Source organism: Lotus japonicus, chromosome 4 (genome assembly GCF_012489685.1).
Source record: "Lotus japonicus ecotype B-129 chromosome 4, LjGifu_v1.2".
Classification (NCBI taxonomy): Eukaryota; Viridiplantae; Streptophyta; class Magnoliopsida; order Fabales; family Fabaceae; genus Lotus; species Lotus japonicus.
In genome coordinates this window covers 60,214,044-60,274,991 of record NC_080044.1, presented here as the reverse complement: position 1 = coordinate 60,274,991, position 60,948 = coordinate 60,214,044, and the positions used below count along the sequence as shown (strand labels likewise).

At 36.4% G+C, this 60,948-nt stretch overlaps 5 protein-coding genes across 6 annotated transcripts; 1 reads left to right on the top strand and 4 right to left on the bottom strand.

The window, feature by feature from the left end:
* Positions 1-818: 818 nt before the first annotated feature.
* LOC130710463 (malate dehydrogenase, chloroplastic) lies at positions 819-3,043 on the top strand. Its single transcript, XM_057559745.1, has 2 exons — positions 819-977; positions 1,448-3,043. Exon 2 carries the CDS (start codon positions 1,456-1,458, stop codon positions 2,689-2,691), a length of 1,236 nt encoding a protein of 411 aa, XP_057415728.1. The 5' UTR covers positions 819-977; positions 1,448-1,455; the 3' UTR covers positions 2,692-3,043.
* On the bottom strand, positions 3,010-6,059 carry LOC130710462 (pentatricopeptide repeat-containing protein At3g47530). Its single transcript, XM_057559744.1, has one exon. The coding sequence runs from the start codon at positions 5,863-5,865 to the stop codon at positions 3,904-3,906; it is 1,962 nt and encodes a 653-aa protein (XP_057415727.1). The 5' UTR covers positions 5,866-6,059; the 3' UTR covers positions 3,010-3,903.
* A 2,674-nt stretch (positions 6,060-8,733) lies between these two features.
* Positions 8,734-9,888, bottom strand: LOC130713067 (protein RKD1-like). Its single transcript, XM_057562868.1, has 4 exons — positions 9,800-9,888; positions 9,541-9,698; positions 9,104-9,444; positions 8,734-8,979 (listed from the first exon to the last, which is right to left on the bottom strand). Exons 1-4 carry the CDS (start codon positions 9,886-9,888, stop codon positions 8,734-8,736), a joined length of 834 nt encoding a protein of 277 aa, XP_057418851.1.
* A 16,468-nt stretch (positions 9,889-26,356) lies between these two features.
* LOC130713065 (uncharacterized) lies at positions 26,357-26,830 on the bottom strand. The gene is made up of 2 exons (XM_057562867.1): positions 26,677-26,830; positions 26,357-26,598 (listed from the first exon to the last, which is right to left on the bottom strand). Exons 1-2 carry the CDS (start codon positions 26,828-26,830, stop codon positions 26,357-26,359), a joined length of 396 nt encoding a protein of 131 aa, XP_057418850.1.
* Positions 26,831-28,986: 2,156 nt separating this feature from the next.
* LOC130715858 (protein EMBRYO DEFECTIVE 514-like) lies at positions 28,987-31,055 on the bottom strand. Of its 2 annotated transcripts, XM_057566006.1 has the most exons (3): positions 30,703-31,055; positions 29,334-29,678; positions 28,987-29,225 (listed from the first exon to the last, which is right to left on the bottom strand). In XM_057566006.1, the coding sequence occupies exons 1-2, from the start codon at positions 31,015-31,017 to the stop codon at positions 29,352-29,354; spliced, it is 642 nt and encodes a 213-aa protein (XP_057421989.1). In that variant the 5' UTR covers positions 31,018-31,055; the 3' UTR covers positions 28,987-29,225; positions 29,334-29,351. The 2 variants fall into 2 exon arrangements, with proteins under 2 accessions (XP_057421989.1, XP_057421988.1); XM_057566005.1 differs by having other exon boundaries at positions 28,987-29,678.
* Between the last annotated feature and the right edge of the window lie 29,893 nt (positions 31,056-60,948).

Here is a 60,948-nt window from a genome sequence, read left to right as displayed (position 1 = left end):
AAGAAATGATGCTTTGGTACCCATTAAGACTTTGAGATTTTGGAAAGAAAAAAAAATTGATACATCGGAAAAGGACAAAAACAGAGACAAAAACCTAAGGAATGCCTAAAGCATTCTTCAGAATAACGACTTAAAGGTCTGACTCAGGAGAATTCACTATGAATAGACCCATTTCCTGCTTTTGGCTACTCTGCTTGGCCAACCAATTGGCTGCCATGTTGATTTCACGAGGAACCCATGATATGTGCACTTGCCACCGAAGTTGCAACAGGTCTTTAATCTCACGGATGAGCTCAACCTGATCAGGAAGGAGCATGAGGCTGTTTTCATTCAAGGCCTTGATGAGCTCGTTACAATCTGATTCACAGAGAAGGTACGCACACCCAGATTGCAGGCGAGCTGAAGACCATCTCGAAGCGCCTTAGCTTCAGCAAGAAAAGGAGTGCCTCCATGTTCATGCCGCTGGAAGCCCTTTATCCAGTTTCCTTTGTGGTCTCGAAACATACCAGATTGCAAATTAAAAGAAAGAGGCAAAATGTACGAAATACTTTAGCTTTAGATGGATACCACAAAAATTGTTGGAAAAAATCCTCAATATAAAATATCAAAATAGACATGAGAAAGCTAATCTCATAGTAAAGGTGGTAGGTATTTTAGCCTTTCCATCTACTCATTTACCCTCAATGTATTAAAGTTGAAAAGAGAAAATTTAGGGAAAGAAAAGCAAAATTAGTTAATACTATAATCAAATCACAAAATGAAAATAAAAAAATTGAAAAAATGATAGCCGTTGAGTTCATGCAAACGAACGGTGGAGATTTCAGCTGGACAGTGAAGAAGCATTTGCAGAGTAGATTCTCTTGGGTACTTGGGTGGGTATATTTATGTAACATTCGCATGAGTTAGCATTCCTCGACGGAGATTTCAAACACAACCCTTCCTTCTTAACCCTCTCTCGCTCTCGTTCGCGTTCTCAGGTACGTTTGTTTCCAATTTTCTCTCTATTTTCCGCCGCCTTTGTTCCCAGATCTCATCCCTCACCTGCACAATTGTATTGTTCTCAAATTTCCAAGGTTGTGATTTCAGATCTGTTATTCTTCATTGGGAACCCTGTTTTTCTATTTAGTTCACTCATTTCTCAATACCCCATCAATCCAAATCGCATTTTTCATTGAAATTATGCATCTTTTAGATTTAACCAATCGAAAAAACTTGTATGACATGGTTGCACCTTTTGGTTTATTAGATGCATCTTCATCTGCATCTTTTAGTTAGTTGTATATGATTTTTCTTTGGTTTAATCCATGCTGTGTTCTACATGTTGAATTGGTTTGATTAAGAAGTGAAGTAAAGCTTAGAGTTTAGTTTTTTTGGTTTTGTACTTGTTTTTCCCTTTTTCTGTGTATGTGTTGATGGAGTGCACTTTGATGTTTTTTGTGGATTACAGAGGTTGAGATGGCAGCAACATCAGCAGCTACTTTCACAATTGGAGCACCCACTTCCCTTTACCAAAGGGGAAGCTCCCTTCCTCAATCAAAGTCCTTTGGATTGAGGTTCACCTCCCAGAATCATTTGAATGGCTTTTGTGGCCTCAGGGCTGTGTCATCTGTGAGGTGTGAGGTGGAATCGTCCTTCTCCGGCAAGGAAACTGGTTCTGCTTTGCGGGCATCTTTTGCGACCAAAGCTCAAAAGGAAAGCCGGAATCAGCACCAATTGCAGCCTCAGGCGTCGTACAAAGTGGCGGTTCTTGGTGCTGCTGGAGGGATTGGTCAGCCTCTTGCACTTCTCATCAAGATGTCACCGTTGGTTTCTGACCTGCATTTATATGATATTGCAAATGTTAAGGGAGTTGCTGCTGATATCAGTCATTGCAACACTCCCTCACAGGTCAGGGATTTCACTGGGGCTTCTGAGTTAGGGGATTGTTTGAAAGGGGTTAATGTGGTTGTTATCCCTGCTGGAGTTCCAAGGAAGCCAGGCATGACCCGTGATGACCTTTTCAACATTAATGCTGGCATAGTTAGAGACTTGGTTTCAGCTGTTGCGGATAATTGCCCTGGTGCTTTTATTCACATTATCAGCAACCCAGTGAACTCTACCGTGCCAATTGCTGCGGAAATTTTGAAACAGAAGGGTGTCTATGATCCTAAGAAGCTCTTTGGTGTTACCACACTCGATGTTGTGAGGGCTAACACATTTGTTGCTCAAAGGAAGAACCTGAAGCTGATTGATGTCGATGTTCCGGTTGTTGGTGGCCATGCTGGGATCACCATTCTTCCTCTGCTATCAAAGACAAGACCCTCAGCGAGTTTCACTGATGAAGAAATTGAGGAGTTAACTGTCAGGATTCAGAATGCTGGAACTGAAGTTGTCGAAGCAAAGGCCGGCGCAGGGTCTGCTACTTTGTCCATGGCGTATGCAGCTGCTCGATTTGTCGAATCATCACTTCGGGCACTTGATGGGGATGGAGATGTGTATGAGTGCGCATATGTGCAATCAGATCTGACTGAACTCCCATTTTTCGCTTCAAGGGTGAAGCTTGGCAAGAAAGGAGTTGAGGCTTTGATTCCATCTGACCTCCAAGGGTTGACTGAGTATGAGCAGAAGGCTCTGGAAGCACTTAAGCCTGAACTCAAGTCCAGCATAGAGAAGGGGGTTGCTTTTGCTCAGAAACAAACAGTTGCTGCTTAATTTTCTTTTGTCAAAGCATTTGTTCTCAAGTGTCCTTATAAGAAGAGAATGTCAACGGGTGTTTTCATGGGTTATGAACTTATTTGAGCATAAATTTTACTTAGGAAACTTAGGTTCAGGATTCATTGTAGCATCATTACTGCTTCCAGAACTTAGGATTCGAATTTTCCATAGTTTATCAATTGTACTTCCAGTTTTGTTGTTAGAACCAGAGGTGGCTTCCATTTCTGTTCTCTATATTGAGCTTTAGTTTGAGTCGGAAATCTCAAAAGATGTCACTATTATCATGTAGAATTGAAAATAATGTAAACGTTGCTCTTTGAATAATATGGCCATCAAACCAGTTTGTCTATTCTTTTAGAATATAGCCTTGCTCTCTTACACACACATACACATGTTAATCAACTGTTGGTGGGAATGAACTTACAACATACTTTCAGTCATAAAATGCCAGATCAATTGACCCTTTAATAGGTCAATGCAGATGGTCCGCACTGCAGGTAGAAGAATCTGCAAGCTACAGTAATAAAAATAACTCATGATTTTGAATTAGATTGTAACCATGCTTTAAACCAGTTCACTTCATGATATAATGATATACGGACACCACAAAAAATTGACCATCGCTCACAGAAGTTGATTCAGAGATCTCCAAAACATAATATCGACAAATAAAATCCCCTTGAGTACTAGAGGACAAACTTTTCTTGTCTAGGTCAAATGAGATTTAATCAGTATTTTTGAATTAATCCAAAAAAAAGGACATCCTTCACTATAAACAAAATTTCTCAAAAAATGCCACCACCAAATTTCTGAAATGGCAGGTATATAGATATTATAGACCCCTTTTTATGTTTGGTGCTCATCCTTTGGTGTTAGACAGATGCCCAATATTGTATGCGAGAGGAACCTTGCAGGCCTCATTTGATCTATCTTCTAGCTTGAGTCAGTCATCTTGGAAATAATAGCCTTGAATAAAGGCAATGGTGAGCTAGCCTTCACCCACCTGCTTGAAATGCAGTTTCAAGTTTCAAACCTCCTTAGTGATCGTTATATCTTTGGCTGCATTTCAATTAAGCAGCTATTCGTCAAGGATAAATTTTGTCCTGCAATAACCCAGCGGTTCCCTTTGAAGTTCTTTTGAGAATAATCTCACTAATCCATGGATGCTCGATTCGGTATGACACATCTGACCCCAAGCACAAGATATCCCTACCAGTAGTCGCTACAGGAGCATTGCCCTCCGCGGAAGTGGTGAAACCGTTTATGGTCCCTAAGAATTACATCACGGTTGTAAACCCCAGAAAAAAGTTTCAGAAAATTGTGGCAATCAACACATACTCGGACATTAGTAGCCACTCTAAGTGTCGTGCCGGGTGGAGTAGCAAGAACCCCAAAAGCAATAGCCAGTTTTTCACTGTGATAAGAGAGCACATACCCCTTTTCTTTGTCATCCACCTTATGTAACTCAGATGAAAGTTCAACGACATAACCAGCAATCTTTAGCTGCTTATTAATATCATCCAGTGTCTCGTAAATCTCACCTTTTCTCTTGTGTGAAACATCATCCACAACAAACTCATGGACAACTCCCTTCAATTCAATTGTGCAACAACCAGGTGTGGTTTGGATTGCTTTTTCTTTCATTAATGTTCTTACTTCTGCTACCTTTTCCCAGTGTCCAGCAGAAGAATAAATATTTAGGAGCAAAACATAGTCCCCGGCTTCTTGAGCTTTCAATTCAATCAGACGTTCAATTACTCGTTCACCAAGTGTAACATGACCATGAATTCTGCAAGCCCCGAGCAATGTCCTCCATATTGTGGGATCTGGCTTTACCGCCATTGTTGTAATTACCTCATAGGCCTTGTCAAGTAAGCCAGCACGGCCTAAGAGATCAACCATGCACCCATAATGATGAATGTTTGGAGTTATCCCAAACTCTCCGATCATTCTGTCGAAAAATGACATCCCCTCATCGACCAATCCAGAATGACTGCAAGCAGAAAGGACACCCGTGAATGTCTGATCATCAGGCCGAATTCCAATTCTCTGCATCTCTTCAAACGCTTCAATGGCTTCTTTCCCATATCCATTCACTGCTAAACCAGATATCATTGCACTCCAAGAAACCACACTTTTGTTGGGCGTTCCCATAAACACCTCATACGCCTTATCCAAACAACCACACCGTGAATACATAGCTATGAGTGAATTCGACAAATTGATAGCACCTCCATAACCACGTTCCATAATATAATTGTGAATTCGTTCACCAAATTCCAAGCTATTCAATTGAGCACAAGCCTGAAGAAGCAGCAAACAAGTAACATCATCAGGCTCACATTTATTACTCGTACTCTGCATAACATCAAACAAGCTCAAAGCATCACGAGTCCGATTATTCCGAACACAGCAAGAGATCATCACATTCCAAGCAACAGTATCCCTCTGAGGCATCTCATCAAACACCTTACAAGCATCATCACCTTTCCGGCACTGTGAATACAAGTCCATGACAGCAGTGAGCAAAAGGGAATCTGATTGGTGCCCATCTTTGAAGACATTGCAATGAACCTGGACACCACCAACAATATCCAGAAACCTGATACATGACTTCACAGCAAAGGAAGACGATAAAGGGTTGGCAGCAATGCCTCTTCTTCTCATATCCCGATACAAATAGAGACCCTTTTGAGGTGAATCACTCATGGAATAAGCTCTGATCATGGTGTTGAAATGGGAGACAATGGGTCGGTTGATTTGCTCGAAGAATCGGCGGGAATAGATGGGGTCTTGCAAAGGGCCAGAGAGAGCTACCCGGGACAAGAAGTGAAGAGAAACTGCAGGGTCATGAACGAGGGTTGTGCAAACAATGTGAGCATGGATTTGAAGCAAATGGGGTTTCTGGGAAACAGATTTTATGGTAGAAATCACCTGTTCTTTGTGAGATGGAGGGAAAGACGAGATGGGTGTTGGTTGGTTTCGTTTGTGGTGTGGAATAGGCGCTAAGTTGATTGCAGGTTCCACTGGGTGGTGTGGATTTGGCTGGGGAGAATGAAGGAGATGAATACAACGAGAGAGGGAAAGAGATGGAGAATGGAGAGTGGTTGCAGCAAGAACGAACCGGTTTGAGGATGAGTGAACACTGTGTGAGAACCAAACTGGTGCCATTTGGTGTCTGTGTGTAAATTCTTGAGGTTTCCGAATTGTAATCAAACAAAGATGATCATCCTAAAATGAGTCAAGTGCAGCAAAAATGATTGAATTTATGAGAAAACGGTTCGTGATTTTACAGCTTCATCTCCTTCTGTCATGTTGATGATTTCAAGCATGTTTCTGCAAACAAAATATGGAGTGTCCCAAGTCCAACAACTTACACCGTTTTCTTGCCTAAAATAGTGTCAGGAAGAATGTAAATAAATAAGGTTTAAAAAGTAAAAACATTCATATACAAAATCTAATAAAATCAAGAAGTTACTAAAGTCTCCCAATAACGTGTAAGACACCCAAAATTAATACCAAATACCAACACAATACTAATAGTTATATATGTTTGAGATCATGGTTCGGTTCAGATTTCATTTTATTAAACTCAAAATCTGAATCGAGCACAACTCATCAAATTTTCCCTTATGTAATCCTTACTAATCTAATTCACGAGTCCAACGCAATCTGTTTTTTGGCTTCAGATCGGTTTGGGTCAGATGGGTTGATTGGAACGATCCAACTCATGTGCACCCCTGATTTTTGGATGCCTTAATAATATTGACATCTCACAAACATTCATTTGCTCTCTATCTCATTCTTTCAGTCACATTACATCTATCAACTATATGTTATACCTTGAGCTATGAACGAAATGCCTTTTAGTGTCCTCATGCTTAGAGCATCTTCAATGCAGTTGCTTACCACAGTTACTTGTATTAAGAGTCATTGCTTATTTTAGGGTGTCCGTTGGAGCAACATGAAGTGACATTGCTTGTTGCTTAAAGCTTAGTAATAGTGCTAAGCTTTTACCAATAAGCAATGACACCTTGTCAGTTGCTTAGCAACATAAGTGTTTTCAGTGGCGGACCTTAAGGTTGACATAGGGGAGCTGTAGCTCCCCCACAGATTTGGCCAAATTTTTTTTAGTATATAAGATATATATTATAGTCTATAAAATCATATATATAATATCTAACAAGTGTAAGTTGCAGTGGTAAAAAGTTGTTATTAAATTATATGTTGAGTCTTTGATCCTTAGAATCCTCATTTTTGAAAATATATTTAACTTTCACCACACACGGGTTAAAAGTGTGAGTAATTTAATATTCACAAAAAAAATTTAAAACTAATAAAACTTATGTCAATGTCACCGACTCAAGTACCAAATTCTTAAAAAAAAAACGTCATAGACTCATAGTACCAGAAAAAGGAGAAAAAGTAGGAGACTTACCCAACAAGTTTATAAAAAAAATAAAATACTAATATTTTAGTACTTTCTGAATACAATTGACATTGATTATGCTGAACTTGGACTTTGATTATGCTACTTTATGTAAGGAAATTTAGTTATTTCATTATGGTTAGCAACACTTTATGTGATTTGGATTTTAGTATATGATATCAATATATAAATTAAAATACTTATGTACTTAGACTAAATGACTTTTGATTCACTATGAAATACTTTTTTGCTGTTAACAAAATATTTCGAATTTTATATATTTAAATTTATTTGAGCTCCCCCAGTAATTTTGTTGAAGTTCCGCCACGGAGTGTTTTACCAACATTGCTAAGCTTTAAGAACCCAAATATATTATAGTTTCAATATAAGTTTTAACTATTAACTATATCATTTTTCTTAAGATTTTATTTCCTAAAATTATCATCAGAAGTTACCCCCTCCCATTGTGGGTGAGGAGCTTCCTCCCTATCATCTCCTAAATCTTCCCTCCCCCATTGTAGGGCCTCCTCATTTTTTAGAAGTTTTTTTTGCCCATCTAATTAGTTGGGGATTATCTGCCTCCTATGTGAGACTTTTCTCCCCTCTTATGTGGGAGTTATTTCTTAGGTAGGGTTTTTCACTCACCACCACCGCCTCCACGGACTTCGTCGCTGTCTCTATCGTAACTGTTGCCACCACCATCTTCCGTAACTGTTGCCACCACCATCTTCCGTTGCCTCCTTTATTTATGCTCCACGAGTAGTATGATTTTAATTACTAGAGCATTTCCTACATTCCATGTTCTTACTTACGCGAACTTGGCTTTATTTGGTGCTGTCAAAGCCGCATTTTTTGCGATGTTGGCACACTCTAGAGGTGCACTGATTACAACTCAACCGGTGCACTGATTAAAATGAGGAAAACAAATATTTTTTCGTGTACAAGTCAGTTCATTTCATTGATAACTGTTTTGAGTGTAGAGAGTTTTGTATAGCCATGTAGTGTTTGGTAGAGAGTTTTGTAGTCATGTAGTGTTTCAGTTTATGGACAATAATTGAGTAGAGCATGTGAAGTTCTTAGTTTAGACATCTAATTGCATTGGAATATCACTCTTTGGGATGTTTGCTCCTACTTGATGTAAGTGCCCTGATTAACCTATTAGGTTTAAATCTAAGCATGTTGAAAAAAAAAACAAATTTCATTCATATTTGGTAGTATATTATAGAATAATTGCAAATCAAGATACTCTTGAGTGAGATTTGTGTGATGTTCGTAATTTTTAATGTAACAGTCATTTTATTCATGCTCAAATTTCTTTGTCATGCGTATTATGTATTACCATGGTCCCATTATTCATTTGGCATGCATCATCAAAATATGTTATAGAGAGCATTAAAAGATGAAAACATTTAACAGTTTCAGTAAACTTTTGATCACAACTAGCTTAAACCAGTTCCACCATGGCATTTACATCCAAAAAAGAAAAACTAGACAAAACCAACCGACATCCATTCCTAGAATCAAAGCTTGCTACGCAAATCACCCTTGATGTCATGTTCCTTTTCATCATCATAACAACACTCACTTGTTGCATAACTGCTAGTAATACGTTAACTGCTAGTAATACTAACACTAACAGGACCACTGTAAAAAGAAGAGTACTTTGGATCCATCTTCTCCATCTCCATGAGCCTCCTCTTCTTGTAATTTGCCTTAAAACAAGCTTGCCTAAGCCTCTTTGTGTTACTCTCCAGATCCTTATCAGGCATTTCCTCCACAAGCTTCTTCTCCTTTTCCAATATCTCAATTGCATTCCTCAACTTTTCTTCTCCCTCGTTCCCCTCTTTCCCTAGCTCCTGCAATTCAAGCACCATCCAATTAGACAATATTATCAACATATTATTATGTAAATTACCAGACATTTGATTATGTGTGCACAGTGCATACATAGTGTATGATAATAGTACAATCAGAATGTACCTGAACATTCTTGATCAGTGTTTGCAGGCTCATCAGCTTCCTGTGGGGCCACCTTCTGATCCCCAATTCCCTGCATCTTTTCTTCAAAAGTGTGAGACCAACATTTAGCTCCCTTGCTGCTTCTGTTATTGGCATGTAAAAGTATAGTGATAAAGTTGTCCTTGACAACATTCTAGTGCTGCTACTTCTCACTTCTCTGCCTCTCTTAGCCTTCACATTTCCCATCAATTCCTTCCCACTCTCTTCATTGGTGCAATAGAGTAAAGCCTTCTCTGATTCAAACCCAGCATCAATTTCATTCCAGACAGAGAAACCTTCCTTAACTTCATAAAAATCATAGTCTGCAACATAGAAGATAATCAATCAGAATATGTAGAGTGTAATATATAGTATAGATTAACATAGTGACTTGGAAAATTCATGCTGATAGTGATAACCTTGGACAGTTAAAGGTGTTGGTTCAATGGAGAGAGTTTCATATAATGGATCTACAGGGTAACACTCCACATTATAAGGGGCTGCATCAAAATGGCTATCATATATGGGGAACTCATCAGACCAATCCAGTGCAGGGTAACTAGCACTACCATTTCCACTGTGAAAAAGACACATTCCAATGAGTACTTAAGAATCCTAATTATAACATCAATTTTTCATATGGCAATGCAAAGAAGATATATGACACAAAAGCTTTACCTGTGAGAAAATTGGCATGTAAGTGGATATAGATTTTCATCACTCATGTCAGAGTTAGAACTCCAACTTGTAAATGGGTGAACACCCATGATCATGCTCAACAGGTGGAGATATTGAGAGATAGTGAAGTAGGACTTGGTAGTTCTTAGTACGAAAATTGGCTATATATATGGAATATGAATGAATACATGATGATGGTTTTGGTTATAGTGAATGAATGATCATGAATCATGATTGTAACTAAAGGAGGTAATTACTTAAAGAATGTGCGCGCCGCCTGAGTTTTAATGCTTAATGTGTGCTAGTGAGAGTTACAAGATCATTTAATTATGAGGTATATCCAATACAACAGTTTTGCTCCATCAATCTCATCCGTTGGATAATTCAATCACTCACTATCTGTTTTTTTAACCCAATGATTTTCTCACCTGCTCAATAATTCAGAAGAAAAAAGTTTCAGTTTTGTCTCTTGTTTGTTTTGGATACCTTCTACACTTGTTAAAGAGATCGCAGAGGTACCTGTGCAATTGGAAGATTTTGATCTTTTTGTCACATTATACAGAAAATATTATTAGGCCTACTAGATTTTTTTAGCCTAGAATAGAACTGTGCTAGCCATGCTTTAAACCAATCGGTTCTTTTTTTTGTGAACTGTAATTGAACAAACTGTGTATTATAAATTTGAAGGAGCCATTAAATAAAACCAATTTATTTAGTACCTATTTAAAAATAAGATCAGTGTTTTGTAAGTTCGAGCTCCGCTAATCCCCTTAAGGTAAGATAAATGTAAGTCTTTTGTAAGTGTTATTTGAATCCGACAGTTTTTCTTACCTTAAACCTGGGGCACCATCCTCTCATCCTAAATTTTCTTTTAAAAAATAAACATTTTTTCCCTTAATATCATATTTTCCTCATTCTAAACTTTTATAATTTAATCATTTATACTCTTAATATTGAATTGAAGTTACAAATACTTAGTTTCAAAAAAAAAAGGTTACAAATACTCGAATTTTAAAAGAGTAACAAATGAACGCCCTTAAATAAATGGCTAATTTTTGTTGGTTAATTTACTTGATCCAAATTAGGGTGTGATGAGACGTGTCCCTCTATAGGGTCATTCAGAGAGACATGAAAATTGATTAGTGCCTAGTTAATTAGTAGTAGTACTAGATGGCAGAAACCATCATCATTCATTTCAGGAAATGAAATTATCCATTGGTTGGGAATGGTTAATAGGCATGCTAGCTAAGTTTCCAGTATAGGCCTTCATGGCATTGCATGCTGAGTGCCACACGTTTACTGTTTTCTTCTAAGCAAATTAGGCCTGAACGTTAAACACGTTTGGGCACAAACGTGAGATTGGGACTAATTACAATGAGATAAATCATACTCCACCAATTTCCTAAGACTCTCTAGCAGTTAATTATTACTCATTACTATCGAAACGAAGTGGAAGGCTATTTATTGATCCTTCCCCAGTTTTTGTATTGAATGTATATAATTAGTTAATTTGTGCGTTTAATCCTTTAACGGAAGAAGGCCAATGAAATGAACACACACACAAAAATAATAATTTAATATATGCATATCCATGGAGATGTAACGGCCTCATAAAACATAACTAAGTTGTTTACTCATTTCTGTTATGAAGAGAACTTGATGATTGTGTTACTCTCAAACCATAATTGATTGTTTGATTTGTTTCGTACTTACAATAATTTGCTTGTGGATGGATTTTGCTCAGCCTATGTTATTTTTCAAAGCATTACCACCGCAAGTTGTTATGGAATAATGTTACTTTAATTTCACATCCCACTTTCGGGTGAAAATATGTGGAATGATGAGGGAGATAAGAAGAAAAAAAAAGTAAGAGAGAAGTATGAAATGTGATAAGAGGAGAGAGATAGACAAAAAAAGAGGTGGAAAATGAGTGTATAAAAATAAGGTGTAAACATATAATTGTTAGATATTATGAGATTAATCACCTCAAAACTTAGATATTACATTAAGTAGGTAAGTATCTCTCAACAAATCATTCTTCAAATGCACCGCATATGAATAAAACTGTGGGCTAGAGCCTAGATGCTTAAAGAGATTAGTTATTTTTTTTTTTATACATCGGAAGAGAGATTAGTTATTTATTAGTTGTACTAAACATTTTTAGTTTCAACATGTATCCACACTCCATAGCTATCAAAATTTGTATTTGTTTTGTAAGAAAAGTATATAAAACAAGTGAAAAATGTTTCAATCTCATTTTAGAATCTCTTTAGTTATAGCTTACACCTATAATATGGACCGAGGTTCAAATTTGCACCCCTTAATTTAACTTTTTATAGCATGTCACTCTTTTTAAAGTATTAAAAAAGTTAATACAATATTAACATATTTACAAGAAACAAAATCAGATTTGGGTTGCATAGTAAAAGGACACAACTGGAATAGATGAATGGCACGGCAACGAAACTCACTAAAGGAAATATATTTAGTGGGGTTGGAAGGGCTAGCGACTAGGGTTGCGATGGAGGTGATCGCGCACCATAAAAAAATCAAAGATGATCGAAAATGAAACATGCAGAGGCAGAGGTCACTGGAACACTCAAATGAATGTAGTCTTCTTCTTCCTCCTTGATTTTGGTTTCTCCTAAACCTCGTCCATGGCTTCCCTCATCATCTTCATCTTCTTCCGGTTATTCTCAAACCTCATCAATGGCTTCCCTAACCTCCTCAAGTAACTCGCAACATCAAGCTCCCAAAACCCCTCTCTACACGAGCTTCCTAAACTCGAACCCCAAATACTGAAAACCACTCCTCAAGGGTCGCGAGGCGCCTCCTACACTATGTCACCAACCACCTCGGACGACAAGATCCTACACAGCTGCAACTACGAAAAGAAGTTTTGCTTCACCTTTGACATTGACTCATTCTCCATCCCCAAGGGCCTCTCCAAGAAGACAGTCTGATTGGATGCTTGATTTCTACTTGAAGGTGGAACTGGAGGAGGGAATGGTGAAGGAGGCATCACATATATCGACCAAGATAGATGTGTTTGTTCGAGGATAGCGAACAATAGAACCAATTGAAACATACAATGATCTAACACTACAAGAAAAACGTGAATTATCGGCGGTTTGGCCGTCGATCAGCCCTAACAGTCGTCGTTAAAGAGAAGTTACCACCGAACAACCGACAACCAAAAATCTGTCGATATTAAGCCCCTCGGTAATATTTACCGATTTTGTTTGAGTAGTTATGGTCCAATCTGTCAGCTTAAATCGTCGCGACATTACGAGGGCCAAGGTCGTCGGTAATACGCTGATTTGAACGGAAAAATACTCCTTTACTAGGTGGACTGATATAGGCGAACCGGGTCATTTATTTTGGGCTTATCACTATCATGTAATAAATGGGCCGGGCAACCCATGGTCCAGCCGGACCAAAACCCAAGTTATAAATAGAAGAGGACCGCCCAAGCGGCAGGGATGCTATCATTTTCACGCATTTTCGTTTACTTTGTTTACTTCGCTTGCTCTCAAACTGGTTAGCCTCTAGTCTGTGGTTGATACCGGAACATTGGCGCCCACCGTGGGGCCGAAGGATACTTTCCTAGGCTTCAGTTTTCACCGCGATGGTGACTCGATTCGGGGCGAACGGAGAGAGGAATCATGTTCAACAGAATGATGTTCCTCCCGATGCTCTTCAACGGATCATGGATGATCTCAATGAACTTCGTCAACATAATCAACAATTACAAAACCAACTCACTGATCTCAATCAGACTCAGGGTTTACGAGAGGGCGATCGAAGAATGGCTGAGACGGTGGTGGACTTTCAACCTTTTACAGAAGAAATAGCGAATACTGCCGTCCCAGACAATTTGAAGACGTTAAAGCTTGATTCTTATTATGGTGATTCAGACCCAAAAGACCATTTAGTGTATTTCAACACGAAAATGGTCATTGTAGGCGCATCAGACGCGTTGAAGTGCAAAATGTTGCCATCAACTTTTAAAATATCAGCGATGATTTGGTTTACCACTCTACCGTCAAGGTCAATTGTCAATTTTACTGAATTATCTACAAAGTTCTTGTCTCAGTTTTCTACCAGTCGTGCACAAAAAGTAACTCCGGCGACGTTATTTAATGTTCGTCAAGGACCAAATGAGACTTTGCAGTCTTACATGGGGCGTTTCAATCAATTATCTGTTCATTTGGAGGATAAAATGCCAGAAATTTGTATTGCAGCTTTTGAATTGGGCTTGAAGCCGGGTGGTTTGAACAGTAATTTGAGTAGAAAACCTGTGGAGACAATGGTGCATTTGCGCGAAAGGGTACAAGGGTACATCAGGGAGGAGCAGAGTGATCGGATCAAGAACAACCGCCCGAATGCAGTGGTTCCAGGGCAGAAACAGCAGTTTGAGACGAAGAAGGGAGCGGTTGCAGATCAATATTCGAAGGGATGGACCGAGAGTAGCAGCGCAGGGTATAATAATCGTAACCGTTATGACGGCCGATTTGCTAACCGTTCTAATTTCAAAAATCGTGCTCAACCGTATGGAGTGCGTGGGCCAGGACATTCGATGACGTGGACTCGGAACCAAAATGACCGTGCAGTACCTTTGGCGGTTAATTTGACTGAAGCTTTGCACACGTGTTTAGAGGCGAATGTTATTCGTTTTCCACGGCAGCCAAAGCCGTCAACGGGTTACGTGGATAAGAAGAAGTGGTGCGAGTATCATAGGATTTCAGGGCATAATACTGATGACTGTTTTACTTTGAAGAAGGAGATTGACAAATTGATAAAGGCTGGGTATATGAAGCAGCTTGAAGGACGAAGCAATTCAGATGAAGCAGGAACTTCAATAAGACGAACTGAAGATGGAAAAGAGATTGAGGGCGATGGTCAAGATAGACAGTCAGATGGAAAAGCAAAGGGGCGAATTCATTCTATTTTTGGTGGATTTCGTGGCGGAGGGATGACTAATTCAGCTCGTAAAAGGTACGTTCACTCCATTAATGCTGTTTACTCTAATGATTGGGGAAGTTGGGCAACCAATCAACCCGATATAACGTTTACTGTGCGAGATTTTGAGGGAATACAGCCTCACGAAGACGATCCAATTGTTGTAATGCTGAGGATTGCCGATTATGAAATTGAGAGGGTACTTCTGGATCAAGGAAGCTCGGCAGATTTGATTTATGGTGACGCTTTTGAAAAGTTGGGGTTAAATGAATCTGATTTGTTGCCTTATGATGGTTCTTTAGTGGGTTTTTCTGGAGAAAAAGTATTTGTTCGAGGATATGTGGAATTGAAAACTGTCTTTGGAGAAGGGAAGAATGCGGAGGCATTTTCTATTAAGTTTTTAGTAGTAAAATGTACTTCACCGTACAATGTACTTATTGGGAGGCCATCACTAAACAGATTGGGAGCGATCATTTCCACAAGACATTTAACGGCGAAGTATCCATTGAGCAAAGGAGGAGTTGGAATTTTAAAGGCTGATCAAATGGTTGCTCGAAAGTGTTATTCAGAAAGCTTCAAGCAGTATGGGCACATGGGTAAGAAGGCGGTGAAAGAGGGGCATCGGGTCTATGAGGTGGATTTAGAACAGTCAGAAATCATTTTGGATCCTCGAGAGGGATTTAGTGAGCACAAAATGAAATCAGAAGAGGAAACTAAGGCGATCCAGATTGGGGAGCGAAACTTGAAAGTTGGTGTCAATTTGACTACAAGTCAGGAAAGCAGGTTAGTGAAGTTATTGTCCGAGAATATGGATTTGTTTGCATGGAGTGCAAAGGATTTACCAGGAATCGATCCGGAATTTATATGTCACAAATTGGCTTTAAATCCCGGGGCGAAACCTATTGTTCAGTTTAAAAGAAAGATGGGCGAAGAAAAGGCAGAGGCTGTGAAGGTGGAAACAAATAAGTTACTCGAAGCTGGATTTATTAGGGAGGTAAAGTATCCAACATGGTTGGCGAATGTTGTTATGGTGAAGAAGGCTAATGGAAAGTGGCGAATGTGCACGGATTATACAGATTTGAACAAACATTGTCCTAAGGATTCTTATCCTTTACCAAATATTGATAAGCTTGTTGATAGGGCATCAGGGTTCGGAATGCTTAGCCTCATGTATGCATATTCAGGGTATCACCAGATAAGAATGTACCAGCCCGATGAGGAGAAGACAGCTTTTATGACAAATCAGGCGAACTATTGTTATCAGACTATGCTGTTTGGGTTGAAGAATGCGGGAGCAACATATCAAAGGTTGATGGATAAGGTGTTTGACAAGCAGGTGGGGCGGAACATGGAGATTTATGTAGACGACATGGTGGTCAAGTCAGAGGAAATGATGGCACATTGTTCTGATCTAGAAGAAGCTTTTGGTGAATTAAGAAAGCATAACATGAGACTTAATCCAGAGAAGTGTTCGTTTGGAATTCAAAGTGGAAAGTTTTTGGGTTTCATGATCACTAGGAGAGGAATTGAGGCGAATCCTGATAAGTGCAAGGCGATACTTGATATGCAGAGTCCAGCTTCAGTTAAAGATGTGCAGAAATTAACAGGAAGAATAGCGGCTTTGTCCAGGTTTCTTCCGTGTTCTGGGGAAAAGTCAACACCATTTTTTCAATGCTTAAGGAAGAACAAAACTTTTCATTGGACTGAAGAATGTGAGAAGGCGTTCCAAAGTTTGAAGGATCATTTATCCAAGCCACCAATTTTAGCCAAACCAGTTCCAGGTATTCCATTATCAATGTTTATTTCCATTTCTGATAATGCAGTTAGTTCAGTTTTATTGCAAGAAAGTAAAGATGATATGAGGATCATATATTTTGTGAGTCATGCTCTTCAAGGAGCTGAAATTAGATACCAAAAAATTGAAAAGGCTGCATTAGCTCTAATCATATCCGCCAGGAAATTAAGACCTTATTTCCAAGGCTTTCCAATTGTGGTAAAAACAGATTTGCCACTTCGCCAAGTTTTGCAAAAGCCTGATCTGGCTGGGCGAATGGTTTCCTGGGCTGTTGAATTGTCAGAGTTTGAAATCACTTTTGATAGGAAAGGTCTGGTTAAAGCACAGGTATTGGTGGATTTTGTTAATGAAATGTCTTCCAGTGAGAAAAATATGGAAGTTGGCGAATGGAGTTTGTCTGTAGATGGCTCGTCCAATGTCAAGGGAAGTGGAGCTGGAATAATCTTAGAAGGGCCAGGTGGCGTAACAGTTGAGCAGTCACTCAAGTTTGACTTTAAGGCAAGCAATAATCAGGCAGAGTATGAAGCTATAATTGCAGGTTTGAAGTTGGCGATCGAGATGGGGGTCAAGAGCATAATGATTAAAACAGATTCTCAGATAGTTTCCAGACAAATTCAGGGTGAATATCAGGCGAGGGACGCACAGCTGGCTAAGTATTTATTGAAAGCTCAGGGATTGATAAAGCAGATAGGCACAGTGCAGGTCAATTATGTTCCGCGGGAGGAGAATACAAGGGCGGATATTCTATCAAAGTTAGCAAGCACCAAGAAGCCGGGAAACAATAAGTCAGTCATCCAGGAAGTTTTAAGCAGCCCGAGTATCGAAGAGGATGAGACAATGATGGTGTTAACTTTAGCGGATTCAGATTGGATGGGGCGTATCAAAAAGTGTTTGGAGGCAGAAGGCTCTGAGTTGTTGACATTATCTAAAGATCAAATTCGCGAGGCAAGTCATTACACATTATTGGGCGATCAATTGTACAGAAGAGGGATTGGAATACCTTTATTGAGATGTGTTTCCAAGGATGAGGCGGAAGGAATCATGTTTGAAGTTCATGAAGGTGTGTGTGCAAGTCATGTGGGGGGAAGATCTTTGGCGGCGAAAGTGCTCAGGGCAGGGTTCTATTGGCCAACTTTACGAGGGGATTGTATGGAATATGTGAAGAAGTGTGGTAAATGTCAAATTTATGCAGATTTACATAAGGCGCCGCCTGAGACTCTTAGCTCAATGAGTTCATCGTGGCCATTTGCAATGTGGGGAGTAGATATTCTGGGACCGTTCACTCCAGCAGGTTCTCAAATCAGATTTATTTTGGTGGCGGTGGACTATTTTACTAAGTGGATTGAGGCGGAATCAATGGCGAAAATAACAGCAGAAAAAGTCAAAAAGTTTTATTGGAGAAAATTGGTTTGCAGATTTGGCGTTCCAGCAACTATCGTCTCAGACAATGGAACACAGTTTACAAGCAGGAGTGTGAAGGATTTTTGTGCAGGAATGGGAATTGAGATGCGTTTCGCCTCAGTTGAGCACCCTCAGACAAATGGACAAGTGGAGTCAGCGAATAAAGTCATTCTCAATGGAATTAGAAAGCGTCTAGGCGAAGCTAAGGGATTATGGGCTGAAGAGTTGATCACGGTCATTTGGGCGTACAATACTACTCCCCAATCAACTACTGGCGAATCACCTTTTAAGTTGACTTACGGCGTAGATGCGATGATACCAGCAGAATTACAAGATGTAACTTTCAGGGTGGCAACTTATAATGAAGAGCAGAATGACATGAATAGAGTGGTTGATCTCAATTTAGCAGAGGAAACGCAAGCAGAGGTTCGTTTGAGGCAGGCAATGGTAAAACAGAGGTCGGAAATGCGATACAACTCTAGAGTGGTTCCGAGGCAAATGAAAGTTGGAGATCTGGTTCTTCGTAGGAAGGCAAAGGGGCCTGATGATTCGAAGTTATCACCTAATTGGGAAGGACCTTACAGGATTCTGCGTGAGCTTGGTCAAGGGGCGTATCATTTGGAGGAGTTATCGGGGCGAAGGGTCCCAAGGGCTTGGAATGCACAGCATCTCCGTTATTATTACAGTTGAAGTGCAGGGTGGTTCGTTCGGTTTGTTTGGATTTGTACAGTTTGTTTCAGTGTATGTTTGTCCAAGACTATGTTTCGTTGTTTCAGTTTGTGTGTGTTGAAGTCTACGTTTGTTGGTGTATTGTTTAAGACTATGTTTGTTGTGTAAGACTAAATTCGATGCACTCTTTTCTCTACCCCAGGCGGGAGAGTTTTTAACGAGGCATCAGTTATTAATGAATAACAGGTATGCACTCTTTTCTCTACCCCAGGCGGAAGAGTTTTTAACGAGGCATAACCTTTTTAAAATGATCAAGGGCGTATCATTTTACTTATTTCTTTTACCCATAGCGGAAACTTATCAACTAAGGTCTATCAATTGGGCGACGTCAGACAATTGAGAAAAAAGTAAGTCTCTTAAAACAAGAGCATTCGACCACGAATTCATAAGCACAGTCTTAAATTGGATTTAAGCTTGTCCAAACTAAGCACAAGTCTCCACGCGAGCATATTAATGAAATCAAATATTTTGACTTTGATTTCCATGAATAACTATGTCAAAAATGCAAAATTTGACTAAGTTATGTACACAAAGGCCTTATGATTCCAAAGTAGTTGATTAAGTTTAAAATTCACAACATTTGACGAGATTCATTTAAGCATATTTCATTTTGTACTGCAAAATGTGGGAATAAGGTATTCAACTAAACGACGAAGGCGGATCAAATTTGGTGAAAGGTTAGTAAAAGTTATTCATGTTAAGTTATACTTTGAACTTACTGATTGAAAGGTTAGTAAAGCGCAGTATTATTAATTATTTTGATTGTCTAATTGATATAGTTGTTATTACAAGGATCATGTTCTTAAGTTAGAAGGAATAACATAGTAATTTTTGTATTAAGTTAAGATCTGATGTCTTCATTGAGAATGGATAGTGACAACAATAGTTTAAGGGTAGAAATTATAAATTTAAGTATTACAGTTATCTAAGTGTGATGCAGAGCCATCAGGATTAACCAATTTGCAGACAATGATATATAGAAAACATATTATCTTAATAGTACTTAATAAAACATCACATAATATTTTAAGACAAACTGTGGAGCTACTTGCTCAACACTTACAAATACAAAAGACAAACTATAAACAAGTTTAAACTAACTTAGGAAATAAAAGAGAGCTAAAAGATGAATTAGTACGGTAGTCATTCTTAAACAGAGACAGAACTAATGGTTTTCCCCTTCGCCTTCTTTGTCGTTGACATTTTCATCTTCTTCATTTTTATCTTCTTCTCCTTCGTCTTCCTCATCACCAGTGTCAGGGCTGATCAACTTGCCATCGACAATCCTAGCATAAGGATCGAAACCGGCAAGGTTGATGGAAACTTGAGGATTTAGGAAAAGAATCTGTTCTTTGGCTTTTGCAAATCCGGCTTCAAATTGATCAAGGACAGAATTCTTCAGTTCAGAAACTTCTGAATGCAATTTTGAATTTTCATTTTTCAATTCAGCATTGGAGGAATTGAGATGAGTGATTTCTGCTTTGGATTTCACAAGTTCTTCCTCTTTAGCTTTCTGAGTGATGTTTAAGTCTTCAGCATGCTTCTTTAAGCGTTCATTTTCTAGGGCTAAATCTGCGGCTTTCTTCTCATTCACTTTGTTGGCAGAATCCAACAATTTCATGGTAGCTTTCATCTTCAGGATCTCTCTTTCTTTCTCTTCTAACTGTTTGGCGGAGTTAATCCCATCAAAGTCAGCGGTCTCCAGGTCAATCATCTTGGAAATCGCCGCAATTTCAAGTCCTTTCGTCATGATGGCTTGACAAGCTTCCTTTAATCCGATCTTCTTAATCTTTTCCCGATCCGCCTCAAACACCAAATTTGTTTCCACCAGCGAATTAAAGTCAATTTTGGAGTCCCATAGCGAGGTCACTTCTTCAGAAGTGAGCTCTTCAAATTCTTTCAGCAGGCTTTTCCATGAAGGGGGCGCAGCACTTGAAGACCCAGCTTTGTGTGTCATATGTTGAGGATTACCCTTCACCATAAATTTTTCCATTGAGGGCTGAGAAGAGTCTTTTCCTTTCGCCGATTCAGGTGTTTCATTCTTTCTTTTCTTCTTTTGAGGGCGATTCGATTCGGTGCCTGAATGACTAGCATCGGCATCTAACAGAGTCTTCGCTGGGTTTCTTTTTTCCCTTGCAGCCTGTTGTTCTCGACGGAAACGGAGGATGTCATCATCAGAGAGGCGAGTCATTTTTGCTGAAACAAAATGGTAGGGTTAGAAATCAAATAAATACTTGAGGTACAAAGATGTGGAAATTTAAGAATCTTACCCACATATTCACCCAATCTGTTTTCATAATGGGCATCTAGAAATTCGGTGAGATTCAAGTCAATGCTAGATAGAAAGGTGCAATCCACCATTTCTTCAGGGGTGAGGGAGTCATCAGGTAGTTTGATGATAGCCTCATAACGGGCGGTCCAGTAGAAAGGGAACTTTGGGCTTCCATCATTGAAATAAAATACATCCTTGCACTTTTCTGTTTCGTTTAGCCTAAAGAATCTCCCTTTAAATTGTTTGTAGTGGCTTCTAAATAAGGTAAATAGGCCTTTTCCCCTAGCGGCGGCTAGAGAAAGATATTCGCCTTTTATGCTTCTACCACTAGTTTCAAAGAAGTAAAAAAACTTACTGCTAGTGGGTTCAATACCTAACACTTGACACAAAAGTTCGAACGCCCTCAGGTATGCCCAGCTATTACAATGGAGTTGTGTTGGGGCAACATTCAGTAGGGTTAAAACGGAGCAAGTGAAATATGACAGAGGGAGTTTATATTTTAGGTCGGTAAAAATGTTGTCAAAGAAATAGGTGTGATTTTTGCCGTTAGGGCCAGGAGCCCCAAAACAACAAGGTTCGGTAGGTAAACAGGGGACTATGTCAAGGTACACATCTTGGCCATCAGAGCGAAAAGTGTTTTCAGTAATTAAGTCCATTACAGTTTTAACATTGCAGAATTTAGTGAACCTAGTTTTAACTTTACTAGTGACCCATGTATCGACTGCAATAGAAGAAGTTTTAGAGGCTTTAGAGACTTTACGGGTGCGTTTTGCATCCATTTTGGAAAGAATTCCTGAAATTGTAAAGGATTCAGGAGTTATGACATGTAGTGGGGTAAAATTGGAGTTGCAGTTGTGAAGGAGATTAGTTTTTAAGAGTGATTTCAGTAAAACAAGAAGATGAAGAGGGAAAGATTTTACATGAAAGGTTTAGTGTAGAATGATGAAAAAATTGTACAAGCAGGTTGAGTGAAAAGTGCTTACCAGGGAAAGGATCTGATGAACTTGGCTAATTTGGGGGAGTTCTGGCAATGTTGGAGAACACTCGCAGGTCAATGCAGGAAACTCTATGAGTACACAAGGTTTGAAAAACTTTTGAAAGAGAAGAGTAAAGTAATTTGTAGTAAAAAATGACCGCTATATATAGAGAAACGGCGGAAGGTGAAGAGATGAGTTAGAAATGTATGGTTAAAGGCACTTGAGGTAAATGGTGAGCAAACGCGTGGTTTGTGTGAATCCACGCGTTCATTCAAGCCACACATTCAAACTCATTAAGGCGGTGAATCAGCGCGCCATTAAGAGACGACGTTTGGCAAAAAGGTAGCGATTGAATGAAGAGTGACGTCAGTTGGCAGGTGAATGTGTCGTTTCGAGGGAGTCGAGTCTTTTCAGAGAAGGGCTATTCCATGAGTGGATTTTAAATGCATTTCTTAATTAATGTGAGTAGCATAGCTTAGGTAGGCCTTATGCATTACAAGTTTCAAGATATCTGTGTTATATTTGTGATGATTGCAGCAGGTACAAAATCCGGAAAGAGATTTGATTTGTGCATAGTGATTGAAGTGATGGGTGAAGTGTCATTTAGACTTCACACGCCACACAGACCGATTTAACTTTGTAATGATTAGCTAAACATTGTTTACATTATGGTTAGCCTTATTTTGTTGGAAGCCTGTGCGTTCATGAATTTATTCACATTGTATATGGGCGAACCAGACGTTGTGGGTCTAATTAAGACACTATCGTTTTAGTTCTAAAACATCAGTGTCTTGTGGGCCTGTGGACTGATATAGGCGAACCGGGTCATTTATTTTGGGCTTATCACTATCATGTAATAAATGGGCCGGGCAACCCATGGTCCAGCCGGACCAAAACCCAAGTTATAAATAGAAGAGGACCGCCCAAGCGGCAGAGATGCTATCATTTTCACGCATTTTCGTTTACTTTGTTTACTTCGCTTGCTCTCAAACTGGTTAGCCTCTAGTCTGTGGTTGATACCGGAACACTAGGGATGAGAGTGCTCTATCCGTAGAAAAAAAAAAATTAATTCCTTACATTATTAATCTAAGTCTTCATGATAGTATAAAAGATCTCATTCATCTAAGTCTCATATGAATTCGTGTGTTCCTAAATACCACAAAATAACTGTATCTATTAATTACGTAATTACCAAACAATGAAAACAATGAAAATTATGGAGTAGATCGTAATTACCAAGCATCCTACTAATTTCACCGTTTTATAAGTACCTATTAGTAAATTATAATTATTTCATGATTTTTCAGAAGCACGTACATTCATATGGATCTTAATCAAATGAGGTCTTGTAACAAAAAAGAAATCGAATGGGGTCTAAAACATTGTCATGAAGAGCGTAATGAATTAAAATTAAAGATTTTACAACCGATGAGACATATCATCCCTAATAAAAAGGGTATTTTGGTCTAACCATTAATTATTATATGAACAAGGCAAACATTAAAATATTCTAAAATACTACCAAAATTATTAAACAGATTAATTTCATATAATAATTATTAAACTACTAAACATAGGTAAATATAAACAAAACTTAACTAACCTAAATGATGTCCCAAACTATGTAGGCATGCCTCACAAAAGTTGTCAATACGACAAAATTTAAAAAACAAATTCAAAAAATAATAAATAAATAAATAACTAACTGTTAAATAAAAACTATAAACAATGAAAAGAATTAACCAAGAGAGAAGAGAGGAGAGGTGTGAGTAAAGTTAACGGGGCCAACAGTTTAAACCGTTACGTTGCTAACCAACGATTTAAGTCGTCGCTAAAACCATCGGTAAATAGATGAAGCAATTAATGCATCTGTTGCCCGAGTTATCGATAAATTTTGTGATGGATTCATTTGACAGTAAAAACCAATGGTAATTTTTTTAATCAGGCGTTGTCATCATTTATGCTTCATGCCAACTATTCACGATTTAAGTCGTCCGACTTCTTTTTTTTTTCAAAAAATACCCTTAGCGACGACATGATTGTTGGTAACTCTTCCATTTACCGATGACTCTATGACTGCCTGAAATAAACCGACCTTGCAGAGACGAATTCAATATTGTGGACATATCTCGTCGCCGACAAGCACCTTTTCTAAAATCAAGACAAGGGACACAATTGTATAACGTACTTTGTAGATGAATAAAATGGTATTTGATCCAATCATGTGAATCCATCCTGAACTCCTTGAAATAAGAGAAATCAAAATCGTTATTTTTTTTTTCTTCAAAAATTATGTCACTCGCTACAACATGTCAAATTAAAGGGTGGAAATTTGAACATCTTTTTAAGGGTTCCATTTCCATATTAGGTAAATTATAAATTTTAGGTATGTGCCAATAACGAAATGATATGTTAGACCATTTCCAATGGGTGTGCTGAGTTTAGTGATTAGTGTTGAGTGGGTAGTGTAGTGGTGTTTAGGGGTGTGTTGAGTTTGAGGAAAGAGGAGAAAGGTGTTGAGTTTATTCAACATGTTGAGAGTGGGGTCGCCAGGCCACGTGGCGATTCCTGATTGGGTCACTGGATTTTTATCTTCTTAATCTTTTGAACTCAATTATTTCATTGAAAAAAACAATTTCCGGAAAATTTTTTTATACCAAAATTCATGATTTTTTCCCTTTATAAATAGAGACTTGGTTTGTTAGATTTAGACACAAAAAAAAATCCAAGCTTTTCACCATCTTATTATCTTTCTCACCATCTCATTATCTTTCTATTAGCCTTTGTCTTGCATTTTAAGTTAAGAAAATAAAATATATTATTTTCTATAATTAAAAAAAATTGTTAAATGTTTATTGTTTTAATTTAATTTAAATCGATAATAAAAAAGTGGTGGGGTAGGGTAAGTGGTGGGGTTGGGTGTTGAATGAAAAACTATTGGAGTGAGTAAACGTTGAATGAGTGTTGAATTAGAGAGAAAAGATGATGTGGGGTGTTGAGAAGAGAAAAAGTGGTGTTGAGTGTTGAAAATCATTGTACATGGTCTTAATAAGGTAAGTTAAATAAATGTTAAGAATGCCAAATTGAATTGGTACAACTAATCATCAATTTCGGGTTTAACTCTTACCTCGCATAGTTGGAAGGTTCAAACTCTCTTGTGTAGAGTAAAAGTTTGGTTGGCTGACAACTCTCTCGGGGTGATTTGCCTCATGGTGCCATGCTGACATAACACAAATCGCTTGCATTAGTAGCCGATCATGCATACAATGGACCTTTGTCGGTCTCCTCAACACGCCATTGACGTTATGCCCAATAATCAGATGTTTTCACTCCGTTTTATCATTGTTAACTACCAAAAAAAAAAATAGATAATGTTAAGAAGAGAAGAAATACACCATCACATGGACTTTCCTCATCCCTTACTATTATTATTGAAATTTATTATCTTACAACTAATCATCTCATATGAACTTTGAGTTATATGAAGATAGACATTAGTTAGTAAGAAAAATCAATATATATTATAAGAAGAACTTCTATCAGGCTCATTTAGTGACGTTGCAGCACCAGATTAATTCTCATAAAAATAATTTCACGTGTCAATTTGTTAGATAGCTTTTGATGTTTAAATCTGAGAAACTTTTTCATAAAATATTAAAATTTTAAAAGATTTACGTAGATTAAATAAAAAACAAAAAAAGACCATAAACATTAATTAATAAAAAACTATCAAAATCTACCAAATCACAATAAAAACTCAAAAAATTCTGAATTAATTAAAAATCCGAAAATTCAATAAAAATACCATAAAATTTAATTAATACTCTAAAAATAAAAAATTTCTTCACCTAAAATTTTTTCCATAACAAATCTTGAAGCCGATTTTTTAAAGGTAATTTTAAATCTGAGAATTTTTTTCATAAAATTTTTAAATTTTAAAAGATTTGTCATAATTATCTAAGATTTACCTAGATTAAATATAAATACCATAAAAATTAATTAATAAAAACTACAAAATCACAATAAAAACTCATAAAATCCTTAATTAAATAAAAATCCGAAAATTCAATCTTGCACTAAGTTTCAAAACTGATGATGTCTCTAAAGTGGGTTCACTAATTCAAATTACACATAATTGAGCCTGTTGTATGAGATATACAAATCAAAATGTTTGTTTTCTGTTTTGTTTCCTTATGTTGTTGTCATTGTTTTTATTAGATAGCAAATTTCATGTGTCAATCTGTTAAGTTCTTTCAATTAGATTGATCACGTTAGATTTGTATGCCTATATCTTTTTTTTCAAGAAAAAGGGATTAGTTTTTATTCAAATGGTTATATGTTCTAATTAGATTTTGGTTACATTTCTGATGTCAAGTCTTTTTTTTATACATCGGAAAATTGCCAAAAACAAAGAAAACAAACTAAGGAACAGACAACGAGTCCTTCAGGAGAAGGTATTCCACATCCGGATCCGGCGAAGCAATGCTCCAAAGCCCAGAAGCATGCGCTGCTGCCCCTCTCCTTGCAAGGAAGTCCGCTACCGAATCGCTATCACGATGAACACAGTTAATCTTCACATTCCAGTCCTTCACCAACAGATGACGAATGGAAAGCAACACAACGAATTCAGAATGCCTTTGAGACGTAGCTGCATCTGATAACACTGATACAAGAGCAGCACAGTCAACATCACAAATCACCCTCCTGAACCCTCTATCTCAGGCCAATTGGAGAACATCACGCAGCGCCACAGCTTCTGCTTGGAACACATTGTTCCCCGAATTCCCTGAATAACAGCTAGCCACCCAACGACCAAGATGATCTCTGATAATCCCACCACCCCCAATCCGCTGGTTCATTTCACAAAAACTACCATCAGAATTGCATTTAACCATGTCTACTGGAGGAGGAAACCATGCATTACACAGTAGCAAGTCCACGACCTGATTGCTACGAACCCACTCGTCGTGATCGTGCGTCAACCGTCTCCAAGCCACGTCGAAGGTCCAAGGATGCGCGTCCAACAACCAGTTGCAGCGCCACTTCCAGGACGCCCATAAACCAACGAGGAATCTAACGCTATGAGCACCGCGTGCAAGAGACTTCACCCAACCCACAATGTTATTGCAGCGGAAATCAGGCCAATTCACAGCACCCAGCCGCTGCCACAAGCCCCTTTTTGAATCTATCTAATATATATAATTTGTCAAAATTATCTTTTTTGTTCTATACTTTATCTTATAAGTCAGCAAGTTTGTTTCTTATTTTTTAAATTCAGTAATTTGATCTCATATAGCTTCCATATTTCAATAACTTCTAAAGGGGCATACCAAAAACAAAATGTCAGACGATAAAAGAGTTTTTTAGAATTTAGATTACTTCATCTGGGTAGTTATCTAATTCAATTTTAATATCAATCTTTAATTATTTTTAAAATAAAAAAGTTATGGACCCTTAACCGAATATATTTTAGGTCGTTTAATGTGTGTATTGACCTCCGTTTGCAATCTCTATTTTGTATAAATAAACCATTAATTTTCGCAATCAGCACAAAAAATAAATATTTGGACATATATATGATAATTATTGATTGTAAATTTATTTAAAATTTCAATATATTTTATTAGATCCCCTATTAAGCCAATAGAGACTCAAATAGGAATTCAATGCTCTGATTAAAAAAAGAATCAATACTAATTTATTTTCGGGGGTAAGGTTGTGGTATTGGGAGGAGACTTCAGACAAATTCTTCCGGTTATTTCAAAAGGAAGCTGGGTTGATATTGTGGGGTCGACCATCAATTCATCTTACTTATGAAAATATTGCAAGGTAATGAAACTGATAGTAAACATGAGATTACAGAGTGCCTCATCCTCAACGTCTGCTGCAGAAATAAGAGAGTTTGCATAATGGATTCTTAAGGTGGGCGACGGAACAATTAACATCATCGACGAGGCTGAAACCACAATTGAGATTCCGTCAGATTTGTTGATTGAACAAGGTCCTGATCTTCTTTTGCTTATCCAGACTTAGTCGCGAACTTGGAAAATGATTCATACTTCCAAGAAAGAGCAATTCTCGCCCCGACCTTCGAGAATCGAGAGTGTCGAGCAAGTCAACAACTACATGCTGTCAAAGCTTTTTGGTGTCGAGAGAGAGTACTTGAACTATGATATCCCATGTAGATCGGATGAAGATTCTGAGTTTTTAAACGGCGTTCAGTGCTCGGGAATTCCAAGCCACAGACTGATATTGAAAGTTGGAGTTCCGATCATGCTTCTTTGAAACATAGGCCAAGCGGCTGGTTTGTGTAATAGAACTCGTTTAAGAGTTACTCATCTTACTCAATATATAATAGTTGCAACTGTTTTATCAGGAATCAGGCTGGGTAAAATAGAGTGCATTCCAAAGACAACCTTAACGCCTTCTGACTCTGGTCTTCCCTTCAAATTCTCTCGAAGGCAATTCCCGGTGACTTTATGCTTCACAATGACTATAAACAAGAGTCAGGGTCAGTCCCTTTCTCATGTGGGTTTTATCTTCTGAGGCCTTTTTATTAGTTATTCAATTGCACAAATTTCAATATATGCAACAAGGATTTCAATTTAAGACTTTTTGACCACTTTGCTCAGTATTTCAGACTCTTTTATTTCACATGTTGTTTAATATGTTGGTAATTCCTTATATCTATTATTTGTGTTATTGTCTTCATGTTCATGTCGAATGTCAAACGAGTTCTTGTTGATCTCGATCAGGCTTAGAAGAGAAGTCTTTTTATTCACTTTGCTTACCATTTCAGACTCTTCTATTTCATCTGTTGTTTAATATATCTTTAATAATCAACTTATTAATAGACGTATAAAATACGACATACATATTCCTCGTGTTTTCCCCGTGCAAAACACGAGTAAAAAAACACTAGTAAATATAATTAAATTAATCATAACTATTAAGAATGAAATCATTCATTCCATTTTTAAGGCCTTTCCTTGAGCGAGAGATTGGTTTCTTTAATCATAATGAGCTTTTTTTTAAAGAGAGGATCAGAAAATAAGAAATGAATTCATTGCATTACACAAGAAGCTAAAACGTATGTGATGGATGGTAGAACGTTGAATCAATGGAAAACTCCACATACCCTAGAACAAAATATACTATTCCAAAATTTAGTGCTCTGTCATTTTATAATAGAAATGACAGTGCAAGAAACCCAAATTCCCTAATGGCTTATTATCGACTGAAATTGTACTGAAGGCCACCATTCAGCAAAGGATCAGGGAAGAAATATAACTGCATATGATAAAAAGCCAAAATCTGAATTATAAATTACTAGTAGAAAACATGAAATAATATGGTCAGGTGTACAAAAACATTATAATCTTAAAACAATACTAAGACCTGCAGTAACCGTTGCGCTCAATGTGACTTCCCCCTTCTCCCATGGCCACGACCACGTCCACCTCCTCTTCCACCACCACCACCACCACCCTTTTTGCCGTGACGCTTTAATGCCCTGTTAACATCAGGTTTCAATTGCATCTCTTCTGGCAATGGAAGAATATGATCCACACATTTACGGAAGCTAAAATCATCAATAGATTCATCCTCCCTGATGAGGAAGAAACACCTACTTTTCCACATAGGATGCTTGCGGACTTGGAAAGCAAGAATTCCTCCGCCAATCTTTTCATCAGGCTCCGTGTGGCCATTCTTAAGCAATTCCAGTAACACCATGTGTTCATACTGCCACACAAAATAACCCAGAGTAAATTCAGTACGAATTAAATTCAGACTTGGCTACTGCATCACCAAGATACATTTCTAAGACAACATATTAAGATTGAACTGATTCAAAACTCAAGCTATCCATAAGGTAGTCATGAATTGCAAGCATTTCAAATGTTAATCCTGACATTTATACACAAGCGAATTTGGATTGTCATGTCACATTTTGGTGACATTGAAAACCATCTCACAACCCCCCAAACAAAAACAAAAAAAAAACACATGAAAAGGACATTGCCAAACACATGAAGTGCCAAAGTTGCAACAACAACACAAGCATAGTCGCAAAAATGTAAAAAGGCTAACCTAAGATTGCAGACGTCTTCTTTTACCTATACAAGGGGAGGCAATCAGACACACTAATCCATCATCCATCAGGTCCATCTATCCAATTATAATAAAAGATTAAATGGGTTTGGTCTATATTAGTTAACGGGTTGGTTGAAGGACCAACTGTCCAACTGAAACAGCTATTGAATGGTTAATGGATATCCCTTCCCTTTCCACTCCATAATTCCTTAACTCTTAAACTCACCATCCATCAAACATCTTGCTTACAGATCAGTGATAGCGTGACTGTGTATGAGGGTGTTTTTGAAATATGATTTCATAATAAGTTGGATGTTCATTCATCCTATCCCCTAAAAATGGTCTTACATGGATTAAATAGGTCATGGACTCATGGATGGTTAGGATGACTTAATGCATCACGAATGAATTAATGGTTTATTTTTACTCCATATATAAGAGTATTCAAATGTTGTATTTGTCCAACTCAAATTCTATACTACCTTCTCCAACTAGCCATTATTATTTTGCTTAATATGTGTTAAATTTCCACCCTTCTTACCCTTTTTTTTTTCTAGTTTCATGCCTGATTATGATTCAATCAAAAATCCATCCAATCCATACATTAGCTACCCTTTCAAATCAAAGCTGTTGTGCAATTTACAAAGGACAACTATCAGAAGTGTGGAACTACCTTGTTGAGATTAACATTAGGAGGCCAAACATGAAGGAAATTGTAGAAGTAATCGAACATCTCCCTGGAAGAGTCGAAGCTTTTGGGACCCAATTTCACGGGACCTGATGGTTTCTTCTCTTCTTCACCCACCTTCGGCATCTTAGAAACACCCTCTTCTTCTTCATCCTCTCTGGGCCGCTTCAGGTTGGACTCGCCGTTCGCTGCTGAATCGACGCCGGCGAGTACGGCGTTTTCTACAACCATGTCTACGGCGGCAGCTGGCCCGGTGGTTTGCTCGACGGTTACCGGTTCCGGTGTAGCGGTTTCCGCCATGTAAAGGTTCTGAGTTTTTAACTGTAACCCTTTTTGAAACTAAAAAACCCTATTTATTGGGAGCGGGATTTCCCTATTACCCTATTTCTTCGCACACTAATGAATTGGGCCTGTTTAATCAAGGGAAGGCCCATTTAAAGAAAAACATCATGGGTTATTCATTGTTGACAAAAAAAAAAACCATGGGTCTTAATTCTGAAAAAAAATATTCAGGTACATGATTTAATGAAAATGAACTAAAGTGTGGTTGGTTAAAATGGTACATGTTTGATTCACCTTAGCAGAATCTAAGGTTCGAGTCTTGTGGATGGAAAAAAACTCACGCTGGGAGACTTAAACCCATCATTATGTGGTTGTTCCTTACTCAAACAAAATTGTCTTCTGTGGAGGATGCTTGTAAAAAAAATATGAAAAGTGAACAGATTTGACTCTTGTGCCACAAAAAGTAATGAATGTTTTTCCGAGTGCAGGTTAATTTTGTTTTAACTTTTTAGATGAAAATGAATGAAAGTTATCTAATATCATTATGTTTACTCTTTAGTTTCTAGAAACATTATTAGCACTTCTTCAGGAACCCTAAGTTTCTAGAGAAGTAGGATCTACCATCTGATCTTTGCTGAAACTAAAGGCAAAACCAAGGTTATAATGTTTTGATAATGTGTATCATACACGACTTTTGGATTCTTTACATTGAAATTCATTATTGATGGAATATTGCGCCTATTCAAGATTTGGATCTTGAATTGAAGAATTTGTGAAATACGAGAATTCGAAATCTCGACATGTTCCTCTACTTGTAAAAAACGAAAACAGTTGTGTTGATGTTGTCATAGCATAGCTTGGTGGTTATGATCCACGACGGTGATGATGATATTGATAGAGACTCATAACTTTTGACCATGAATCGTTGAGAGCAGAATCTTGTAGGTTAAAATCTTCGCAAGTTTTTGGAATATTGCTTACAATTGCAAACTACTCGTGGTTGAACTTTACCATTGCGATGAGAATTGATTTTTTTTCCTCACGGACAACGCCAAATGTTCTTCCCGAAAATGAGCAAATAATGCATATAATTCAAGTGTGGTGGTGCTAGGTTGAGAGCACAGTGGTGCTTTGTACGTCCACAACGAGAGATGTATTTGTAAAAGGCACGCCAGAGGACAAGTCAACTCAAAGTTAAAGAGAGAGAAAGATACTCTAAGTCTTGAAAGAGCAAATGAGTTATGCTTGTGTTTAGGAATGATCAAATATGTATTTATAGATATGAAATGCTAAATGTTGGAGATGTATTGCCATTTCGGGTTGTCAGTTTGACTAACCAAACTTTGGCTGAGATAAAATGTTTGAGATTACCATCTAAAATGTCTCTAACTCTTATCATGATGAATCATATAACTTGTTATGTCCATTCGAGCTAAAAAAGAGGGTAAGAGATAACAGGATAGAGGTTGGAAGACTATCAAGTGTAGTCATCATGGATAAGTGAGAAAATTAAAGGAAGAAGAAAGCCATATTTGGATGCTAACAATCAAACGTTTTCTTTAAATTTTTAATGGAGTTTCTGGGGCTAAGTAATCCAAAGAGAGGTAAGAAAAGCATAAAGGAATTCCATTAAGCACAAGAAACCGAGAGACTGCCATTTTTGTTGTATGGAGAGAAGAGCTTGGAATTCTAAAGGTAGTTCTCATAAATAAAGTGCTTGGAACATAAAAGATAGTTACTGGTTGGTTGGTTTTTCCGGAGTGGTAGCCACTCCCCACCTTCTCCCAAAATTCTCTTCTTTTAATGGCTTTCTTGTCTATGTTGCATTAGCATTCTGAATGGTTCAATTAAGCAATGTTTGTATAGAATCATAGCTTACTCTAGGAGAAGTTACTCCTAATAAAGAAGAATTGACTCTGGCTAATAGTTTTGTAGTAGCAGAATTGATTTTAGAAGACATGAACGATTAATCCAAACATGCTAGAAGATATAATAATTTTTACAAGGGCAGGTCAGCAAGTTCAGCTGACTTGGCATGCTAACAAAGTGTTCAAGGCACTGAGTTTGGTCTTTGTTTGGTAAAAAATGTTGGGAAACAACACAGCTGAAGAAAAATAAAACACAATTATAACACAATAAAATTATGTAGAAACTCTAAAACCAGAGAAAAAACCACGACCGTTGTCTAAATCGACAGCCAGAGAAATATCACTATGTGAAAATTATTACAACACATAGACTTCTCTCACTCTCACCCCAATGCCCCAGTACAACCACACTCTCACAAAGCAAATATTAAACTAAGTCAGATATAAGCTTAAAGTGTTACTGACTTGTGCATCTAAAAACAAAGAACCTAGGTCCAATATATATCATTGGTCTTCCCCTTGCTTCACCACAATAAGCGATGTGGAACTTCTCAAATAGCTAAATTTTAACCTCCTTCTTTATTTTAGAAACTTGGCAATGTGGGACTTGACAATCAACCCCAACAATCTCCACCTTGATTGTAAGAGTTACACATCTTCCGCTTACATTGTCTATACCGACAATCATACTCCACCATAAAAGAGTACACTTCACTTGGAAATAAACCATCCAAAAAATTTTCTTCACTTGGAACTAAACCATTCCAAGAATTTTCACATGTCGAAACCTTGCTGAAATTTTATGGTGCAACTCTCATGTTGGCTTCCAGGAAGTTCTTCAGCCATCGACACCTTTCACCACACACCTTGCATCAATGCCAACCAATGTCTGTGTGCTATTTCTGATCCGCTAGCAATAACTTGTCCTTTTCCATGGTATAGCGGAAATACCATAAGGACAAACTTTATTTTCTATATGAGATCACCATCATCTCCCAGAACAAGGGAGACATTGCTAGCACTTACCTCAGAGTCTTTTTCAGATACTGCTCCACCTGGACAATTTCTCTTCACATGCCCAGACTTTCCACACTTCTAGCAAGCCAGATTCTTTGCAAGGATCTTCTTCCCATTAGCCCCACCTCCAGTTAGCAATATTGAGCTTGATGAAGTGCTTTCATCATTTTTCATTCTCCTTTCTTCCGAAATAATTTTAGTTGAAACTTCTTCAAAACTCAAACTTTCCTTCCCATACATCAAAACAGGTTTCAGATGAACATAGGAAGATGGAAGGGACAAAATGAGCCTTAACGCTTTATCTTCATCATCAATCTCTACTTTAATAGATTCCAGCTCGGAGATAATATTATTCAAAGTACTCAGATGATCAGATATTTTCGTACCTTCATCCATGCGTAGATTGTGGAATTGCTCTTTTAGCAACAACCGATTTGAGATGCCCTTTGCCTGATATAACCCTTCAAGCTTCTCCCAGAGTTCCTTGGCTGATGACAAATTCTGCACATTTGCAAGAACATTCTTTTGCAAACACAGACGAATTGCACTTGCAGCCCTCAAATCTAGTTCCTCCTACTTGTCGGCCTCAATGTTGGAAGTGTTTCCTTTCAGCGCCTTGTGTAATCCTGATTGTATCAGCACATCCTTGACTTGTACTTTCCACAAGACAAAGTTGATTCTTCCATCAAACTTCTCTATGTCAAACTTCATAGCGCTTGAATAAGACATAGCAGCTGCAAACCTCCTCTTCAGCACCTCCACAATATCACACTTCTTTTCTGGTGTGGAAGATCAGATAATACTGCAACCACATAGCATACTAAGAATTGTGATATCTCATCGAACCGAAGCTCTTGATACCACTGTTGGGAAACAACACAGCTGAAGAAAAATAAAACACAATCACAATACAAGAAAATTACGTGGAAACTCCAAAACCGGAGAAAAAACCACGAGCGTTGTCTAAACCGACAACCAGAGAAATATCACTATGTGAAAATTGTTACAACACATAAACTTCTCTCACTCTCACCCCAATGCCCCAGTACAACCACACTCTCACAAAGCAAATATTAAACTAAGTCAGATATAAGCTTAAAGTGCTACTGACTGGTGCATCTAAAAACAAAGAACATAGGTCCAATATAGTCTTGGTCTTCCCCTTGCTTCACCACAATAAGCGATGTGAGACTTCTCCAATAGCTAATTTTTAACCTCCTTTATTTTAGAAACTTGGCAATGTGGGACTTGACAATCAACCCCAACTAAAAAGAGCAAGGCAAATGATCCGAATGTAGGGAAACTAAATGAAAAGATACTTGGCTTCCCAAGGGAATTGTTTTGTTCCAATTAACTTTCATTCAAAACCTGTCAATGTCTTCCAAAATAGCCTTATATATTTGCTTCTATAGCATGCTTATGATTGAGGTGAATCTTAAACTTCCTTCCTGCATTCTCTAGGCTTCTCATGCCTTTTCCTTTCAGTTTTATTAGACACATATAAGCCAACTTTCAGGCATGAGTCATAAGAAATTGAGGCCACTCTGTAATTCCACATTTCCCATAGCAATTAAGAGCATGAGTCACTTCAATTTTAGAGGCTTCTTAGTTTTAGTTTGTGTTGGGATTTTAGCTTCTCAACCATATAATGTTTTTGGCCTTAGAAGCCAAGACCTTGCTCTGAGATGGGAAGAGGGACAGTTGCCATTTGTTAGAAGCTTTCGTGTCCTGAAGGTTGTTGCAATGGAGGATTTGAAATCAAAGATGGAGTCCGCGCCTGCACCTTCAATGACATTTGATCCTAATCGATCAAACAAAAGGACAGTTCGAAAAGGTTCAGACCCAATTCACAATAGATGTTGACAGGCCTTGGCTATGTATTTTTTTTACAAATTGAGTAAAGGCAAGAGAATTTGCGATGACAAAATCATTGTTCTTTGCTTCCTTAACCCGTTTTTTGGGTTTAATTTCTTTCATATTTGCCTTTTGCTCCTTTGAGACTCTGTCTCAGCTAAAAAATTGAGACAAATCTTTAAGCCAGCTGCATCGTTTCGAACTGTATGAAAATCGTAGGACTTGACCAATTGGATAGTGTATGTTATTGTTAGTAATCAAATACCGAATACAAAGTTTATGATAATTTAATTTTTCCACATGTAAAAAGTTTATACATGAACATGAAGGGGCAGAGTATGACAGGGTCCCGTATCTAAGTTGTAGGTTTGAACCCCCATAATCCTCTTAGGATGATGTAAATGTAAATATTCTATAAACACTTTTTAAACTCGAGACTTTTCCTGTTTTATAATGTGACAGCGTAGCTCCAATGTGTCGAAACAACCTTCTATGGATGTGCACCACAAAGAGAGTCAAAGAGGTTGCACCAATCTCAACTTAGGAGGAACAAATATCTTAAGTGATAATGTATTCATACAATTTTCAATGTATATTTTAACATTTCTGTAAATATATTACTCTAAGAGTATTGTTATGAATGAACCTGACATATTTTTCAGTTTTTAATTGATACACCATCCTCTCACCCTAAATCTTAAAAAAAAAGTGAATTGTTATTTAACTAAAAAGATACATCACACAAGAATAAAAAATTTACATAAAAATATAATGTGGAGTGAAAATTGTTGGATCACAAGATATCTCATTTGAAAATAAGTTATAATTATTTATTAATTGATACTAATTGTTATTTCTTATTTAAATATATTAATTACAAAAAAATACATTAATTGTATTATTTTAAAAATACTTATATTAAAATTAGATGTAAATTTCGCTTCTAAAGATAATCTCATAAATTACTTTATGGCATAAGGACATGCTAGACGACTCAACACTTTCACATCGTCGACCTTGAGTGTCACAGTTGACCTCGCTTGACTCCTTGTATATTGTCATTGCATGTCGCCACCATTTAGTATCATACAACGTGTAGGCATGACAATGGGTAGTCGGGTTGGATTTAGCTCTCCCTCACCCTTTCTAAGAGCGGGATGAGTCCAAGTGCAGGTTAAAGGAAAGCGGGATGAGAATGTGAAACTCAAACTTGTCCTTGACGGTTTGAGAAAGTTGCAGGAGGCTTATATCATTCTTATTACAAATTTTTTTACTTCAATTTGTTCACTTTTATTTATATATATATATATATATATATATATATATATATATATATATATATATATAAGTATTGGGATCAAACTAGTGGTGAGCTCGTAGCCGTTACAACAACTTCAAATGTTTTTCTGACATCAAGCCACCTTGAACCAATCAGCCACAACAAAACCCAAAACTTCTATGAGTTTATTCTTGTAGATACAGATAGTGTGGCAATCAAACACTTTAGGGATAAGATTGATGAATCCCTAATAACTCATTCAACTTATATTTATATATATATATATATATATATATATATTTAAATAAATCATATAAAAAAAATAGTTCAAAAACTTATAAAAATCACATCAAGAATAAGAATTATATCATGTTTTAACAAAATATATGAGTTGAATATAATATTATTATTTAATTACTATTGTAATTCAAGAGATGGAGGGGTCAAGCCATCATTACTCTCTTTGTTGACGGGATTCCCGATTTCGTTGATGACTACCAAATTCGTGGCCTCTTTGGCCATATTGGGAGCTTGCTCAACGTCTATGTGCAGAGGCAGAGACGAATCGGGATGGCCTTTCGTTTCGGCTTCGTCAGATATTCGTCGATGGAATTGGCTTCTCGAGCGACCAGCCTCTTTAACGATGCACTAGTGGGGGGTTTTTATCTATCTGTTGCTTTCGCAAGGTTTCCAAGGCAAAGGAGTGGTGGGCAGATTGATGATGACGCTGTGCAGCAGTCCTCGCCGGGGCTTTCGAGAAGGGCGGTGGAGGTTTGTCGGAGTGTATGTCCGTCGGTAGATGAGGAGATGATAATTGTAGGTGAAGGCTTGGAGGGTGCTGAGGGGTTAGCGACGACGGAGCGACGGAGGAGGGGCAGGCCAAGAAAAAACTGTGATACAAGAAAGCGTAAGGGCCTTGGTTCTTTGGTTGAAGAGGTCGTCGAGGTTTCGGTGGTCGAGGTTTCGCCGGATAGGAGCCTATCTCTAATTCTCCCTGAAGCTCGCGGTTCTGATCGGGCTTTGACGAGAGCTCGGAGGGACTTTCTTATTGCCAAACAAGTTGGTGTTGTCCCCATCGGTTCTGAAGAGGAAGCCATCCAAAGCTTGGCTGACCACCTTGTTGCTACTCATCCGAGGCTCTATAGCGATCTTTAGTGGAGTTTTTAGGTGGTGGGGTGTTTTGTTCTTGGGTTTTTCCTAGTTTTTATGGGTTTTGAGCGACTGTTCCTTTATCCCCTTTTTTTGTCTTTTTTTTTTTCCGGATCTGCTTGCTGTTTGGGGCGTCTCTTTTCCGGTGTTTTCTCTTTGTAGGGGCGTTAGTGCCGGGGGCTTTTGTTGTTTGCTTCGGTTTTTTTTAGGCGTTGGTTGGTTCCGGGCTTTGCCAGATTTTTTGTCCCTTTGAGGAGGGTTGTACACCTAGTCTATTTCCTCATCTTCATGGAATACATTTTTGCTTTCTAAAAAAAAAATTCAAATTCAACCGTTGTTACATCGGGGAGAGTATTAATATGAGATTTCAATTGATACTTGAATTATTAATACGAGGAGTGCTAGATTACTCACTTTAATACTTTTTTTGAACACTCCCTCATTATTTGATTGAAATTGATGTGAATTTCATTAAATTGAAAGTGAGACTCGTATTTTAAGTAGACTTCACATGAATTTCAACCAATTAATAAAGAATACTTGAAAGAATGTGTTAAACTGAGTGTTAGTAGCATTTTTAATCTCAACATTCTCTCACTCAACCGTGAGCTAACACATCTTACTTAACACTTGAATTACCAGTATTCTCCCCTTCAAAATGTGAGTTATCACATCTTACTCATTATCGACTCTCATATCATCTTAGTTTTCAAGGTAGAATTAAACGTTAGCTCAAATGTGATTTTAATCAAATTGGAAGTGAAACTTATATTTTATGTAATATCCCCATGAACTTCAACCAATCAATAAAGAGTACTGAAAAGAATAATGTGTGTTAAAATGAGTGTTAGTAGCATTTTTTTTTCTCAACATTCTCACATTCAACCGTGAGCTACCACATTTTACTTAACACTTGGATTATCAGTATTCTCTCATTAAAAGTCTGAGTTATCAGATCTTACTTATCATCAACTCACCTACCATCTTAGTTTTCGGAGGTAAAATTAGACACAGCCCAAATGGTTATAAGAGTCATCAAGGGTGGCTTTAATTGCAGCAATTCTCTCGATATCTAATTACCTATCTTCCCGTGTCATATCAAGCCTTTTATGTTTCACATAGTTGAATAATGTCACATGACACTTCCAAATAAAATTCTATATTTATATCTTTTTATAAATATTCACAAAGTTTCTCTCCTATTTTAATACAGTCATAGATACAAAACTTCATAGGTCAAAGTAAAGGGAAGAAGATTTTACAAAGGAGAAATGACAATTAAGAAAGAAGAAATAAGAGAAAAAGAGAAGTCAAACAAATGGCTGATATTCCAAGTCCAACAACATAAATCCAGAATTCAATATTTCTTTTAATATATTTGTACAAGAATCAGTGTCTCTCTATGTGTAATCAAATCTTCCAAGCATGAGGAGAAAAGTTCATGCGTCAGTTAATTCAATACACAAATTTACCTTTAATTTTTTCATTTTTCTTTCTCAAAGCAGCAGAAAGATCATCAACAACCAGAATTACCTCAATTTCTATACCTTAGCCTGTACTTTGCACTTCCCTCTTATGGAAGTTACGATGGCAGCCGCAAGCAGCACATGTAAGCGCTCCCTCTGTACCTTCCCCTGCGCTCGCCATGAACTCCCTGCACCCATCCACAGCATACCCTCCACTGTAAGCTGCATGATTCTTCTGGCACTCCCCGTATCGAATACTTGCATTTCTACCCCTTGAAGTTGAAGATGATGATGAATTATTGTTATTGCCCCCATGATCTCTTTTCACCACCACCACCTGCTTCTTTTTCATCTTTAATTGCAAAACTCTATGGCTGATTCAATAATCTTGGTTTGTGATCAGCTCTTCATTTCATCCGGAACAAACCCAGAAAAATAACGGGATAGGTGGTGGTAGATCGATTGTAGAGAAGATAGTGGTAGCTATAAAATAGACTTTGTCAGTGTTTGGTGAATAACCCTAGCCCTAACATGTAGATTTATAAATGGCCACGCCCACTAGGGGTGATATGACTGAGAGTTGGAAAATGCAAAGAGCACAATTCATGAGGAATTGACCGGACTTTATAGATTTCAACAAGAAGTAAACACACGCGAATGTTCATGTTGATTCTAATAGTAGAAGAAATCTTACATTGCTTACTACGGTAAATGGAAAGGGGAAAGTCTCACATTTTCTAGCATGGTTTACAACTAATGTGTGACACTGGTGTAATAGAGAGATTTGATGGAAAAGTCAACTTTGGCTTGTGGCAAGTCATGGATGATGGATGTGTTGATGCAATCAGGATTTCACACGGTGCTCCCGGCATGTAAAGAAAAATTGTTCAAGTGACACATAGACATTGGTCGACACAAATACAATGTGTGGTGAAAAGACACAGACATAGGTTGGCATTGATGCAAAATAAGTAAATAACACATGCGCATTGGTTGAAATTGACGCAAAGTTGTGGTAAGGTTATGTCAACGGCTGAGCTAACATGGAAGTTGTACAATGAAATTTCAAATTCATTTCAAAATCTATAAATTCTTAAGATGGTCTAATTTTAAATGAAGTGTCGTTCTTAGGATGATTTATTCTAAGTGAAGAGTATTTTTATAGTAGATTGATTAAATGTTTTTTTTTTGTCAGTCTAGACAACAACTATGTTTAACTCATCTTTCTGAAAAATTCTTGGAAAATAAAAAAAAGGGAGCGATGGTGCCAAGCTCTGCTAGGGTTCCCTTAACCCAAACAGGCTCGGCGGCGGCTGCAAGTGAAGCGACGGCGACTGAAGGCGATTTGGTGGCGGAAGGCGACGAAGTGGATGAAGGTGAGGCGTTGGAGGTCTGGGGCAGTCCAATCCTGGCCCTAGATGTCGATGGTGAGGGGTCGATTTCTGAGAATACAGAGGTCGAAAGGGGCGAATCTCCTCCGAGTTCCAGAGGGTCGCGGTGCAGCTCGGCGACCCTCTTTGTCGACGGAATCGAAGAGGAAATCAGCTACCATCATATTCGAGGCCTCTTCTCTCTGTTTGGGAGCCTTTCTAGGGTCTTTGTGCAACGTTTTCGGAAGATTGGAAGACGATTTCGCTTTGGATTCGTTCGGTTCTTGTCTCAGAAGCATGCTGCCTTCGCCATGGCTGCTCTTGATGGCCTCAAGGTGGGAGGGCATGCCCTCTTAGTTGCTCCGGCCAGATTCCCAAGAGAGGAGCTTCCTGACTCTGTTTTGCAAGCTCCTTGCAGAAGAGCACCTCCGGTGGTGGCTGCACAGTACAAGACCAGTGGGAAATTTTTTAGGGATGAGGAGATGGTCACGGGGCTAGACAGGGGGTGCTGTTTGGAGTTCCAAACCCCTGCGCTTTTCCTCTTTCCTGAGCTAACCCAGCGTCATCTTGAAGATTCAACGGATGTAATCCAGGAGGTGCCCAAGTTGCAACGCTTTGTGTCTACAGAGGCTGACCTGGTTGGAGGGAGTGAAGTGGGAGAGGACTTTGGGGCGGAGGAGCTCGTGGAGACCGCCGCCATTTCTGGTTCCGGGTCTCCATGTAGGGAGGGGGTTGGGCTTTCCAGTGCTCAGCTTCCTCCTGCCATTGAGGGAGTATCTGTGCTTTTGCGGAGACCCAGAGGCAGACCAAAGAAGATCGAGGCTAAGGGAAGCAGGAAGGTTCCGCCGGTGACTATGGCCGTTGCAGCGACCAATGATGAGGAGGTGTCAACCGGAAAAGAGCTGATGGTTCTCTCTAAGGAGCTCTCTAATCCCTATAGCGTAATGACGCGTGCAAGAAGTGCTATCTTGATGGGGAAGCGGCTCGGGATGAGGTACGACTGCCCAGAATTCATAGCTGAAGGTGAGATCGCGACACAAATTTTGGCTAGAAGGGTTTGATAGCCCTTGTAGAGCGAGCCCCGCTGGTTTTTCTTGGTTGGGTTTTTTGTTTTTTCTAGATTGCTTTGTGTCTATAGGGTGGGATCCCTGTTTTTTTGTGGGCTTTGCTGGGCTTTTTTGACCGCCTGGCGCTTTTTTGGGGGGCTTTGCATAGGATTTTTGGGCTGTTCTTTGGCTGGTTTTTGATCCCGTTTTTAGAAGGGTGTATATCGCGTATATCTCCTCATTTTTATATGAATTCTATTTTACTTTCGAAAAAAAAAACTATGTTTAACTGTTTGTCGGTGTAAACATTAAAGGTTGAAAATGCTTCTATTAATCATGGTGAAGATTGTTAATGATGATTGTAGTGATGGAACAATTCTCTGATATTAATTGTAATAATATTATTCTTTGTTTATCGATATAGACAACAGCTATAGTTTTTCTTTAATTTTAAATTTTTTCACAATATTATATTCTTATGTTCTGATTGTGCTTGTGTATTTAAATTTTTCTATGGCGTGCTAACCTCACATGGGAATGAAAACTCTTGGATGGTTGATCACCAAAGTGTGGTATTAGCCAATGAAGGCATAACACATGATAAGAGGAAGTGGTGATCATGATTCTTTTGAATACCAGAGAAATAAGAGGGTGAGGTAGGTTATAGTATTTCTTTAGGTGAAGTATAGTCTAAGGACAGCTATGTGGGTGCCATCTGACTCAAGAACGGACAAAACTTAAAATGGGAACTCATGGAGGGAATGCTTGACCTCACACTAGCCATTAACCCTCGAATTGCCTCTCAGAATTGATAGCTCACCTATCTCAAAACGAGTAGTTGTTACATCACAACCCTATTTATAAGAAAAACAAAATTAAAAATTCCAGAAAGTTTTGATACTTTTTTATTATTGTTTTGATAAATTAAATTCTTATTTTTGATATATATTGCTGTAATGATAGGCATTATTCTTAGACAAACATTGCTCTCTCAAAATGCCTTATTTCAGACAGAAAATGAAACTTAGATAAGAAACACACTTAGGCTTACCTAGATGTACATATAGACTATAGCCTATAGATCAATATATACACGGCAAATTGGTATGAATAAAGTATCATGAGAGTGAATGTTTTTGGCCAAACTCCTAGGTTAAGCTATTTTAGTAGAGTCAGCCGCTAATTGTCTATGTGCAGTGGGTCCAATGTGATACTCCAGAGGCAGATTGCAGTGGTCCTAGCAACTGTACAGTGACAACAACTCTTGTAAGATTCTAATAATTTTAAGTTTTAAGACCATTCCCCTTCCCCCACTCTCTTATATAACTTGTGGACCCTTCTCCCATTTGGATCAAATCAAGGCCAATCATAGCTTTTCAAAATTTCAACATCATATGTATGACTCTTCCACTATTGCTCAAAGTTAGCTAAAAATAATTGATGTTTAAGTTATGTGCTTAATTTATTAAATGATATAATAAAGGGGGAATATGGCTTATGAAGCTTCTTGATTGTGATTGAATATATGTCCTACGAAAGTCTGAATAGAATCGAAACTGACACATTTAAGTTTACACAGCAAGGTTATATTTAGCATGAAAACATATGAGTTAAAATGATGTGATTTATATTTGAATACTTTTTATGAAAAAAGTTGGTTTTGTAAAGTAATGTTATAAAATTTAATTGTAAAATTTCAGAATTATTATATTTAAGTCGGAAACAACTATTTGTTGCGTCAATTAAAATTGATTCTGTAAAATTGATTATGTTTTATTGATCCACACAAACATTTTAAAATGAATTTGAACTAAGTAGAATTGATTGTGGTTTCCAAATGTGCCGTTTTAGAAAGGAAAATGATTGTCAACTTATGTTTTTTTCGATATATCAATGATACACACTTTAGTAGAAGTTATTAACCGCTACTAAAAAATTCTACTAAAAAGTGTGTGTAGCTAGTATGTCCATAAAAACATATATACACATATCATTACTCAAATAGAAATATGAAGTGAGAGAAATTGAAAAATAATGTTATATCCTTGCCTCTCCTTTATTCTGTGAAATTCAAAGACCTCTCTATCTTCATACACTATTTAAAATAATAGAGACATCGTTTTTTTTGTCAACAACAATAGAGACAAATTGAGTGTTGTAATGATATCTCTTAAAGAGGTCATTGCAATAACAATAAGTCTCATGAAAGATTGGTGTAATATTCTCGATAAAATAAGAACGATTAGTCAAAAAAAAATATAGATTGAAGTCAGTGTAACAATAATAAATTCTACACATTTGAATGGAAAGAAAAAAATAGGTAGTGGCCGGCCTTCATATAGATGTGCATAATTGGGATCTTGAAATTAATATTCTTATTGGGCAGCAGAATGGCTTGGGAAGAATATGAATACACCATGGACAAGTTTAATTTGATTTTGAAAGGTGTGGATTCTTCAATTAAGCCATGAGTAATGCATGCCCAAGCAGACATGATGAGAGGAGCTAGCCTCCACCAACACCAAATCAAAATTAAGAACTAGTGAAACATTGGACAAGCCCACAATGGGATCAAAAATAAAGAACTATAAAAAGGACAAGCCCACAATGGGGCAATAACATGTGCACATTATTTCAAAAGGGACAAAGGACAAGGACACGTGGTTGTCAATCATAAAAGGAAGCATTTCATTTTCATAATTAGAGATGATATTGTAAAAAATCCTTGTTTGAAAAATGAAGATTTCCATGTATAGATGACTAGACTTTGCAATACATAAAGGGAGGGGAATTTTGAAAGACAATGGCAGAAGTTTGCCAGCGCTGAGAGGTGAATTGTGTAGCACTTTTTTCTAGCAGGAGAATTTATGAAGGGGTTGAAACAAACAATGTGGTGTGGTGATGCATCGCTGTATACCAATCTGTCCTTTTGGCTAAGGTCAAGTACTGATGGAAGTGTGTGTGGCTGGCTGTTTTAATTTGTTCTAATGAAGAAGAACAGGGGTGTAGGGGTCATCACGACTCCCACAATATTGTTCTTCACTCACCCCATATCTTGTCCTGTGGAAGCTAAAAACAAAGTTATCATATGTACTCGGCAATGGAATCCTTGAAATGATTCTGGACCTTCTGGTAGCAATGTTAAAGAGGACCTTCAATAGTCTTCTTAGAATAATGCTTAAATTAATTACATAAAATAAGAATTGTTCTCTTCAAATTTTCATGATCCCGAGCCCAGTGACCAAAGTTCCAAGCACAAACCCCAGAATAATATTACAATGAATATGCTTTAAAATATAATTATTCACAAACTCATGAAAATGAGGGATATTTGAATGATAATTCACATGTTTAGAATAAATAAGTGTCAATTTTAATATAAGAATTTAGATATATTTAACACGTATCAGACATATAAAAAGTTTAATGTGTCACTCATTGAGCCCATCCATATAAAACTAAACCCAACTCAATAAATTTTTATTTTCTGAACTACAACTCATTACATTATACATTGGACAAATCCTTTAATTCAAGATAATGGGTGAATAATAATCTATCCCCTGGACCTACAATTGAAATTTTGTGGACTTACCAAGCCTAACCATTTCTATTGTCACAAGTATATATATATATATATATATATATATATATATATATATATATATATTTTTAATAAGCAATCATGAATTAAGGAGGTACAAGGGGTACCTAATCCCATATACAAAGAGTCTCACAAAGCAAAATTGTTGTGATGACAAGATTCTAGATCCAACAAACATTACATGAGCCTATAAAACAACAAAACAAGAAAGTGGTTCACCACACCATTCAAAAATTGCATGATGAAAGTTATTATTTTTTGCTTTCAGCCATGTCTATGTCTTGAAACGAGCCAGCTCAAAAACCTCTCTTTGATCAACATTCTCTCACCTAAAAATCCATCCATTCCTTCCCACCACAATTGCCAAGCAACTGTCACCCAAATCACTGGAGAGCCTCTTCCCAATCCGCGGTGGGTTATCTATCGTCATTGACTCATTGTGCCTAATCTTTAATTTCTACTATCAAGGAAACAATATTATAACTTCTTCAGGAAAGGGACCCTATTTTCTAGAACAACTTAAAACATGAGTATTTTCTCTTTTGCACTCTCAGTTAAAATTCATGAGAGATTTGCTATATATAGCACCATGGGATACTATTAGTTGAAACAATTAACAAACGGTGTAATTAGATAAAAAAAAACATTAACTGGCGTTGTTTTATGTTTTTGAAATCAATAAAGTAAAATCAAAGCTAAATTAGAGAAATCACGGGCTTGTTTGATTTCTGTTTTTAAAAACAGTTTTCTGTTTTATAAAATTTAAAAACAAAAAAACTTGTTTGATAAAATTGTTTTCTCATAAATGATTTAAAAACAGTTTTCTATTTTTTTGTTTTTAAAACAGAAAAACCAGAACAGGAAAAAATTGTTTTTGTTTTTTAATTTTATTTTTCTATTTCGGAAACATCAAAAACACGGAAAACAGGATGTTTTTTTAATCTCACATTAATGGCAGTATTGTAAATATCAGCAAAACCTACGAACGCTCTTCTTTCTCAGCCGCGTTAACGCTCCTCATTCTGCAAATCACAATACGCTTCTTCTCAGTGTGGGACTGCAGCGAGTGCACTTCTAAACTCGATCTTCTTTCTTGTTCAAGGAAAATTTTGCTCCTCCTATTCTTTTACTTCTCTTGCCATGATGATCTGCTCATCTTCTTCTCTAATTATTGATTCGTTTCAGTTGAATTGAGCGAGATTTTTTTTTTTGAGTTTATACACTCTTTATTTCTTTTGGGTTCTGATTTTCAATTTGCTGGTCTGGGTTCTATTGCTGCAATTGGAAGTTGCGAGAAGGTGGGGTGTACTGAGGTACAATAGATTGATGGAAGGGTAGTGAATGAATCTCAATTTAAGGTATGGCTTTTGTTAAAAGCTAATGAGAGAAATTTCACTCCTACGATCTTTGAATGAGAGATGAATCCTTATGAGTGTATTATGATATTATAATGGTGTTTCGCTGCTGGGAATGCTATTATACTGCAATGGGTTTTTGCTACATGGGCCTTGCTGAGTATTAATGTCATTAATTATTTGGACAACCAAATTGAGGGTGTTAGCGTGCTGGCATCAGTGAGTTGCGGGTAGCCTTGATAAATTACTGGTATGCAATAGGTGATATGGTATTTGAGATTGCAATTTTCTCTGCTATTGCAGAACTAATATTTTAATTGGAGGTGCTCTGATTTGGTGGAGCTGCTTATGGTTAGTAGAGGGTTTTCATTCATGTGGAGCAATCTTCAATTTGTATGTTGCTGTGATGGTTCTGTGTTGATGTATTTTTTTTCACTTCAACCATGTTTGCATTTTGCTTATAAAAAAAACTAGGTGTATGAGGGTTCTGTTATGAGGTTTAGAGATTTCTGAAAAAGAAGTTCATTATGGCCATGGACTACTAAAAACTATTATTCATCTTTGTCCTTGTTGTTCTAAAATTGATTGGTAAATTAATTAGCTAGCTTCTAATTGTGAAGGGTATTGAACTGCATGTTTGACATTATCAAAAATCTCAATAAATTCATATTAATAACTTTTTTCCTAAGAATGCATCCAAACGAGTTTTCTATCTTTTTGTTTCCAAAACATGTTTTTGGAACAAATTTATCAAACAATTTTTTTTGTTTTTTTTATTCCCAAAACAGTTTTTAAAATTTAATTCCCAAACAAGTTTTTTTATTATATTATGCTAAAAAACAGTTCTTAAAAATTATTTTACAAAACAGTTATGAAAACAATAAAATTGAAAACACAATCAAACGGGCCCCACATCACTGTTGTTATTAAGAAAAATTGCACTAATCTTTATCATTGTTGTATTGATTTTCTCTCTATTTTTTTAACAAGATATTAATCACCCTTATTGTATTTGGAACATTATACTAACTTCTCTTAAAGTTTATCATTATTGTACCGACCTCCCCAAAAATTTATCACTATAACACTCAACACTTCTATATTATTTCAAATGATATAGGAGTGAGGGGTGATCAATACATTTTACAATTTTTAAAATGATAAAATGTATTTTAGAAGGAAAGTCAAGACAATAATGATAAATTTTTAAGAGAGGTGAGTGCAATTTTCCAAAAAAAGTTGGATCAAGATTGCTCATATCATTTAGCTTTTTCCTTTACATAAGTTCCTTCCTTTTTTTTTACAATATTTTGATCCAAATTTGATCATGTATTTTTCTAATTTATCTTTTAGCTCATGCATTGTGAAGTGTGAACTATTAGTATTCTTCTAAATAGGGGCGTTGTTCTGGATGGCCTAGTCCATTCAAGTTGGATTATGCTGAGTCAATTGATACGAGTCACTATTTTTTCAGACCAAATGAGTTGGCCCATTGGCCAATGCTTTATAAAAAATTCACTTAATAATAAATTTTTAAAAAATTGAGGTAAGAAAATCATTTTTCTAATACATGAAAATATAAAACACATAAAAATAAAATAAATAAATAAATGTTTTATCATCAGTCTTGTCTATTTTTTCTTTTTATATATATTTGTAACATGATTATGATTAATGGAAAATAAAAAATTAATTCAGGCAGCCCACCCAACCCATCATGGGGCAGAGGTCAAATTTTGATGCCAAATTTAGATTAGGCTTAAAGTTAGGTAGTCCATCCCATACTTTTGGTCGAGCTATTCAGAACGACATGTCTAAGCTGACTCATTTTGATTATATAAAATAAAAGAGACATTTTAAGTGGTAAAATAGGTTTTCACAAGTATTAATTTAGAAATGCTTAGACGTGTGATTATAACCAGGGATAAAATAAATTGGGCATAAGAAATGTTCAACAAATTTTCCGCATTGCAGTTGGCAACGTTTTCTTTCTCATCTACATATATCATACATATTATAGAAGAGTGCAACAATACTTTTGTGGGATATTTATTCTTTAGCACATGAATCCATTACCTCTAATATATTGTAGTGGATATAATTCATGCTATTGTTCACGGGGTTTATTGTATTTGAAAAAATATTAGATAAAACTCGGAAATCCTCCTCTGTTGTTTATGATGCTTCTTCAAACCACGTTATTTGATGTCCCTTTGGTATTAAGTTGTTTTTCATAACTTAGTGTATGAGAAGCTTTGGTTTGGATGGCTAGATATCTTATGGATTCTGATTTCTTTTCTTACTGCAGTATTGTTTACTTTTACTATGCCTATATATGATTTTTTTCACCTCTAAAAGTTAACTGACTTATCTATCCAGTGCTATCAATTTATTTATTGGTAATTGCACTGCTATAGTACATTAATGGTTTGATTTCGCATTTCTCTGTTCTAGATTTCTAGTGTTCTATGATGGCTTTCTATTCTTTTGCTGTTCAACTTCTGCTATATGGGGAGCATGTTGTAGAAAAAAATGCAACATACGAAGCAGAAAATTCTGGATACTTTAGATGCACACAATGCGGCTATTCATGCTTATATGGTGCGTATTTTATTACTCACTTTAGATGACATTTTTCTTCTTTATATTACGTTAATTTGTTATTTCAAATTTTATGCAGAACAAGAGGATCACGATAGCTGAGCCACGTAAGATAAAGCGCAAGCATTTCACTGTAAAACTAATGCTTCGTTTGGTTGGAGGGAGGAGAAAGGAAAGGGAAAGAAAACACGGAAATCGAGGAGTGAACTTGGATTAAACCTTAGTCTAAATTCACTCCTCAATTTCCGTGTTTTCCTTCCTTTTCATTTTCCCTCCCTCTAACCAAACATAGCATAAGCGTTCCTAGCTTGGTCGAAACAATGCTTAAAGAGAAATTTCAAAAACTTCAGGTTCCTTTTTTTTTGTTGGGTCCTTAATTATGGTTTTTTCATTATTTATTTATTTCACCTCATGTTTGTTTGTTTGTTTAGCTTGGAGCTGTCTCAGATCTTACAAATGTCGTAGCTAATAACCCAACAGTGGTGAATAAGCATAATGTTGTTCCTTCTAGAGCAGGTAATGTCTTGATAAGAGAATCACATCTTCCTTCTTTGATTTAAGAATGTTTGAAAAACGGCTGGTGATAACACCGGTCTAGATACTAGTTAGAGGTTCAAAGATGAGTTACTTGTAATTATGTATATATATATTTAAATCTTATGAGATACCTATTAAATTATTTTTTATTCCATATATTAGTATTATAATGTACGTAATCAGTTATACTCAGTGTATTATATTATGTATTAGTACTTATATTTATTATATTTTGTTTAAATCATTGGCATTGATCGTGTAAAAAAAGAGTTGTCTACCAATAGTAATGATTTTGACATGATAACAGTACTGAAAATTCAAATTTAATCTATTTACTTTAGACTGTAAATCGACCGGTTTTCACTCGTTTACTAGTTTTATGTTAACCGTCCGGTTTTGTGAGGACAGAGCTTAATAACTCGGCCAACCGGCAATGAGCTCGATTCCCGGTAACTGATCTGGTTTTTCTAAACACTGATTTACTGAATGCTAATTCCATGAAGAAACTTTTGCCTGACTTAAAGAAACATTCAAAACTTGCAATGTCCAGAAATTCTACTTTAGTATTATCGAAAATTTGCAAGGACAAGCCATAACTTGCACTTCAGGAGGTAGCATCTATACTCTTTTGTCTTTGTTGACAGTGGTAGATCCAGGACCCCGGGGTCAGGGGGGTTCAAATTTTTCAAATGAACCGATAAAAATATAATTAAAAACAACTTTAATGTGATTTCTGGCTTCTGGGTGGAAATGGATGTTTATGTGATTTGAAATGTCAAGGACTCGAGGTGCAACTTTCTTCTAACAAGAAAGATGTAACAAACTTTCAGTCTTTTAGGAGCACTGAATGAAAGATTATTTTATTTGATGCGGGTCGGGAAAAAAATGGAAAATCACTCACTAGGGATGGGTACCACATCATCTCCTTGATGAAAAATCCATGCAAGAGCAAGTTGTGAAGATGCACATCAGCACATTCATGCTTCTCTGCCAACTTTACTAGCCGAGAATAGAAGATCTTGTTCTTGTCAAAGTTCTCCCCTTGGAACCTTGGTTGGAATGTCTGGTAAAATGACAAGCTGATGAACAATGAACAGGGCCAATTTTTCATCATAAACAAAAGAGCAAGTCCATACCAGAAAACTGTTTGCAGGTACACTTTCTATGACAGCCTTGCCACAGAAAAATCCACGGCCAAGGGGATTGTATGGTGCTATTCCAATCCGCCAAGTTCCCTGTAAGTTTTGTCACCGATCAAAGCCATTTAATGAAGAGTCATGAAGGACATGGAAAAGCAATAAGTTAGGAAATGAAATAAAGAACTTGGTAGCATATACACAAATGAAAACGTTCAAATTAAACAAGTAAATTAGTTCAGAACTTCACTTGCTAAAAAGAGTGTTTTTTTTTATAAAAGGAAATGGCTTCACCTACACCCTTTCCTGAAGAAATTATAGTGACCTTACAGTACAAGCCTTCAAAACAAACCTTGAGATTTCCTACTAACTCAATTCAGTCTTTATTTTAAGGTGAAGCAATAGTTCATGGATAATCCACAGCCACAGCCCAAGAGTCACACTATGGAACCTATAAGGTTGAGCTTTTAAGCAAATCCATACTCAAAGACAAAGCTTGGCACAATGTAAAGCAGAAGACAAACAAGTTCAGACATTCTTTAATTATAGACAATTCCAATTCCTTAATGCAGACAATTCCAATTCCTTAATCCAAACATGCACCCCAAAATCCCAATTCCAAAACAGCAAAAATCGATTACCCAGAATGCGAATTGCAGAATTCTATAGCTTTGTGCTCAAATCAAAAGCTAAAAAACAGAAAGAATTGAGAAACAGAGTAACAAAGAGGACCAGGAGAACGAACCTGTGGATTGAGCTGGTGAATGGGGAAATCCGATGAAAAGTTAGAGATAAAAAATACAGAAGTCTTGATTGAGAGAGAGTTAGATTTAGGCAGAGACGCGGCTGGTATATTGGGCGGAGCGATGGTGTGATACCGTGGTGGACTGGTGGTGGCGTGGTGGTGCACTGGTGGCGTGGTGTGTGTGCTTGACCTATGGTAGCGAGAGCGTGTGAAAATCCAAACAGTGAGTACTTGTGTGAGACTGTGTGAGAGAGAGAGAGAAAGGGACTGTGGTGCAAATTAAAGTTTTCAGGGGGTTCAAAAAAATAATTATACAAGGGGGTCAGTGGAAATTTTCTTTTTTTCAGTGGGTTCAGTTGAACCCCCTCAGTCTAACGTGGGTCCACCCCTGTTTGTTGATTATTATGAGTAGACTTCTTGGGACATGCTAATATTTTTCACATTTTTCATGACAGGTTAAATCTGCAATACCATGCCTAGCTAGCTTGATTTTTTCAAACGATGATGAAGTGTTGACAAATGTTTGTTGGACATTATTACATATTTCTGACGGCCCATTTGACAACATTCAAGCTATTGTTGAGGAAAATTTAATTTCTAGTAGATTTGTAAAGCTCCTCAGCCACCAATTTGATTTGGTGCTGATTGCAACCCTCCACGTGGTGGGAAATATTGTGGCGGAGTCTAATAAGCAAGCGCAGGTAATCATTCACTTAAGATTTCATCATCTGAGATCTTTTTATTTTTATAGTTGCAATCATTGATTTGAGTTGTAAGATATTATTTAGTAGTTCTTACAGTCCACTTTTGCAAACATTAAGGCCCATGCAAATGTTAACAGATGGTGAGAAGTTTCCCCTCCTTTCAAATGTAGTCTTGAAAAAGCCCATTGTCATCGATGTATAGAGCCCCATAAATAGAATAAATCACCACATGGGTTCAAGAAAGCAGGCCAGTTCAGTTATAACTCATTATTCTAAAAAAAAAATGATTAGGGTAGTTGGGTGGTTGCTAAAAGAGGTTCTAAATAGAAGATGGGGTGATTAAGAATTTAGTAATTAATGAAAACTTATGATAAGTTTTGAATAGAAAATCTTAATCATGTTAGTTATGTTTTCCCTCATTCCCTTGAATTATTTTCTTGATATAGAATTTTAATCATGTTAGTTATGTTTTCCCTATTTCCCTTGAATTTCTTTCAACACATCATTGATGGTGGTGTCCTCCTAATTGAAGTTAACCTCTGGGGTTCAAAGTCTCAACCAGTAATCATGCATCATTGTAATCTTTCCACAATCTCATGTCTAGAGTTATATATATACGTGTCCATTTTATATCAAATTTGTGGTATTTGAAAGATAATTTTGTCATATTAATGGTTAAGTGGTCAATAGACCTCAAAACATAATCTATTGATGCAAAACATAATAACAGAAACAATCATGTACAAGAAACAACAAATTTACAACCTCAGAGGTTAACTTCATCAAGGACATAAGACTGAAACACGATCGTCGTTGACATCCTCGGGAAATTTGATATTTGAGTTTGGATTGGAGGCTCAAAAGAAAAAACATGTAAGATGAAAGTAGCCTTAGTCTCACGTCGTCCTTTCTAGTCTAGTTCCAAATTTAATTTCATTGCTTGTGGCTAAGCTAGTCCCACATTGGTTACGATTATGTTTTTACCTCAGTTTCAATTTTTAGTTTCTTTGTTTAAGTCTCACATCTCGAGAAGATGAGAAAGCAGATTGTATTGTATAGACTACCATCAACTTGGCCATAATATACAAAGTCTCAACCAGTAATCATGCATCACTGTAATTTTTCCACAAATCACATGTCTAGAGTTGTACATATGTGTCAATTTTATAGCAAAATTGTGGTATTTGAAAGATAATTTTGTCATATATAATGGTTAAGTAGTCAATAGCCCTCAAAACATAATCAATTGATGCAAAACATAATAGTAGAAACAACCATGTAGAACAGTCAACAAATGTACAACCCCAGAGGTTAACTTCATCAAGGACATAAGACTGAAACACGATTGTTGTTGACTTCCTCGGGAAATTTGATATTTGAGATTGGATTGGATGCTCAAAAGAAAAAACATGTAAGATGAAAGCAGCCTTAATCTCACATCGTCCATTGCAAAATGTTTAAGACATATGTCTGTTGGATTATTTCCAACCTTGCACTTGGAAATAGAACAAAAATATGGGTTAGGATTATTTTTTTATTCCAAATCTATATACTATAGAAAAGAAGAACTCTGTGAGACCCACTTAGATGAGTTGGCACTCCCAGGTTCACTCTTATCCACCCTCCCTCATTAGCTGACAAGTGTCAAGCTCTAAATCATTCTGACAAATTTATGGTGAGACAATTTCTCCTTAATTTTGGTTTTGTGGCCCATCATTGACAATCTATTGAATAATCATAAAAAATCTCATTAATTGTTGATTAATTTTTTTTAACTGTCCATTTATGCTGAATCAAAAGTCATCACCCATCATTAACTACTTATGGAATAGTCATTCAAAATATTATTAATTGTTGTTTAATTTTTTTAAACTCTTCATTAATGCTGTAACAAAAGTCATCACCCATAATTGACTACCTATGGAATAATCATTCAAAATCACATTAATAGATGTTTAATATTCTTATTCATACATAAGGCTTAAAAACGAAAACTTTCTCACTTTTGTTATACGTATTTTGCTTTTTTTTATGTGATTAAAACTGATTTTGCTAACCTTTCAAAAAGTGCGTTTTTGAAATCAAGATTCAAATTTTAAAATTTTGACAACCTATAAATTCAAATTTTGAATATTCTTTTTGGAACAATATTCTCCTTCCTTTTTTCACATGCAAACAACATAAACCCTAATTGTTTTCATCTATATAAACTCTCTTATGTAATTCTTCTCCTCTATCATTCCATTATTTAACCATCATCTAAGAGCTTTGAAATAACTATTGTTGTGATGACTGGGAAATTGAGAAGCAAATGTTGAAAAAGCAAAAAAAGTTCAGGTATTGCTTCTGATTCAACCAGTTTCTTGCCATATCATAAGGGTATAGTTACATTTCTATGAACATTATGAAATGATCTGCAGCGTGTGTGATTTATTGAAATGATTTTGATTGGAGTGATGCTTTTTTACTTTTCCTTCTGTAATTTCATAGGCCTCATCACCGTGGGACTTTTATTGCGAATTGGAATTGGGGATGGTGAGCTTATATGGAAGATTCTTCAAGAGTGAATACAACATGTGAGGTTTTTGCCCTCTTCCTACTTTCTGTTAGATTTTGGTGAAATTTTTTGTTTGTTTTTCCAGAGTGGCTTGGTTGAGTTTTGTTCTACAATTAAAAACCAAAGAAGAGATACGAGGAAGGAGAGGTAAGCCTTATGAATTTTTTGATTCACATTTATTTTGAGCAAAGCATATTGAAACATATAACTCAGGAAAACATATACATCTTTATATTTTAGGCATGAATCTTCATCTACTGAACTTGCTGCTTGATTTAATGTTTAGCATGTTACAATTTGGTTATACTCTTTTTCTTTTGGTGTTCACAGATTTTGGTTGGTGATGACAGTGTTGAACAGTTGCGGCTTACATAATTAGTATTAAGTGATGTAAGTTAAAATAAAATTAAATACTATTATATATGCACATGCTATCACTATAGATAGTTATGTATTGTGAATTTCAATTTTTACTCTTATTTCAGGATAGTTCAGATCCGTTCATGACAACTACTTCTAGATTAAAGGCTGATGCGTCTTCTTCCAACTTAGCAAAGATTGTCGTTTTATGTTGTAATTTATTTATTTATTTGTGCACTTTGAGTTATTTACTGTTTTGCGTTTAGATTATGGTGTGAATATTATATTTTTTAGGTCATATCGAATTTTTTAGGTCATAATATTATATTTAAGTTAATGGAGTTCTTTTTTTATAAAATGTAAACAAAAATTGAGATTTGAGTTTGAAATTTTAATTGAGTACTAAATAATAGTAATTGGAGCCTAATTTTCAGTCAGATTTTAAAACACTTGATACTTTTTTTTAACAAAATAAGCAAATCAATAATAAATATAATGGATAGATATTAACTTTCTTATGCAAAATCAAATTTAGTTTGTGATCAATATAAATAAGAGAAATCCGTTTATTTAATGAAAAGGAAATGAATAATCAATTTAAAAAAAAATATCATTTTGATTGGGATACATTTAATTTCAAGGTAAAATAAATTAAAAAATGTCAATTCTGTTTTAGTGAATAAATTTGATTTCTCCTTTAATAATAATTAATGGAGTTACTTTAACTTTTTTATGTAATAAATACAAAATTTAGAATAATTCCATATATTATGGTGTGGATATTCAATTTAATATTGAAATTTGAGTTTGAAATTTGAAATTGAAAATTGGTTGTGAATAATAGTACTTGCGTCAAAATTTATGGTGTGATATTAAAAAAAATGTAAACGCTTAATCCTTTAGTTTTAATGAAAAAAGAAAATAAATATTGAATTTAATGAGTGCAGTACATATTCAACTTTCTTAAGCAAAATCAGATTTAGTTAGTTATGAGTATAAATAAGGCAAATCCGTTTTTTAAGTAAAAAGGAAATGAATGATCAATTTAGAAAAAAAAAATTCTAATTGGGCAACATGAAATTTCATAGTGGAATGATGTAAAAAAGAGTCAGTTCCGTTTTAATGAGTAGATTCTGATTTTTCCTTTCATAATAAAATCTATGGAATGATCTCATAGATTAAGGAGTGAATATTTAATTTTATTTAATTAATTTATTATTTTTAAAATTGTAAAAAATAATTTTGCGATTTGAGTTTGAAATTTAAAATGGGTACTAAATAAAAGTAATTTGATCCAATTTTTCACTCGGATTTTAAATTATTTTGCTCAGACACACATAATACGCTTTTCTTTCCACCCTAAATCATTTGTAAATTCATTCATAATAATTAATTAGGTTTCTTTTAATTTTTTAAGAAATAAATATAATTTATATAATGATCTCATTGATTAATGAGTTAATATTCAATTTAAGTTAATGAATTTCCTTTTTTAAAAATTGTAAAAAAAAAATTGAGATTTGAGTTTGAAATTTAAAATGAGTACTAAATAATAGTAATTGAGGCCAAATTTTCAGTCAAATTTTAAAACATTTTTCTTAAATGAGTATTATATACTTATGATTAGATTACATGGTAAAAAAGTTCGACGGGGAAAAACATTCTACACAAGAAATAGTTCATGTTAAAACTAATAATTTTTGCTAACTCTTCATTCCCATCCTTCCCTTATGGCTCCTAGCTTTTACCACTATTGCTAACTCTTGGGAACAATTTTTAATCTAATTTAAGTATATTTTTTATAATTTTAAAAATATTTAGGGTTAAATGTATATAAAGTTTTTGTCAAATTTTGCAAGTTGTGTAATACTCATTGTGATTTTGTTTGGTTGAATGCTCATTTTTCAATTTTTCATATCTTAATTCAAGGCTTAATAGATTTTTTGGTCCCTCACTTATCACAGTTTTGCAGTTTTGGTTCCCAATAAAAAAATTAGCACTTTTGGTCCTCCACATTGCTTATTTGTTTGCAAAAATGATCCTTATTTAGACGAAAACTGCATAAGTGTGTAAATATGAGTGACTAATTTTGCTAATTTTTTCCTAAAGGGACCAAAAGTGAAAAATTGTGATAAGTGAGGGACCAAAAGAGCTATTAAGCCTAATTCATTAATCGTGCTTAAATAATGAGATCAATATTCGCCGTGCAACGCACGGGGTAAAAACGCTAGTGGCTTTGGAAAGTAGCATTAATAGACTGACATTTGCTAACATTATGCAGGCAATGATTAATGGAAATCTCATGGCTCATATTACCCAGGAGCTATTAAAGGACAATGACAATGATACAAAAAGTGCAGCAATTAGGACATTACTAAATGCCATTAATAATGGAAGTCGGGAGCAAAGAAGGTAATCTTTGTTACATAATATGTAATTTCAAATGTAAAACCTCTCTATGTACACAGTAGTCTACATCTCTATGTTTCTTTACAAGTTTTTGGTGGGAGAAGGATGTATAAATCACATAAGTGATAGGCTAGTTCTTAGCAGAGACAACAAGAAAATCTTCAACTGTTTAATGCACTGAAAAAAATAATGGAGGTTAGCAATCATTATGGTCAAATTGTCCTAAGAAATAGATTGGAAAGTAGAGAAAAATGCAGAGCCATAAAAACATGAGATAAAAGAGTTGAATCTTTATATCTTCCATCACAAAACAAAAATGCAATTTTAATTGCACTGGGGGAAGAACTTACGTATATACCAAGAGAGATAACCACAATGGAGAAAATCTTGATTACCTTCAGCTTTCAGAAGGAGAACATCCTAATATTAGGGGATTACAGAACTACAAGAAAGCTATTAAAAAGGCAATCAAACAAACAGTAAAAAAGGCAATAAGAAAGAGACGACATGCTCATTTTCATTACTAGTCATGCAGGGTTCTATAATTGTAAAGTTGTTATTTGACCAGCAGCAGGATATCAGGCTCAACAAAAAGGTTTTGTTATCACAGGTTAGAAGGTATGAAATTTGTGAATTTCAATATGGTTTTCTGTTAAAATTTGTAACCACGTGAACTAATGAAAATAATTACAGAAAATTATTTGTTTTGTAGGAGAATTCTGGGAAAATTGGATAATGAAAAAAACTCTGAGTATGAAGGTCACCGTATTCCAAGACACATGTCTGGCGGGTGTTTTTATGCTGCTTCTTCAAACCACGTTATTTGATGTCCATTTAGTATTATGCTGCTTTTTAGAACTTAGTGTATGATAAAGAAGACTTATGAACAGAGCTAGGTTCAATTTTACCGATAATGCATGTTTATGCAGTATGCCTGGACTGAATAGTTGCAGAGATAATCTTTTTGAAGGTGCTAAAGTTGGCATAGGGTTCGATGCTTCCCGTATGTTTTTAGTTCTGATAACCTTACTGTAGAAATAGTGGCAGAATATCCTGGTATCAAAGGTTGGTCATGTTCCGCATATCAAAGGTTGAAGATGTAAAGGCTGCTGATAGTGTTACAGGAGAAAAAACTGAAGGTGAACTAGACCCTGATAACAAAGCAGATGATAATAGAGAAACAAGTTAAATTCTAGTTGTATAGTGCACTTTGTTTACGTATAGTTAAAAAAAAATTGAAAACAAAAGAAATATGATGTTATATATAATAATCGATAGTACACACAACACACACTAAGGTGTGCATAATCCTCCAATATTACAAAGCTGACCCTAGAAGGATCATACCATACCAAATAAAGACATATGAGAAAGGCAACTACCGGGGACCTTGGCGTGACAAAAGTCACAATAACCCAACAAAAGTAGAGCTCCATATTGATATTGGAGTAGCCGCAGATCAGCACATACATCGACCATCAAGAGAAGGCACCAAAAACCACCCCTACAATCGCGCTACGACACCTGAAGGACACAATTCTGCCACCGACAGCCTAAATTCGCTGTAGAAGACCCTGAAAAACACTTCAAACCCAGAGTACCCAAGTTGTCACCTCCTCGCCACCACCAATGAAATTGTTCAAAGCACCAATCGAAAATGCCTATAGAACATGACCACCAAGCAACGGGCATGACAACCGCGAGCACCGAATCGAGCCGATCTGGCCTCAACAGGCAAGCACAGATCTAGCATGACAACAAGACCACCATAAGCACCGATTCGAGCTGATCTGGCCTCAACAGGCACGAACAGATCCGGGTAAGCCAAATGAACACCGACCACAGAAAACAAAGGCAAGACAAGAAGCGAGGCGGTGGCGCCACAAAGAGAGCGGCGCATAACCCTAACAAATGAAATATTAGGCTTTGGTCATTTAAAATGATTTATGTATAATGAAAACTTTGTTTTGCAAAAAAAAAACCTCTCTATGTACTCAGTAGTCTACATCTCTAAGTTTCTTTACATGTGCTTGGTGGGAGAAGATGTATAAATCACATACGTGATAGGCTAGTTCCTAGCATAGACAACAAGGAAATCTTCAACTATTTAATGGCACTTAAAAAACAATGCAGGGTAGCAATGATTATGGTCAGACCGTCCTTGGAAATGGATTGGAAAGCATTAGAAAAATGCATAGCCATAAAAACTAGGAAATAAAATAGTAGACAGAAAAAATTCTCAAAAGAATTACATCTTTATATCCTCCCTCTCAAAACAAAAAGGATATTTTAATTGCATTGGGGGAAGAACTTACGTATATACAAATAGAGATAACCACAATGGAGGAAATCCTTATTACTCTCAGCTTTCAGAAGTAGAACATCCTAATATTAGGGGATTACATAGACTACAAGAAAGCTACTAAAAAGGCAATAAAAAAAACAGTGAAAAAGGAAGTAAGAAAGAGACGACATGCTCCTTTTCATTACTGGTCATGTAGGGTTCTACAATGATAAAGCTGACATTTGACCAGCAGCAGGAAATCAGGCTCAACAAAAAGGACTTGTTATCCCAGGTTAGAATGTATGAAATTTGTGAATTTCAATTTGGTTTTCTGTTAAAATTTGTAACCACGTGAACTAATGAAAATAATTATAGAAAATTATTTGTTTTGTAGGAGAATTCTGGGACAATTGGATAAAGAAAATACCTCTGAATATGAAGGTCACCGTACTCCAAGACACATGTTTGGAGGGGGTTTTCTTTAAAGCTGCAACTGTAGAAATAGTGGCAGAAAATCGACTTTTTTACTTGAGTAGTGTAAATTTGGAGTTTTTTACCAATCTAGTGTAACTTTTAAAATATTTACGGATGTAGTGTAAATCGTCACT

Bases quoted from the DNA above. Each gene is read 5' to 3' on its own strand.
- LOC130710463 (XM_057559745.1), top strand. From the start codon at position 1,456: ATGGCAGCAACATCAGCAGCTACTTTCACAATTGGAGCACCCACTTCC.
- LOC130715858 (XM_057566005.1), bottom strand. From the start codon at position 31,017: ATGGCGGAAACCGCTACACCGGAACCGGTAACCGTCGAGCAAACCACC. The intron at 29,679-30,702 runs GTAGTTCCACAC...TTTGTGTGGCAG, and splicing joins CTAATGTTAATCTCAACAAG to TATGAACACATGGTGTTACT.
- LOC130713067 (XM_057562868.1), bottom strand. From the start codon at position 9,888: ATGGGTGTTCACCCATTTACAAGTTGGAGTTCTAACTCTGACATGAGT. The intron at 9,699-9,799 runs GTAAAGCTTTTG...TCTTTTTCACAG, and splicing joins ACATGCCAATTTTCTCACAG to TGGAAATGGTAGTGCTAGTT. The intron at 9,445-9,540 runs GTTATCACTATC...TCTATGTTGCAG, and splicing joins AACACCTTTAACTGTCCAAG to ACTATGATTTTTATGAAGTT.
- LOC130713065 (XM_057562867.1), bottom strand. From the start codon at position 26,830: ATGGTTAAATGCAATTCTGATGGTAGTTTTTGTGAAATGAACCAGCGG. The intron at 26,599-26,676 runs GTGATGTTCTCC...CTCTTGTATCAG, and splicing joins AGCAGAAGCTGTGGCGCTGC to TGTTATCAGATGCAGCTACG.
- LOC130710462 (XM_057559744.1), bottom strand. From the start codon at position 5,865: ATGGCACCAGTTTGGTTCTCACACAGTGTTCACTCATCCTCAAACCGG.